General features: G+C 39.8%; 1 long non-coding RNA gene across 1 annotated transcript; it reads left to right on the forward strand.

Annotated features, from left to right (window-relative positions):
• The first annotated feature begins 37,522 nt into the window (after positions 1 to 37,522).
• LOC111521946 lies at positions 37,523 to 39,237 on the forward strand. The gene is made up of 2 exons (XR_002725122.1): positions 37,523 to 37,795; positions 38,924 to 39,237. It is a non-coding gene; the product is annotated as an uncharacterized LOC111521946 (long non-coding RNA).
• Positions 39,238 to 72,089: the final 32,852 nt, after the last annotated feature.

Consider the following 72,089-nt stretch of genomic DNA (forward strand, 5'->3'; position numbering starts at 1 on the left):
CTGCCCTCATAGAGTTTACATTTCAAAGAATATTCTTACATTTTTGCTAATATAATTTTTCAAGTTGTTCAAAAGACCAAGCCTTCATCTCTTGCTTCTATAGGATTTTGTTTTCTACTTTTTAAAATGCAGATTGCTTGATATTCTTCTTAATCGAGTTGGTTGCTTGTTATTATAGATCTGTCTTTCTGTTTTTCTGTCTCTCCTGGCTCCTAAATACTTATATATGGGTTCACTTTCACAGTTATGTTTTCTCTGTGTGATCAGCTGTATTTTGTGCACTGTGACAATGAGAAAAGAATTTTGAAACTTTGGGGCATGGAAAAAGTCATTTCCACCTCAGGGTGCAGCTGAAAATAATTTGTGTATTCTACAGCTCCATTATTTTCCTGTATAACACCATTAAAACCCTCCCAAAGGCAATCTTTTGGGCATTATTGTTTAATCAAATTATTCTGACAGTGTGTAAACTGTATGAGCACCTAGAACAATAGTAAGCATGTAGTCAAAGCGAAGACAATGTCCAGTGAATATCAACAAACTGTTGGGCTGATTTGACTGAATCAACCAATGATAACTGTGGCTTGCTGTTTTCTTATAATGTAGGACTTCTATTTTATGTTGAAGGTAAAAATCCTATGCAGCTCTGTGGGTATTGAAGACTTCATTCCCATAGAGAAACTACTAATTATAAGCAACAAAGACTAACAATTCCTCTTTTGTTCTCTTGAAGGATTTCGAAACAAGACCTTCTGCCACCTCTCTTCTATACCAATGGTTCCTAATTGAGGGCAATTTTGTCCCCAGAGGACAGGTGGCAATGCCTGGAGATATTTTCAACAGCATGACTGGAAGGGGCACTATTGGCATCTGCTGAGTAGAGGCCAGGGATGCTACTAAACACATAAAATGCACAGAACAGCCCCCACAACCAAGAATTATGAGGCCCAAAGTGTTAACAGTGCAGAGGCTGAGTAATTCTGTTCTGTATGCATAGTCTAAGTCAATATATAATATGTCAAAGTGCTAATACCCAGAGTGCCATTGGGGGTGCTGTTCCGAGGTATCAGAACACAGCCTTTGGGTAGTATAAGCAACCATGTCACTGTAACTATAGCAAAATCGAACTTCAAGAGCAAATTGACAATATCTGAGTTACTGGGAGAACTGAATTTCACCAAGAATGACCTAGAAATGGTTTGATTTTCTGCTGCTTTCTGTAGGCCTTTTAAGGTTATTCTACCTGCAACCTGTGTTCTTATTTCACTACCTCCCTCTTCCATGCAGATTGGAGAAATGGCCCAGAGATTCCAGGAAAGAAAAATACTTTTATCCTCTCCTTGCCTTTCAAAGTCTTTGCTTCCTTTACATGGCTTGGCGTCACATAGTCCTTACCTGGTGGGTAATAGAGTACAGACTGTATTCCTGAAGAGCTGCCACCCTTGCTCTGTTTAGGGACCCTGCCTCAGCAGACTGGGCCATCAGCTGCCCCCACAGCCAGCGAGCAAGTGAGGTCACACAAGCTGTGGTGGCAGAGATTACACCAGCCTTTTGCATTTGGCCTGAAATCCCATGGGGCATTCAATCCCCTCTCCTGTGGTGCCTTTGTGGGCCTTCCCCTAACAAATGCCTACTTGTTCTTCCTCAAAGCTCACAGGGTGTCAGAAGCCAAGACCGAGCCCTCGTTTGCATTCCTGGGGCCCACTGGCATGGCCTCAGGAATCCTGCAGCTGCAGCATGAATGGGGCCATTTGATGGCTTAGCTGAGGGCTTAAGTGGAGTTGGATGGCACAGAATCCTCCCTTTAAATGGCACTGTCAAATTTTCAACCAGACTCAAACCAATGCTCTTTAGAAAAATGACTTGTTGTCTGAGTTTCCCCAACTTTCAACTCTTTGCTAAGGGAGGGCATCAGGGATCTGGATTCGGCTTCCACAGCAGTGGGCTTGGTACGTAATGCTCGGTAAATATTGGTTAAACCAAACAACGAAAGCCAAAGTGCCAAAATGAAGCCTCATAGATTGGTTGGTAGCATAGGGGAGGAAACAACATCTTCCTCTACCACCTGGTTCTCCTTCTGTGGGCCTGTCAATTAGACTGACAGAAGTCGGATTAACTAGAAAAACAAAACAAAACAAAACAGAAGTTTGTTAGTATATTCAATACCCATGGCCATGGGGGTACTCAGCAGTGAGTAACTTAAAGGGGTAGTTAGAATTGGGCTTCTATAGCATCTTGAGAACAATGAATTTGGAGAGGAGGGACAAGACAAGGGAAAAGGACTTAGAGCTTCTAGCCACTGGTAAATTGTGGAAAGGTAAATATATTGGGGGAACTAATGGAAAATAAGGATTGTTTTTAGCAAGGTCTGCCTCTGGACTGATAAAGGTCTAGAGTTGTCTTCAGTGATTAATTTCCGTCATTTCAGGTACAGAGGGGAAGGGGAACATCTTTACAAATTTATGTCCTGCTTTTAGGCAGAGAGCTTTACTTGTATCTGCTTCTTCTCAATGAAGCTTCAGCTCAAAATAATCCTTATGTTAAAGTGGCATATTTTGGGGTGGCATACTCTGCTACCCTTCAGCACTGCTTTTCTTTGCCTCCACCCCATTCTTTAGCTCTTATCTTTAGTTTAAAGAGCACTGTTCCCAGAAATGGACAATTCTCAGTAACAGCAACAATACATGTTTCTTTACAGTCAAAATTTCAACCTTAACACCAGGCACACTGTTTCCACACCCCCAAGCTGATTTCCACATGACCAACAAACTGTTCATTTTTAAAATGCAAATCTGAGTGCGTTTGATCATCTGGGAAAAACCTCTAGCCTCAAAACCCATCACTTTCCCTCTCTCGAACTGTACACTCTGAGCTCACTGCACCCCTCTCCTTTCACTAAACCACTTTGTTCTCTCTTGCCACTGAGCCTTTGCATGTTCTGTTGCCTGTAACACTCTTCCTGCCTTTCTTTGTGGCGCTCTTACTCAGGATGCATTTAGCTCAGGTCAGTGGTTCTTAAAGTATACCACACATTAGAAACGTCTCAGAGAGCTTTTCATCCCCTGTACCAATTAAATCAGAATCTCTGGGAATGGAATCCAGGGATGGGGATTTGATTAAACTCCCCAAGTGATTTCAATGTGCAAGCCAGTTTGAGAACCAGCATTTTACTGTGTATAAGTATTACCTGGTTATCTTGATGCAGATTCTAACTCAGTACATCTAGGATAAGACTTGAAATTCTGCATTTCTAATAAGCTCCGAGGTGAGGCTTATGCTGTGATATTGCTCATCTGCAAACCATACTTTGAGTAGCAAATGCTGAGACTTCAGTAGCTCTAAGACGTTGGTTCTCAAAGCGTGGTCTCCAGACCTGCAGCATTAGTATGGCCTGGGAACTTGCTAGAAATGCAAACTCTCAGGTCTCAAACCATACCTATTGAATCAGAAACTCTAGGGTGAGGGCCAGCAGGATGTGTTTTAACAAGTCTTCCAGGTGATCCTCAGCACACTCACGTTTGAGAACTGCCCCTAGAGGAAGTGTTTCTGAGACCCCAAAACTAACTTTATTTTCCTCTCTCTAGTCTCTTCTGCTTTTCCAGAGTATCTTGTGTTTCCCTCTGCTGCAGCACGTTTTCTATATATTGTTTCTCTGTCTGCGTACTAGCCTATATCCCAAACTGGAGGGCAAAGTCTGTGATCGTTGGGTCCACGGGATCCCAATGACCTAGGACAGTGGCTAGCATCTACTAAGCACTCAGTAAATATTTGTTGAATGCATTAAAGAAGGACAGGGAGTTAAGCTACACCTTATTATGTGATTCTTTCCAGGTAATTTCCTCTGTGGCTAGCATAAAGACAAAAGAAGAAAAAAGAAGGATGCAAAATATCATCAAGCCACCTGGTGCCTGAACTCTGTCCCTCACAGTGAGAGGGTCCAGGTTTTCATGATTCTTCTCTCTAGCAAAGCTAAAAATAGGAGTTTGATAAATGTCTTTCTGTGGAGAGGCTAAGCCTAGCACAAAAAATATGAGGGAGAGGGAAGGAGGAACGCAGAAATAGTTTTCTGCAGAATTACCTGGCAGTAGTTTCTTCTCATGCTGCAACACAATGAAAAAAGAGTAATTCAGATTCCCTTCACATTCTACTCTCCCAGGTTTTCTTTCTTACCTGATAGTCTCCCTGATAGTCTCATCAATAGGAACATCTCCATTTCTTCCAGGGAACAGAGGTAAAGGTATGCCACTTACTAGGGCCCAGAAGCACCTTTTGTTTAGCAGTAAGATAAAGGGAGAGAGAATTTTGTCACCCCTCGGACACAGCTATCAGCAGATTTCACGGAGTATCCCTAACAAATTCATATTGGTTGATGTAAATCTGTTGGAAGATGTAAAACTGCTTGTACCCAGGAGAGGCATAATGGGTATTGGCAATTCTCCTTCCAGGAATCACAGAATCCGTAGGGGGTAGGGTTCTCAATCCTAGTTGCATATTAAGACCACCTAAGAAGATTTCTAACAAAAGCAATGCCCAGCCCAACTCTACACCAGTGCCATCAGCATCTCTGAGCACAGAGCCTGGGCGCCTGCATTTTTAACACCACCTGGGTTCCCCTGGTAATTCTAATATGCAGCTTAAGGACCACTGGCATAGTATTAAGGCCAGGTGGGGACTTAGAAATCATGGGACCCAATGTCATATAATAGTTAAAATGAGTGAACTAGATCTCTATAGATAGAATAACATGGAATCAGCAAAGCATCACAATATGGAATGGAAAAAAACAAGTCTGCAGAAAAGAAGCTCAGAATGATACAAATTATTAAATACATGCCCCCAAATTACATATTCTCTATATTGCTATATTGATTATTTGGGTAGAGTCTAAAAGTGGATTAGAAGGAAGTGAGTTCAGGTCTCACAAGTGGTGTCTTCTGGACCAGGGGGAAGGGACTAGGGAGGGAGGATAAAGGGAGCAAAGTGGGGCCCACCTTCTTGTGTTGTGCTTTCCTTCATTTATGGCTTCAAAACAAGACTTGAAACAAACATTGCACAATGTTAGTAGTGTCTTCTGACTGGAGGGTATGCACAGATGTATATTCTTTTGTGCTTTCTATTTTTTAAAAAAAACAAATTCTCGGGCGCGGTGGCTCAAGCCTGTAATCCCAGCACTTTGGGAGGCCGAGACGGGCGGATCACGAGGTCAGGAGATCGAGACCATCCTGGCCAACACGGTGAAACTCCTTCTTTACTAAAAAAACACAAAAAACTAGCCGGGCGAGGTGGCGGGCGCCTGTAGTCCCAGCTACTCGGGAGGCTGAGGCAGGAGAATGGCCCAAACTCGGGAGGTGGAGTTTGCAGTGAGCTGATATCCGGCCACTGCACTCCAGCCTGGGCGAGAGAGCCAGACTCCATCTCAAAAAAAAAAGAAAAAGAAAAAAAAAAAAAAGAAAAGAAAAAATTCTCAAAACAAAAATAATTTAAAAAACAAAGATCTAGCACCTCGGGTTTTCTAATGATAAAGCCCAAATGCATAAATGCCATAATAATTCTGTCAAAGGCGCTGGACTCACACACCTCAGGGAACTGCTATTAAACTCTGCTGAGTCACAGATGCCCTGCCTGGAGAGTTGTGTGCCTTCTCAGCATCCCTGTAACCTCCTCTGTCCCCAGGTTCACAGCTCCCCTACTCAGGGGCTCTCCACTCCTCCCTCCGCGGTTGCAGGCTGCTCTCTCTGTCCCTGCCCGCTGGCCTAGTGGGTAGTGACACAGCGCGGTGTGTTCCTGCAGGCAGGCTCAGGCCCCTGTGTACTCGGCTTGACCCAGGCAAGATCCTGCACTTGCGGCTGAAGAGCAAGGGCTCAGGTGGGCGTTCCGGTGCGGGAACCTTGCAGGAAGGCAATCAGTCGGTTTGTATTCAAGCTGAAAAGCCCCCTCTGAAGCCTGCGATCCAGACACAAAGCGGGATGAATGTGCTTCGCTGCAGAGCTTACAGCTGGGTTATTGACTGGGACTGAGAGAGGCGTTGAAATGAAATAGGGAGACAGAAGAGATCTGCTCTTTTGATTCGGTCTCTTCCAGGATTTTGCAAGCTCCAGATGGCTTTGGTCCAAAGTGAAAAATCTCCCTGAGATCCTATCTAAAATTTGGGGGACTCAGCTGCGTAAATCATTTTTCTTTTAATAAAAAGCGAGCGCGTGCTTGTTTCTCCCCCTCCCATGTTCTGATGTGGCTAGCTCACCTGTGGCTGAGCTGTTTGAACGAGCTGGGTTTTCTTCCTCCCTCGCAAGCTTAGGTGTAAAGCAAGCCACAGTGCCTGAGAGCAGTGGAGGAGCCATGTTTATGGAGTCGGAGTACAGTCCGGAATTACGCCAGGCGATCAGAGGCTTTAATGGATGAATAACTGTCAAAGCACAGTGGGGTGTTTGATAACCTCTAAGGCTGCTTATTGTGAGTGGAAATCACAAGGTGAAAAAAAGAGACAGGGATGGATGAGCTTGTGTTTCTTATTCCTCCTTGCCTTTGAAGAATTTGACAATACTGTCATCAAGTGCTCCCTGGGGAGGGTGCTCTTGGGGACCTAGGAGGATTCTGGTTTGAGGAAAGCAGAGGAGAGCTACATAATTAAGGAAGAAAGAGCAGAAATTGGGGGGTAGGGCTGCACATTTAATGCAAGAATTCAAAGCGTAGGAGTCCTGTTGAAGAAAAAGGGGGAGAAGCCCCCACTATCTAGTACCTCCAGAGGAGGAGCTGGAGGCACAGACCAGATAGGATCCCCACACAAGGTCTTCAGATAGAAAACAGGAAAACTGAGGAATCTGCTTCACTGTTGAATCAGTCTCTCCAAGGGTTTTGCCAGCTCCAGAAATTGAGCTTAAGTGGTGTTCTAGACATTAGATCATTTTTATTGCTAGGTTGCAGTAGGAGGAATTTTCCTTAATGTCTGGAAACAGGAGGGCATTGACTCTGTTTCTAATGCAGGGACACCTAATAGAGCTCAATTTGCTTGCCAACTCTGCTTGAGTGGTAGTGGCTACCTGGAGCACTCAGGAAGGGCTTTAAGGCCAGAACCAGGCTCTGGTGGAACAATACTTGATTGATTAGTGATGTCTGTCTTGGGTGTATAATGGTAAAGGCAGCATGTGTCCCTCCTATTTGGAATTTCTGCTTTGAGATGCTTTTCCTTTTGTAGGTGTATCACCACCACTGACATCCATTTAACAATCTATGCATTATACTCCAAGTCTTTTAGGCTCTTCTGCTAAGGAGCTTTCACCTTAAAAGGGATGGCAAAATACTTCATCAATCATATTTTTTGTAGGTCCTTTGGAATTGGCTAAGTTTACAATTCAAGGGGCATTGGAATACTTTCCACTGGCTTGCCTCACTTACCAAAATGCCTACAGAAGTTATGCCAGAGAGAACAGACCTTAATTTTTAGGTTTATCCTCTCCAAATTTACAATCAGAAATTTGCAATTGTATGGTGAAAATAAATGTTCAGTGACTAAGTCTCCTTTCAAGGCGCTGATATAAGTAGCTTTGAGTCTAAATCCAATTTCCAAATAGATGTTTGGGCATCTCAAGTGGTGATAATAGTTACGGTGCAATAAAACTGGAAGTGTATCTGGGAACAGAACTCTGACGCTAATGTCTTGTTGCCTATGGGAGGAAGGATAAGCCCAGAAAGGATGACTCAGGCCTTGAATCCTGATAAATTGCTGAGAGGAGGGGCAGGAGAGGAATTGTGGAGAGGGGAGGGAATGTTGGAAGGATTCAGGCCCCTGTTGCAGACAGCCCCAGCTCACCAAAAATGTGAAATATTCATTAGCCTTTATAGAGTGTGGTAGGCTGAATCATGTCCCCAATCAAAGGTGTTCAAGTCCTAATCTCTGGTCCTTGTACACCATAAAAGGGACTTTTTGGATGTGATTAAGACATTCAAGATAGTTAAAATATCCTGGATTATCTAAGTGGGCCTAATGCAATCACAGTGGTTCTCGTAAGAAGGAAACTGGAAGGTCACAGCCAGCAAAGGAGATGTGATAATAAAAGCAGAGGTCAGTAACATGGGGCCATGAGACAAGGAATGCAGGCAGCCTCTAGAACTGCAGTCCCCAATGTTTTTGGCACCAGGGACCAGTTTTGTGGAAGACAATTTTTTCATGGACTTGGCAGGGAGACAGTGGTTTGGGATGAAACTGTTTCACCTCAGATCATCAGGCATTAGACTGTCATAAGGACCACACAACCTAGATCTCTTGCATGTGCAGTTCACAATAGAGCTCACACTCATGTAAGAATCTAATGCTGCTGCTGATCTGACAGGAGGCGGAGTTTAGGTGGTAATGCTCACTTGCCTGGTGCTCACTTACTGCTGCACAGCCCAGTTCCTAACAGGCCATGGACTGGTACTGGTCCATGGCCCAGGGGCTGGGGACTCCTGCTGTAGAAACTGGTAAAGACAAGGTCAGATCCTCCCCTAGAGCCTCCAGAAGGTACACAGTCCTACAGACCCATTTTAGACTTCTGATCTCTAGAACCGTAAGAAAATAAATTTGTGTTGCTTTAAGCTACTAAGTTTGTGGCAATTATAGAAGCCATAGAAAATGAAGACATTCATTTCTGACTTATAAAGCCTCTTCTCCATCCCCACAGCCTTTAGGCTCCTGGTAACCATACCCCGATAAACACCTGTTCATAGGAAAGGAGGCCCTGTCATGTGTGGTTTAGAATGAGTTTTAGTCACACATTTCAATCACCTCAGCAGCTTGACTAATGGCAAATTTTGTCCATGCTACAGGACTTCCAAACACAAAGACCCCTTCCTAATCCCTCGACACATAAGGCTGCCAATTTAGCATCAAGAGAAGGTTTAATGTCCTAGACAGGAAGAACTTTTAAGGTAGGAAATTCCTAAAATCTCAGCCTTACTTTTTTCTCCCTTGATTAGAAATCATAAGACCTGCAATTTTAAGTTCTTTTTTTCTTTCTTCATTTTCTTTTGTATTTATTTTTTCTTTCATCCCCCTCTAGCACTTAGGCTGGAGTACAGTGTTGTGATGAGAGTTCGCTGCAACCTCCAACTCCTAAACTCAAGCGATCCTTTCACTGCAGCCTCTTCAGTAGCTGGGGCTACAGATGTGTGCCATCAGGCCTGGCTGGTTTTTAATTTTTTTGTGGAGACAGGGTCTCACTATGTTGCTCAGGCTGGTTTCAAACTCTTGCCTCAAGCAAGTCTCCCACTTTGGCCTCCCAAAGCACTGAGATTACAGGCATGAGTCACTGTACCCAGCCCAATTTAAAATAATTTCTAATTGCTCTGTGTCAGTTAAGATACCATAAGACTTGTCTTCATATCAGCCTTCATCTATCACATTGAGGGAAAAAATTACTTCAGCTGGGCATATGGACTAAAAGCATCTGTATCTTTTGAGGCTAATTAAGGTGAAATTCACTGAAAATTTATTTCAGAGAAGTAGTCTGTAGGTTCCATGAGGCCAGGACCAGGGTGTATCTGTCACCATCAATGAGTTCTAGTAACTAGCAGTGTGCCTGGCACAGAGTAGACATTCAAGCAACTGATCTTCATTGAATAAATGAATGAACTAAAGTAAATAATGCTTGATAATGGTGGTTCACTAAATGAATATCCCCGAGCAAAGTAACCCATGTAGAAAATACTAAAGTCTATTGCTAAATTTTGCAAGGAATATAGTGGTCTTTGAGAGAGAAGTATGAAATACAGATTTTCTTGCATATGATTCTTGGTGTAATTACAGGAAATTTTAATTTTCTTCTTTCTGCTTGTCTGTGTTTTAAAATTTTGTGGACTGAATACGATTTACATTTGTAATCAGAAAAAAGTAATTTCTAAAACGTTCTCAGGGAGTGTGATGAGATGGCTAGAGTTACACGACTTTCCTTGGATGTGCCTTTAGCTGTCAGAGGGAGATATTAAACTCATGAATGCAGTTAATTATTGATTCCTGGTTCTCTTACAGGAAAGAGATACATGGAAATAGCCAACAAACAAGTAGGGTTTAGAGTTATGGTAAGAAGCAATAACTGAGTCAAATCCTCAGTCTGTCCTTAGTATGTGTTTGACTATAAACAAGTTACTTAGTTTCTCTCAGCTCTGATGCTTTATCTGTAAAATGGGGTAAACAACCATATAGGACTATTTGGGAGTTAAGTGAGACACAAGTTGTAAAGCATTTAGCCCCATGCCTGGCACATGGTAAGTGTTCAATACATGTCAGCTCTTATTATTTTTATTATTAACAAATTGAACATTCTTGGCCTTGATGCTGACATTTCCTGCTGATAGGCAAACTGATTTTTTTTTCAGTGCACACAAATGGAGGGCACTGGGAATCTCTGGATTTTTTCCTAGCAATAATTAGAAATGACAGAGTGATTAGGTCGCTAGAGGACATAATTAACCTCTCTGGCTCTCAGTCCTCTTTTCTGTAAAAGGAGGGGATAGAATTAGAAGACCTTTAAGGTTCCTCCCTGCTCTATGACGTTAAGTGTATAAGATTTATTTTTGCTTTGGAAACCTTCATTTGAAAGATAATGACTTTCTTAAAATTTCATGTATTTATTTATTTAGAACCACAATCTATTTATTCCCTCCTACAATCTGTTGTGCTAGATGAGTATCTGGGAACATGATAAGAAAGATGCTGGTATCTGGTCAATTGTCTTTGTATTCCATATACAAGGCTGGAGGCTGATTCCAATTTTTTTGTTGTTGCTCAGGAAACTTAAATTACATTTGTCTTGGAGATGGACTAGAGGATGAAGAACCTGAGATTTTTTAAAAACCCATGCATTGTTAAAGAGAACAACAGCCAGCCATTTCAAGGTTGCAATGCCTAACTTGGTGATGAGAAATTTAAGATTGTACCTGACTAAAATGAAAAGAACCTTTTTGTTTTTTAGATGCCTGTCCAGTGGCTGCCCTGGGCTACCAATTATGGTGCCACCTTGTCTAACTTCTCACTCTGTCCATTTTCCTCCTCACGAAAATTTACCTGCACAATGTTTCATCCCCCCAGGGCCTTGCTTCTAGTTTCTATGGCAACAGTGAGCTAATCCACACTTTATGTGCCCTTCCTTCCTACTGTCTTAAGCAAGGGAGACTTTAGGTGATGACAATATCTTCCTGGAAGTGAAATGACATTAATGGGGAAATCTCAAACTAAGATTTAAGACTGATTGTTTGAAATCAGCAATCTGTAGTACCTCTCAAATTAAAACATGGAAGTCATCTTCCTTCCTACTTACATATAGAGCCAACCTGGTGCCTTGTTATTCTTATGCTTTTCTTTGCTAAACATCATGTCCTATTCGCTGTGATCATAGTGACATGCTGGCTGTGGTCTGTCCTGCTGAGTGCTGTGACTGCAGTGGTGATATCCAAATTCAATCACCTAACACTTTTCCTCGACTTTCACTAATGCAGGAAGAAATAACACTGGAGTCAACAACAACAACAACAACAACAAAACAACCACATCTGGCAATTTCTTATCCTGTGTCTGACTGACCTCTTTTACATCCAAGGAAAGTATTATCAAACCACCAATCCCCTAGAGCTACACTGTCTTGGAGATGCTAAATTGCAAAGAGAAAGCATCTCAGCATTAAGGAGGAAGAGAGCTCTGGCTGTGGAATGATTAGAGGGTGGAGCATCCTTTGGCAAAATGCTGCAGTATCTCCTTAGGCTTATATGCTATTGTCCTGATTCTAAGATTTTCCATCTCAGGTATTCAGACCTCTAAACTCTGTCTCCTTCTCCCCAACCCTATTTACAGGTTGACATGTACCAAAAAGAGTAAATGAATGACAACAGTCTACATTGCTACTCATTCTCAAAGACATTTTCATTTTGACATGAAATAGAGATGTAATTTAAACTACAGTAGAATTTAAGTGTAGAATCAGGAAGGGGTGGGGGGAAATTAGAGTTGCAGATGATTATATAGTCCAGTAACCTAGGATTAATTGCCTCTGCCCTTCTGTCTTTGGGAGAGACTTAATCTCTCTAAACCTTAGTTTTCTCACTTGTATTACGGGATCATAATTGTTCCTATCTCATAAAGAACTGCCAAAGAAAAACTAGAGCTGCATAGTAATTAAAGTGGTAAAAGCAGATTTTAATTAAGAACTATTACAGTAGGGGAAAATGTGTCTAGTCTAGTATAGCACTAGGTTCAATTCTGAATATAGCAAGCACAGGTGAAGATTTATAGCCAAAGAGCAGGGTGGGAGTCAATGAATAAAAAATTACTAAGAGGAAACATCGGGGGTAAGCCAAAAATAAAATTCTAAGCCCCTCAACCAATTGAATGGAACCCCCTCTTTACCAAAGGCATCCCAAAGTAAACCTGAGAAATGAGTTCAGGCCATGATAGGAAGGGAGGATCAGACATATCTCATTTTTACACCCTCCTCCCTTTGTAATTCAGACACAACTTACCAGCATTAACATTAAAACAGAGCTCTGCCTAGCAATAAGATACCAAATTCTAATCTGAATCTAGTATAGCATCACATGACAGGTAGCAAGCCCCGAAAGAAAGAGAAACATTTTACCCCAAAATGTACTTCTTTTTTTTTTTTGAGATGGAGTCTTGCTCTGTCACCCAGGCTGGAGTGCAGTGCTGTGACCTCAGCTCACTGCAACCTCCACCTCCTGGGTTCAAGTAGTTCTCCCTGCCTCAGCCTCCCAAGTAGCTGGGATTACAGGCACCTGCCACTATGCCCGGCTAATTTTTGTATTTTTAGTAGAGACAGGGTTTCACCATGTTAACCAGGCTGGTCTCAAGCTTCTGACTTTAGGTGATCCACCCACATTGGCCTCCCAAAGTGCTGGGGTTACAGGCACGAGTCACTGTGCCCAGACCCCACATATATTTATTTGACATATTTTGAAATGGCCCTGCAAAGCTCTCTCTTGTGCGGAAAACCTACATTCTGTAGAGAATTCCCTTCTCTTTCCATGTCTTTTCCTGATCCAGGAGAGAGTTAACTGAGTGTAGCACCTTTAAGGGTCTAGCAAGAGATATGTACCATCTATTCCCTGAAGCCTGCTAATCTAGAGGCTACATCTACATGACAAGAACCTTGGCTTCCACAATCCCCCTGTATCAGCCACAAACTTTTCTTTCTGCTGGCCTCAATTCTTCAGGCAGAACTTTTTAAACCAATTGCCACCAGAGAAACCTTTAAATCCACCTATGATGTGGAAGCCCCTGCTTTGAGATGTCTCACCTTTCCAGGCTGGCTCAATGTGTACCTTACATTATTGGTTTACAACTCTGCTTGTAGTTTCTGTCCCCCTGAAGTGTATAAAATCAAGCTGTAACCCAACCACCATGGGCACATGTTCTTGGGACCTGTTGAGACTATGCCTTGAGCCTTGGTCACTTGTATTTGGCGCAGAATAAATCCCTTAAAATATTTCACAGAGTTTGACTCTTTTTTTATTGCCAGGAGTAAGGGAGGATTCTGGCTAAATGACCTAAGAGCATTCTTACCGAATGCAGATCAAGGTGATCAAATATCACTTGGGGATAGTGGGAGATAAGGAATTTGATCAGATATCAAGGATGATCAGATATTAAGGGTGGAAGCTTCTCACTAAATTGACCTAGAATTTTTAAAATTGGGCAATGCCAAGATGAATACTGAAGGTTGAGGCCTACAGGGCTTAGAAGAGCCTAGAGTCAAAAAGAGACTCTTTGTCAAGGTGTCCAGAAGATTAAATTAATTATCCACATAAAGTGGTAAGAGATCAAGTAAGTGCTGGATATATTACTGTTCCTTTTAAAAATAAAGCATTAAGAGAAGGAAATTATGGCTGGTTATAGAATTTGAAACATCACTTGTTTGGAAAAATGTTTATTCAAGTCATTTGCCTATTTTTTAAATCAGGTTATTTATTTTTTGCTGTTGAGTTAACTGAGTTCCTTATATATTTTGGATCTTAACCCCTTATCAGATAAATAGTTTACAAATATTTTATCCCATTCCATAGGTTGCATTCTCTCACAGGATTGTTTCCTTTGCTGTGCAGAGCTTTTTAGTTTGATACAATCTCACTTGTTTATTTTTGCTGTTGTTGCTTGTACTTTTGGTGTCACATCCAAAAAACGCATTGCCAAGACCAATGTCAAGGAGCTTGTTCTTGGCTGGGCATGGTAACTCATGCTTGTAATCTCAGTACTTTGGGAAGCTGAGGTGGAAGATCACTTGAGCCCAGGAGTTCAAGACCAGTCTGGGAAACATGGCGAGGCCCCATTTCTACAAAAACAGCAAAAAATTAGCTGGGTGTGGTGGCACCCACCATAGTCCCAGCTACACAGAGGCAGAGGTGGGAGATGGCTTGAGCCTAGGAGGTCAAGGCTTCAGCAAGTTGCATGAACTCCAGCCAGGGAAGTTGGGGCTTCAGCAAGCCATGATTGCAACACTGCACTCCAGCCTTGGTGATAGAAGGAGACTCTGCCTCAAGAGAAAAAAAAAAAGAGAGAGAGAAAACTTTTTCCTTTTGTTTCTTTTAGGAGTTTTATGGTTCCAGGTCTTGGCCAAATAGATATATGAGAAGGTGCTTAACCTCATTAATTATCAAATGCAAATCAAAACCACAATGAGATATCACCTCACACTTGTTAGGATGGCTGTTATCAAAAAGTCGTAAGATAACACGTATATAGTCATTATGGAAAACAGTATAGCTGTTCCTCAAAAAATTAAAAATAAAACTATTTTCATCATATGATCCAGTAATCTCACTTCTGGATATATACCCAAAGGAAATGAAATCAGTAATGTCAAAGAGATATTAATGTCTGCATTCCCATGTTTGTTGTAGCACTATTCATAATAACCAAGATATGAAAACAACAAAGCGTCTGCTGATAGATGAGTGGATAAAGAAATTGATATATGAGCTTGTACGCGCACGTGCGCGCGCACACACACACATGCACACACACACACAGGGATATTATTTAGTCTTAAAAAAAAAAAAAAGGAAATCCTGCCTCTTGCAACAACATGAATCAAGCTGGGGGACATGATGTTAAGTGAAATAAGCCCTAGCCAGAAAGAAAAATAGTGCATGCTTTCACTTATAGGTGAAATCTAAAAAATTCAATTTCATAGAAGCAAAGAGTAGAATGGTGCTTACCAGAGGTGAAAGATGAGGGGAAATATTAGTCAAAAAGTACAAAGTTAGTATGTAGGATGCGTAAGTTCTAGAGAGCTAATGTATTGCACAGGGAGTATAGTTAGTATTGTATTTCAGAAATTTGCAAAGAAAGTAGATTTAAGTGTTCTTACTATACACATAAAATGTTAATTAGCTTGACCACAGTAATTTCCTATGTATGTGTATTAATATATCAAAACATCACAATTTACATCTTAAAATACAATTTGAATAAATTTTTAAAAAACTTGTTTATTCAACAAATACTTATTAAGCACCTATAAATGTGTTCAGGCACTGCTTCATTTTATTATTTATTTATTTTTTTGAGGCAGGGTCTCACTCTGTTGCCAAGGATAGAGTGCAGTAGTGCATTCACCGCTCACTGCAGCCTTGACTTCCTGGGCTCAAGCAATCCTCTTGCCTCAGCTTCCTGAGTAGCTGGGACTAAAGGCATGTATCATGTGCTTTGCTTTTTTTTTTTTTTTTTTTGGTAGAGATACCTGTCGTCATTTGCCGGTGCTGGTCTCAATCTCCTGGGCTCAAGCGATCCTCCCCCCTTGGCCTCCCAAAGGGTTAGGATTACAGGTGTAAGCCACCACGTCCGGCCTCTAGACTGTTTTGAATATTGTGCTAGGAGAACAGTCATGAACAAGATGGACAAAATTTTTGCCATTGCTGAGCCTACATATTGGTGGCGGAAGGTAGGAAATAAACAAATACATGTATGTTAATTTCAGGTAGAGATAAATGCTGTGAACAAAATAAGCAAGATAAGGAGATAAAGAGTGATATGGAGTGGAATTATCTTAGACAGGGTGGGCAGGGAAGATGTCTCTGAGGAGGAGGCCATAATCATAGAATCTTAAACGAAGTAAAGGAGTGAGTCAGGTTGGTGACTCTGATGGAAAGAATTAGCAAATCAGCCATGATTTGGTAGACTGTTTTGTTTTTCTGGGAATTTTCTATTACCTATAAAATTATATCAGTGGATGCAAATTATTTGGCTAGAAGTGAAATGGATCTTGAATGTGAGATTAGGGCTAGATGAAAAAAGGAAACCAGGGTTTGCTGAGCAGTTGTTATGTGCCAGGGGCTATACTCCCTGCTTTAAACAGGTTTGTTATGTCCTCTAATGTAGCAGTCCCCAACCTTTCTGGCACCAGAGACCGGTTTTGTGGAAGACAATTTTTCCACAGACTGGGAGGTGGGGATGGTTTCGGGATGAAACTGTTTCATCTCAGACGATCAGGCATTAGAGTCTCATAAGGAGCGGGCAACCTCGATCCCTCGCACGTGCAGTTCACAAAAGAGGGGACGCACTCCTGTGAGAATCCAGTGCTGCCACTGATCTGACGGGAGGTGCAGCTCAGGTGGTAATTCCGCAGGCCTGACGCTCACTTCCTGCTGTGCCACCTGGATCCTAATGGGCCACGCGGACAGGTACCAGTTCCTGGCCTGGGAGTTGGGGACCCCAGCTTTAATGAACCAACCAATCACGCTGTCATTTCTCATAACAGTCTTATGAAGTTATTACTCTCCCAATGTGAAAGCTGAGCTTTGAGAATTTTCAGCAACTTACCCCAAGATAGTTAGAGGCTGAAATGGAATTTTCCACTTATCACTGGTAAGCTCTCCAGATAGTACCAAAATACAACAGAACTATGCCCTGAAAAAGCAGTTCCCTTGCCCTTCATTAAATCTTTAAAAGGTATTAACCCTCATGTGGTCACTAAGGATGTATCTAAAAGCTCTAAACCTAAATTCTTCACCTACAACAAGCGTGGATTTCACCAACCTGACCTTGACCTTAACTTATAAGCAGAGAACTGCCCGCACCTAGATTCACCCAGGGGAGACCTGGGATGCAGGCTTGATATTTTACTCCTACCTTTCGGTGCCAATATTCAGGGGCTCAAAGAATTTCAGCCGTTCTGCTTTGTGGGGAGCTTTCAGATCAGTTAGTGATTTTTTGAATGTGTAGTTTAATGATAGATTGACAACATATGGGTTTTTGGCCACTTGTAGGAGGCATAACTACAAAGAAATATCGCCTTTTAAAAGCTGTTCTGTAAGCCAGATGCAGTGGTATGTGCTTGTAGTCCCGGCTACTCAGGAGGCCAAGGTTGGGGAGATTCCTTGATTCCAAGAGTTTGAGCTCAGCCTGGGCAACGTAGAAAAATTATTGTTTAAACAAAGTTACAAGGATATAGTTATAAAAAAGAAGGTCAACTCGGGAAACTATACTTATTTAAGATGCTGTCTTGCTTGAACTATTTTGTTAAGAAGAAAGACCATTAATTGAGACACTTCTATCTGCTGTTAAACCTTTTATAGTTAATCTACGAGGTAGGTAATTTTATTCCCTGTATGCAGATGAAAAATCCGAGACTTAGAAATATTTTGAGTCACTTAATATTAGCCATCTAGCAAACTTAGATTTCAACCTGTCTGTCCAGATGTGACAAAGCCTGTGTTATTTCAACTCAAGTGATTATCTCTTTTAGAATTTCCTTTCAGGATTGGCAGCATGTTCTTTCAAGTAACTCCACTGGTAGCAGCTGATCATCCAAGGTAGATGTAATTTTGGAGAGTCAAGTTCATTTGAAGTCAAGACCTAGTGGATGATCACATTGCATGATGTCATTTTGTTACTTTGACTAGAAAAAATAAATGAGAGAGAAAGTCAAAATGACCTCTCATTCATCTTGCTTTCCTATAGCCACAAATATTTTGTTTTACATAGTCAATCAGTAGGGTTGTTTTAATGTAAAATTATTTGTTGAGGCCTGGAGGGGTGACTCACACCTGTAATCCCAGCACTTTAGGAGGAGGCCGAGGCGGGCAAATCACAAGGTCAGGAGATCGAGACCATTCTGGCTAACATGGTGAAACCCCGTCTCTACTAAAAATACAAAAAATTAGGTGGTGGACGCCTGTAGTCCCAGCTACTCAGGAGGCTGAGGCAGGAGAATGACGTGAACCTGGGAGGCGGAGCTTGCAGTGAGCCAAGATTGTGCCACTGCACTCCAGCCTGGCTGACAAAGCGAGACTCCGTCTCAAAAAAAAAAAAAAAAATTATTTGTTGAAATGTAACACATTGATCGATCACCAATGACCTACACTAGCATTAACTTGTTGGTCAGATTTTTCTGTTAGCTAGGATAATCTGGAAAGAATAGGATACAGACAGATGAGTTTTGATGGTGGGGTTAGGATGCAGGAAGGTCAAGCCTCAAGGGACTACTTGTGGGAGGGTCCAGGGGTTTGGGGTGTGAGGGTGAAGAATAGAGAGGCTGGGGGTGGGGCAGAGGGTGAGAGGATTGGGGAGTGGAAGTGGCCAGTGTGGGAGCAATAAAAACCGAGATATAGGATTAGACTCTGAAAAGGTGCAAAATAGGCATAGGAAGCCTGCCTAACAGTCTTAGGAAAGACAAGCACTCTGGGAGTAAAATATAATAAAATGTTACATAAAATTATACTTCCACGAACCACTTAGTGACTTGGAAGAGGTCATAGTAACCTCGTTTGCCTCAGGGAGAGATGAGTATTTTTCTCACTTGATTCACCATGGAATTAACTCCAGCTAAAATATAAACCCCTTTGGGGTTTTTTGAAAACTTTAATTACCTCCCTTACTCAAATGTAGTTATGGCTATTGTGAAATGATGACCTACCTTTAACCTTATCCATCACCAATAACCAGCAAATGGAAAGTAATTAATGAATGTATGAATATGCTTTAATTTATTCAGGCTCCTCAGCTTCATGAGGTAGAGACATGAGGGCTTATCTGTCCAGTTAAATGTTTACTGAGAGCAAGTAAGTAAGTGTTAAATCATGGCATTTTAAAAACATACATGTGGAAACATGCGTATCTTACCTTCAGTAGGGGATGTTTCTCAGGATTGGAACTTGAATACCACAGTCATACTCATTTATGTATCTATTAAAAGCAGTGCCAATTTTAGTGAAGCACCTAGAATATGTTATAAAATGTCTGCATATAATTAATTCAAAATGTTCTGTGATTAAATCACATAATGATGCTTTGAGAGCATACATCAGTTTAATTGGGAGTAACGTAACAAAGAGATTGAGATCCAGAGTGCTGTAAATAAAAAGCTGCTTGGGGCTCCTGCAGTATAAATTCAGATCATCAGGAAATCTTGCAAAGGCCCCAAGGCTTGTTGTGGGTTAGCCTCTCTCTGCTATGAGAAGACAACAGAAAGATTACTGAGTCTCCTAACAGGAAGGCCTGGTGCAGGCTTTGAGATTACTCCAGTACTTGCAGGGAGAGGACTTGTACGTCAGCTGACTCATTACTCAATAAGCTCCTCTAGGTTTTTCTGTGGAGGAATGTGTATAGCACAGTCAGATGCCCCTTGAGGATGAGACAAATTTCACTTTTCACTGTAGTGAAAAGAGTTCTGCATTTGAAGGTTAACATATTTAATCTCAATAATTTTAGTTTCCTTATTTGTAAAATGGCCAAAATAAGATGTGCTTTGTAGAAGTTTTTGAGGATGAGAGGGAAAAAAAAAAAACAACCCAAAAACTCATGGAGCACCAGATACAGTGCCTGGCATGTAGGAGATATCAATAAATGCCATTGGTTTTCCCATGCCCCCCAGCACAGAGTGTCCTGAACATTGTAAGAACAATAGATCATTGCTGATGTGACTGAAATGTGCCCATTGAGATGAATTCCCCACAGGGGTGGCCTATATTTCTAGTCAAAGACTGAAGGAACAAATGAAACTGAAATCTGTATTAAGACACACTCAGGCTATGGCAATGGAGAAAACTAGAAAAATGTCACAAGATCAATAACTACTGCTTTCCCATGATGGGAACACAAAACTGAGGACAGAAAAGCAGACAGGTGGCATTAGTTCTGCCATCTCTCCTTGTCGTTCTCATGCAGCATTACTAACTGATCGCAGCCGTCTGCCCTCTCTACTCAGATGGGTCTTCAGACCCCTAACATAGGGTTCAAGTAGGCATTCATAATCTAATTAGCATTGGCACTCATGATAATGCCTATTTACTATTCTTGGCAGAAGAATGCCGCCCACGGCCTGCCTGACCCTATCAGTTGAGTAACAAAAGAACAATTACTCTTCTCCTCTGTCACCTTTCTGAATCCATCCCAGAGTGAGAGGGAAAAGAGCTCTGTTCCTTTCTCTTTGTAGAGTGATTTTTAGTCTGTGGGTTATTCCTGACACTTGATATTTGGATACCACTTTATAGTTTAGATATATTTTAAGGAATACTTAATCCTGACAATGACCTTGGGTGAGAGGTAGGCCACATATTACCCTCACTCTACATAGGAGAAAACCAAAGCTCTGAGGAGCTAAAGAACTTATCTAAGCTGAACTTATCCAGTAATTTGTATAGATGGAACTTGAAGATGGGAATGTTCCACTCCAAAATCTGGTAATTATTGAGACACCAATGCTACAATTACTGAGTAGTCTCAGGGAGAAGACTATGAATAGTAAGGGTACACAAATGCATCATTGAGGAGACTTAGCAGGACCCTGTCCTAGGCGAGATACTACCAGCAATTGTACACAACTGCAGCTTTGAGGACACACCAAACAGTGGTAGCAGGGATCAGGCACAAGAAGGAGACCACCATGACTGGCATGGGAGGTGATGCAGGGAAGCCGGAGCATATTAGGAAATGTTCCAAGAGAACACTTCAAGTGCCAGACAAAACACATTACATCACTTTTTTCTTTATTGAGCTATAATCTGTGATTCTGTCTAAACCCTTTGGAATCAATTTATATTTTTAGTTTGTCAAATAAGGTTACTGTCTAAATTTTTTTTTTTTGTCTTAGTCCTAAAAAAAATACGTTTTAAGATTCAGGGTCTGAAGGAGAAACCTGATATTCTTAAATTGGCAAAAGTGTCTGTATCCTTTCCTCCTACTCCCCTTGTGACTTTCTATACTGCTTTATCTTGGGGTTACCCATTGGTCTTTCCTGGGAAAGATAATACTGAATACAGATATAACACATGCAAATCAATAAGGCTCATACATATGAATCTCAACAAACTAAATTTTATAATGGAAGAAAAGATCTTTCTGCAACCATCAAAGAGAAAACATGAAATAACTAAAAACTAGGCTTAAACAACAAATGTGCAAGATTTGTGTAAAGAACGTTTTTAAATGTTAATGAGAGATTCAAAATACGAATTGACCAAGTGAAAACATACTTTATTTTTAGAAAGACTCATAAATATGTCAGTTTTTCTTAATTTAATGTAGACAGTTAATATAATTGTAATTAAAAGAGTACCAGGATTTATTTTTTTATTTTTTTGAGGCAGAGTCTTACTATGTGGCTCAGGCTGGAGTGCGGTGGCACTCTCTTGGCTCACTGCAACCTCTCCCTTTTAAGTTCAAGTGATTCTCCGGCCTCAGCCTCCTGAGTGGCTGAGACTACAGACATGCACCACTATGCCCAGCTAATATTTGTATTTGTTAGTAGAGATGGAGTTTCACCATGTTGGTCAGGCTGGTCTTGAACTTCTGACCTCAGGTGATCCATCCACCTCAGCCTCCCAAAGTGCTGGGATTACAGGCATGAGCCATCATGCTGGGCCTCAGGATTTTTTTTTAATGGAGCTAGATAAACTGATAGAAAGTTCATATGTAAAAACTAAGAAGAAATAATGGCCATGGAAAACTGTGAAATAGAAAAGTATTGAATGAGATATAGTCATATTGGATAATAATAAATTATGAAAAGGTAGACATTAAAATAGTGTGGTACTGGCATATTGATATACAGATAAATTAATGGACTACAATTCAGTCCAGAAATACATCCAGATATACACATATTTAGTCTACTATAAAAGTGGCATTGCTGATCAGTGGCATAAAATGGATTGTTCAGTAAATATTTTTTAAAAAGTAGAGAAAGAAAAGGAAAGAAATCAGAAAAGTGCAAGGAGAAAACGTGTGTGTGTGTGTTTATGGAGAGAGAGAGAGACAGAGAGAGAGACAGAGGTTTCCTATAATGCCCAGGCTGGTCTCAAACTCTTGGGTCCAAGTCATCCTCCCGCCTTAGCCTTCTGAGTATCTGGAACTGCAGGTACCATACCACCATGCCTGGTTAATTTTTGTTAATTTTTTTTTTTTTTTTCACAGATTGGATCTTGCTATGTTTCCCAGGCTGGTTTTGAACTGCTGGCTTCAAGCAGTCCTCCCATGTAGCTGGGACTACAGGCACAAGCCACTGTACCCAGCTTATATACACTGTAGAGAGTGGAAGGCCTTGCTAAGTATGATGTAAAATCCAGTGATTATAAAAGCTATCAATACATTTATTTAAATAATGTTTTAATCTTCAGGAAAAAAATAACAAATACTGTTAAAATGGGCATCTAAGAAAAAGTATTCACATTATATACAATAGAGAACAGACTCATTTTCCTAATTTATTAGATATAAGAAAATATAAGGAGTTCAATAGAAAAATTGGAAAATAATGAAGAAATAATTCATAAGAAGATATAGAATTTTTAAACATATGAAAAAATCCAGTCTCATTACAATAGAAATGCAAATTAAAACTCTAGTGATAGTTCATATCCACATATCAGAATGACAAGATAAAATAGTTTCATATTGCATTGTATTAGTGAGGATATGAGGAGTAGTCTATTTTAGACATCAGGGATGAAATTGTGAACAATAAAATTCTTTGGAAGATAATTTGCAATATTTCTCAAAATTATAAATGCATATTCCCTTTATCTCAAAGAATCCACTTCTAAGAATTTCTCCTACACATATACTAGTGCATATGGATACAAAATATGTAGAAACATTCATTTCATGATTGTTTTTAGTGGTAAAAGATTGAAGCAATCAAAATATTCATCAGTAGAGTACTGGCTAATTAAACTTGGTATGTACATGTAATAAAATACTGTGCAGCTGTTAAAATTTAAAAGTAACGAGTTTTAAACATTAGCTTTGTTTTGGCCATAGCATAGCTGCAAGGTCTCCTTTCTTTTAGGCAAAATCTCAAAAAGTTGTCAGGAGGATGGAAAGTACTATGAGTGGTGACTTCTCTCTCCAGTTAAATTCATCATAATAAAGAATAAGTCAATAGAAGGATAATTCACTAAATTTTAGACAGGCAGAGTGAATAGATTGTGGCTGCCCTTTAATGTACATCACTGAAAGTGAAAAAGAGAGGACATAAAAGATAGTTATTCAGAAAAGTATGTTATGGATAGGCATGTTTCTGGAAAATCTCTAAGGGGACATAAGTGGAAAGTCCCTAGATTCAATTTGTGCAAGAGGCTGCATGACTGTGACCCAGATGTAGAATGAGAGAGACTGCCTTGGTATGCTGTAGCAAAACATCAGATCCAGGACCCCAGGAAATAGGTCTAGGGGCCATGGCTTACTGAGTAACACTGTGCTTGCCTCACCTGTTGGCCTAAGATACTTCTGGGTGCTGATATGAGTGGGATGAGGGGCAGAACTAAAAGTCTGGGAGCTCCTTTTAGGAGCTTCTTAGCTTTGGCAGATTCCTCACCCCTCACTACTGTCACCCCGCTGGAGGCATCCTTGTGAGGAACAGAGAGGGAACACTGTGGATCCATATTTGTGCAGCTATATCTGTTGACTACACTAAGGATTCTCAACGCTGTCTGCCCACGGGAAATCACTCGGGTTAGTGGTAAGATTTGCCAGTGTTTAGCCTCCTCCACTAGGTGGTTCTAATCTAAATGGCCTAGGGTGGGACCAGGCATTGGTGTTTGTTAAATGTTTCCCCAAGTGATTTTACTGTGCAGCCAGGTCTGAGAAGCATGGGACTGTGCTCTTCTGATAACTTTATATTTACTTGTTTTTAATACTCAATAATGTTGGTGAGTAGAAATGTTTGGTGTTAGTGAGTTTTAGTCCTGCTATTCCTAAAATTCATTTGGGTCTCTCACTAGGCTTAAGATGGAGAAAGAGGCAAAGGGAGAGAGAGAGAATCATTGGAGGAAAAGTCTGAAACAGAATGAAAAATAAATGGGGAGATAAATTAAAAGGGAAATGCTGAATTCTTCGCTTCAAACTCACTCCAGAATCTTTGAGCATAGGACTAAAAGTTTGCAGTTTACACACTTCTGAGCTGAGTTGTATGCACACTTGAAGTTGGAAAGTTCTGATCTATTAGGAGATACATTAACAATACAATTAATGACAGAAAAGAGAGGGATTGGTGCCAACTGGCGAAGGGTGATGGGACAGAGAGATCATTGTCAAGGAGACTCAGACTATGCAGAAGAATAGGCTGCTTGGATTTTGCATAAACAACCTATGAAACTGGGGACTTTATGTGAAAATCAAAACCTAACTGCATTCACTTTTCAATGCAAATGTACCTGAGTTAGTCATTTAGAATGAAACTCATCTGTGACACTAATCATTGGATTTAGAGTCCACTATAATCTGGTATGATTTCATCCTAATTTCATGACATCTTCAAAGATCCTATTTCCAAAGGTTGAATTCACAGGTACCAAACATAGGATTTTGTAGGGGCAGGAAGGGGTGGTAACTTTCCTCACCCATTGTAAGGGTCATAGTTGACATTCCTTTAACAAAAGGCAGATTAACAACAACAACAAAATACATAACAAATGCATTTCATTAAAGTTTTATACAACAAAAGAGACTGCTGAAATTATGACCAAAAGACCCAGGGAAACCTGTTTTTATGCTTAGTTTTGATGAAGAATGGACAGCCATGCAGAAATGTGATTGGGCAAAAGGGTATGATCTAATGGTAATAAACTCAGGTGGAGAACCTAGCAAGGCCTTTCCAGATTCTTCTCAGCCTCCCTGCATAGCATTCTCTTTGTACCCAGGTATGGGGCAGAACCCCTCTAAAATGAAAGTCTTCAAGCAAGAAAAGAGAAGAGAGAGACCTTTCTAGGTTTTATGGTTTGCTTTAGGATAAAAGGATTCTAGTTTTTATGAACCACCTTGGAGAAGAGAAATTCTAGTTTCTATGACTTGCTTCAGAAGTGAAAGAGGGGCTGTAAACAGAAGGGCAAGAGAAGGTCAGAGAGACCTTGCTTCTGAGGCCCTTCTAGTGTCCTAAAGTTTAAAGTACTCAGCATGCCAAAGTGGCATACTTCGGGTCTTCTTGTTCTGAGCTCCAACAACTTCAACATATCTGTGTGGGGGACACAAGTCAACCTTTACCGATACTTTGTTCAAAGCTACCTTCATTTTGCTTAAAGTTGTTTTTGCCCAGAAGACCAGCAGCAGCCACACCTTAAAGACCCATTTTTTCCTACCTCTTCATTTACAGACCTATAAATGATTCTAGAGCGGTACTTCCACTATGGCAAAAGTATGGCTAAGACAAGGGATGGTGACACAACATCACTTTCTCCATCACTAGACTGATATGCATTAAATTATACTGACAAGACAGATGCCCTGGGAGCAAAGAGCCAGCGTGTAAAGAGAGAGAAGAACAAAAGTAGCAATCAAAGTAAGTGTGAAGACAGTTTCTCATTTTATAGCTCTTTTTCCTGCCCATATATTAGAATACTTATTTGACCATAAGAAGTTATTTGTCTTTACATCAGTTTGTTTCGTCCACAGGACCTGAACATTAATGTGTGAAAGCACAGAATTCCAGAAAGACAGACAAAGTGGCCTCTCATGAACATTTTGATCTTTTTTTTTTTTTTTTTTTTGGCCTGTTAAAACAAATTGTTGTAAAAGAACTCCCCAAATCAAGTTTCAAGCCAATTGCTTTTAAGTCCTTGTAAATGCTCAAAAGAAATAAACATCTTTGCCATTTGGTCAGTGACTAGGAATAGACTGAGTTCTTACTCAATGAGTTTTGATTTTCATTGGAAATTGCAGGCATAATGCATTTTAAGTAGACAGCTCTAATTCCTAGTTGTTAAGGAAGAAAATCTTTAGAATCAGGTTGGCAGAGTCCAGGATCAGGATCACAAGTATAAGGATATAGAGAGGAAAGAAGAAGGAGAGGTAATAAGCGGGTAATAAGGAGGAATGATGTCAGGAACAACAGATATCAAAATCAGAAGGGTTGGGGATGCTGAAGGCTCTAAATTGGATCAAGGCAGATAATCGTCCATGAGAATTCCTAGCATCTCCCAGACCTGCTTGGTCCTGGCGATATCTACTCAAAGGTGGTTCCCACAGCAGCAAAGTTTTACTCAAGCAGTTCATTTAAGGGAACTCTCACGTGGACACTGTGGATATTGTTTCCATATTTAAGGGAAGGGGCAAGGAGAGGGGAAAAAGGCTTCAGGACTTTAGTTTCTTTGCTTTTTGCATTAACATTAACATTTAACATTTAACATTAACTCCATACAATGTGTAAAATTCTTCTGTTTCAGAATGAATGAATGCTATTTTATCACCTTCCAGCTCCATCCTACAGGTGTGAGTCCAGAGTTATTTTGTTTTCTCATTGATAAATGTTGTAACGGAAGTTCCCTGGAGATGGGAGAAAATGAAAAGCATTTCACTGACTTGCTGAAGAGTGAAGGAAATCCAAACAGATTCTGATTCTGGCTGTGGAGTTAATGTTATAAATGAAAGGAGCCATTTTACAAGGCAACTTTTTCCCTCCCAGTGACAGGGCATATCAACTGCTAAGAAGTCCTCAGGGCCATTGCCTGGATCAGGGACTCTGTGCTGATGGTAGTAATGGGGCCCTCCGATATCAGCTTGGGAGCCGTAGCAGCTGCCTGAGAAGAAGCTGCAACTTGGAATAGACTTGGAAGCTCCCAACACACTTGGTTCTGCAATTTATCCTGAGCCTATGTCAGGTGATTCTGCAGTCCTCAGTTATGGCTTTGAGAGGCTAGAAGGTAGTTTGTGCAATGGATATACAGAGATGTGTGTGTGTGTGGGTGTGTGTGTGTGTATGCACATGTGATCATACACATACACACAGAAGCCTTCAGGTAAGCTGGTTTCTGAGGCCGACTCATGCTCCTAAACAGAATTGCTTGACTCATATTCATCTATGATATGGTTTGGATTTGTGTCCTGTGTTCCTGCCCAAATCTCATGTCAAATTGGAGGAGGTGCCCAGTGGGAGATGATTGGATCATGAGGGTGGATTTCCCCCTTGCTGTTCTTGTGATACTGAATGAGTTTTCATGAGATCTGATGATTTAAAAGTGTGGCACTTCTCCCTTTGCTGTCTCTCTCTCCTGCTACTATGTGAAGAAGGTCCTTGCTTCTCCTTCACCTTCCACCATGATTGTAAGTTTCCTGAGGCCTCCCAGTCATGCTTCTTTTAAGCCTATGGAACTGTGAGTCAATTAAACCTATTTTCTTCATAAATTACCTAGTCTCAGGTAGTTCTGTATAGCAGGATAAAAGCAGATTAGAAACAGAAGAGAAAGCAGAAAACATACCAGAAGAGTGAAGCACTGCTATAAAAATACCTAAAATTGTGGAATCAACTTTGGAACTGGGTAACAAGCAGAGTTTGGAAAAGTTTGGAGGGTTCAGAAGAAGACAGGAAGATGTGGGAAAGTCTGGAACTTCCTAGCGACTTGTTGAATGGTTTTGACCAAAATGCTGATAGTGATATAGACAATGAAATCTAGGCTGAGGTGGAGATGAGGAACTTATTGGGAACTGGAGCAAAGGTCACGGTTGCTGTGCTTTAGCAAGCAGACTGGAAGCATTGTGCCCCTGCTCCTGAGATCTGTGGAACATGGAACTTGAGAGAGATGATTTATGGCATCTGACAGAAGAAATTTCTAATGCATTGAAGTGTTCAAGATACGACCTGACTGCTCCTAACAGCATAGAGTCATATGCATTCACTAAGAGATGATCTGAAATTGGAACTTATATTCAGAAGGGAAACAGAGTGTAAAAGTTTGGAAAATGTGCAGCTCAACCATGTGGTAGAAAAGAAATTCAAGCCTGCTATAGAAATTTGCATAAGTAAGGAGGACCTGAATGTTAATAACCAAGGCAATGGGAAAAATGTCTCCGGGGCATTTCAGAGACCTTTGCAGCAGCCCCTCCCATTAGAGGCCTAGAGGCCCAGCAGGGAAAAATGGTTTAGTAGGTGAGGCCCAGGACCCAGCTGCTTTGTGCAGCCTTGGGACATTGTGCCCTGTGTCCCAGCTACTCCAGCTCCAGCCATGGCTAAAATGGGCCAAGGTACAGCTTGGCCATGGCTTCAGAGGATGCAAGCCCCAAGCATTGTCAGTTTACACATGATGTTGGGTCTGTGAATATGCAGAAGGCAAGAATCGAGATTTTGGGAACCTCTACCTACATTTCAGAGGATGTATGCTAATACCTGGATGTTCAGGCAGAAATCTACAGCAGGGGCAGAGCCCTCATGGAGAACATCTACTAGGGCAGTGTGGAGGGGAAATGTGGGGTTGGAGCCCCCACTGAGGCACTGCCTAGTGGAGCTGTGAGTAGAGGGCCGCTGTCCTCCAGACCCCAGAATGGTAGATCCACCAACAACTTGCACTATGCACCTGGAAAAGCCACAAGTACTCATCTCTAGCCCATGAAAGCAGCTGCAGGGGTTGTACCCTGCAGAGCCACAGAGGCAGAGCTGCCAAAGGCCTTGGGAGCCCACCTCTTGGATCAGCATGCTCTAGATGTAAGACATGGAATCAAAGAAGATTATTTGGGAGCTTTAAAATTTGATGACTGCCCTCTTGGTTTTTTTTTTTTTTTTTTTTTTTTTTTTTTTTTTTTTTGCATGGGGCCTGTAGCCCCTTTGTTTTAGCCAATTTCTCCTATTTGGAATGATAGCATTTACCCAATGCCTGTATCCCCACTGTATTTTGGAAGTAACTAATTTGTTTTTGATTTTACAGGCTCACAGGCCAAAGGAATTTACTTATCTCAGATGATACTTTGCACTGTGGAGTTTTGAGTTAAGGCTGAAATGAGTTAAGACTGGGGAATTGTTGAGAAGGGTTAATTGTATTTTGCAGTATGAGAATGATATGAGATTTGAGAGGAGCTGGGGTCTAATGATATGGTTTGGATTTGTGTTCCTGCCCAAATCTCAAATTGGAGGAGTGGCCTGGTGGGAGGTGATTGGATTATAGGGGAGGATTTTGCCTTGCTGTTTTCTTGATAGTGAGTAAGTTCTCATGATATCTGATGGTTTAAAAGTGTGTGACAGTTCCCCCTTTACTCTCTTTCTCTTGCTACCATGTGAAGAAGTTCTCTGCTTTCCTTTCACCATCTGCCATGATTCTAAGTTTACTGAGGCCTCCCTGTCATGCCTCCTGTTAAGCCTACAGAACTGTGGGTCAATTAAACCTCTTTTCTTCATAGATTACCCAGTCTCAGGTAGTCCTTTATAGCAACGTGAGAACAAACTAATACATTCTATGGCCTTAGGGTTGTGCATATGAGTCTAAAATGTCATTGTCTGCTCAAAATAAGAAGGAGAGTTGTTAAGCTATGTGGGAACTGGGGAAAATATAAAACTAAGTACCCTGTACTTAAGTCATGCCTGTATAGCTTATGGGATGAATATACTCAAAAGTTTTAGGTTGCAACCATGTTGGCATTACTGGGCATTTTGTATATCTTGACATTTAAGGGGTCCCAAGAAAAGCTCCTTCCCCAAACTTCTCCATCAGGACTCCATAAAATTCTTACATCCTGCACTTCCTTGCAAAAGGGCAGAGATCCTTGATTAAGAGATGCAAGGTTACCAGTGTACTTTGTAGCTTACATGGCAGCTCTCCAAGCTGATTACCAGCAATATCTTCATTGCTGCACCATATTTCCTGGTTGAAAGTGCCAGGGGCAGGTCATGCAGGAACAGCACTACCCTCTCTCTCACTTGTACTGACCAGCTCCCTGTGAGCACCATTCTTTCAGGTTTCAAGGAAAGGAAAAGAAGCTTCTCCCACACTAGAAGGTTAGGGTACCCCGAGTTCAAGTATGTAGGTCACCTGCTAACTTGGAGTTTTATATAAGACAGTTAAATGTTAGCATTCTTTCACATATTAGTGTAAATTTAGAAGAGACTTGACATAGGAGTAAGTAGACCTACATTTGGACTGAAAAGCCCTGAATTTGAATCTTAGCTTTTCGTGTCACTGCTGTATGATATGGGGTAAGTTACATAGCTTCTTTGAGGCTCATTTTCTTCATCTGTAAAAGTGGAGTCATAATATTTATCTGGCAGCATTGTTCTAAGGATGGAATGACATCTGCAGTTATGCTTGGTACTTAGTAGGGAGTTAATCTATGTTTATCTAATAAATAGATCATTACTTTATACTTTTCAAAATGCTTTTATATATAGTATCCATTTGTTCTTCTAATACCCGTAAGGTAGACAAAGGTAAGGGCAAAACCAGTAGAACCAGGGATTTCTGACTCCCAAGTAGTAGCTCTGGTGCTTCACAATAGTGTAAATTTAAAGGGAACAATGGAATAGCACATTCATCTACTTAGTTTGGACTTCAACGAGTTAGATTGAAACTGTCAGAGGGTGGTGAATAGACTTGTCATTCGAATAAAACACTTAGCTGTCTCTCCATGTTTGGGAAATCAGTTTATTTGCTCCCAGGTATTGGGCTGTGTCTTGTCACTGTGCATTTCAAAAAGTTTATTTCAGAACTTTAACACAGAACGTTTTCCCCTTATAAGTCCCTAGAGGCCATCTGAATAACCTAAGCAGTATGATTTGAAGTTCATGCTGTCCCTCTGAAGCAGCTGACAGAGTGAGTGACTTACACATTGCCAGCTCATCTGCATTAGGTCACAGGTTTTCTTCAATCCCAAGATGGATGCATTTTTTTGTAGTTGATGTGCATTTGGAACAGTTCCTTTGAAAGGATGCTGGTCCTCTTCCTCAATCCAGGAGGTTCAGAGATACACAGTCACCTGGCTCCAACATCTGTCTTTGCTAAAAATGGTTGTTCTCTTCCAATGCCAGAATAAGTAGCTGGGAATAACACTACTCTGTTTGGGATGTTTTATATGGGAGAAGCATACCAGTCCCAGGGAAAGTGCTTTTCTATTTTTAGATTCTAAGAATTTACGTGAGTTCATGTGAGCACATGTGCATAATAAATTAATATGCTTTTGAATCCAGCTTTTGGAATATTTAGTTAATAGGAAATGAGGATTTCTCAGATAATGGCATCTCAAAAAGTTTAGTTTTGGTTTTTAAAGAGATTTTTATTTTAAAGGCCACCTAGTAAAATATCTCAACATAAAATTTTGTTGTTCTCTTTAAAATGGCTCTAAATAGTGCTGGAAGTGTTTAACTTGTTTCAAAGATTCTAATTTGAGCCTCAGACAGCTGCAGTGGTTATTAATATGAGCACAATGGCTGACACTTTGACAACAGCCCCTAGTTTTCGTTTACTGCTTTCATACTAAATGTCCCTTTTGTGCACAGGGCGTAAAAATCATGGTCAGATGACTGACTTGGGAGACTCGCCTGTAGACTGATCAGCATCTGAGAGCCTTTTTTTTTTTTTTTCTTTTAAGAGAGTGTTACTCTTTTAATAGAAAAATTGGTAGATCTCTTATTAGATTATAAATCTTTAACACACTATTAGTCTTTCTCCAGTGTAGTGAAAATTCAAGGAGAAGAAACTTATTAATAAAATTAGTGAGGAGTGATGTGTTCTTAATGCATATTTATACTAGGTAAATTGACATATAAAAGTGTCATGGGACATTGGCCTAGAATTAGAACAAATAAGCAGTTCTTTGTCATTCAACTGAAACATTATTTAGAGGTGAACATTTTCAATCAAAGTTATTTTTGCCTGCTTATTCTTTGTAATTTTCCAGAAACTAATGTTCTCTAAATGAAAAAACGACAGAAAAAAAAAATTCGATGGCATATTCTTTTCTCAGCTGTTTTTTTGGAGTCTGTGCTGGATTCATGTGTATTTATATTTGGTCTGTGCATTTTTCTTGCAGAGCACCATTTTGCTTGGTTGAACTTTGTTTTATAAGTGTACAAAGGCTTAAATCATCCTGTGGGCATTTCTGCATGTGTCACATTCACCAGGCAACTTGTCTAACTCTGTGAATATGTTTCTTTTGAAGGACTTGGCTGATTCATTGTTTGAAGAAAAGCAAATAAACAACTTAAATACTGAAAAATGTACAAGTTAATATCTCTGACCCAGGCTGAGCCAAAGGCAGAATTATAAAGTATAAGCATGTGTGCTTTCACAATTCAAACTGACCATCTTACAAATTAATGATAATGAGATTGATGAATAAGGAAACATACCTTGCATCAAGCAGCCTATTTTCCCTCCCAGCAGATAAACTCCTGATGGTCACAGACTATCTCTGATTTTTTTCATTTTGAATTTTCTGTGTCTGGTCCAGTGTCTGTCACATGAATGAATGAATGAATTCTTATAGGACTTAAGTACTTACATACAGCTTAAATATGAGTTGTTTAATTTAATCCTCACTACTAATACGTAATGTGGATATTCTTATTAACGACATTTTACAAATAAAGAAATTTAAGTTCAGGTTGCAATGATTTACGCAGCGTTATCCAGCTAGGGAAGAGCAAGGTGAATCTTTAACCTTTATCTCTTTACTCCAAAGTCCAGACTTCTAAATCTGATTTGTGTCACACAGCTCCTCAATTCTGCCATTGTAGCTTGAAAATAGCCACAGAGTACATACAGACAAATGGGTATGTATGTATTCCAATGAAACTTGATTTATACAATAGGTAGGCCTGATTTGGTACACTGGCTATAGTTTTCAGTCCTTAGTATAAGTTCTAGTCCAGGCTTTCTTATTAAAAATCGCAATAATAAGATAATAAAAATACCAATAGCTAACACTTATTAAGCGATTCAGGAAATATATTTGCTTCCTTCAACTTATCTCATTTAATAAACCGAATCACAGAATAGTTATGTCACTCAGGGTCATTGAGCTATTGCTTCTAAAGTTAGGTTTAAACCCAGGTCTGCTGACTTAGGCATTCCCTTGAGGCTTTGGAATTCAGACAGGAAATTCCTGCTCTCACTAAAATCAGACAACAGAGCTCAGGATCTACAATAAGTGACTTAGGGTTGGTGGACCCTTGCTGCAGTTAGTTAGTCTGTCATCTTTGGTGACATGAAATCCAAAAAAATGGGGAAACATGACCTTTGTGTTCCTACAGGTTGGAGCATGGGGATGCCAGCTGCCTAGTACAAGCCCATCACTGCATGATGTGCTCTCAATGACGCAGGACTCTGGAGACAGCTGGCTCTGGGGGAAGTCTGTTTCCTCTCTTGACATTTATACCTACTCTCTCTAGGACATTATTGCTTTCTAATATGCAACATAAATATTTTCCTGCTTTTGAATCTCTAATAAAAAAATGTATTTAAATTGAATTATGCAAAAATCATACAAGCCAAAGTTACAAACATTATATCAGACAGAATAAGATAACAACAGTGCAATTCAAAGATGTGCAAACCTGCACCCTGGGCCACAGTTCTATCTCATTCTACCTCACCTTCAGGGAGTGTTTGCCTGGTGTCGGCAGCAATCCCATACAGCAGGCAAGGCAACGAGACAGAGTTTTTCTGGACTGGGCATGTGTGTTACGAGACAGAGTTTTTCTGGACTGGGCATGTGTGTTACCCTCATGGTGCTTCAGAAGGATGCTGTCACTAAGGCTACAATACTAGAATCCTGGCCTCAGGAATGTGGCTTGATGGCAAAGTGATCATTTTAGACAGGCATGACTGATTTTTTTCAATGAAATAATGGTCGGTATTCAAAGCTTCCCTTAACATAGAGAAAGTATACAGATTAATTTCCAACATTACAAGAATCAAATCACTTTCCTCTGATTTTCTTCCATTGGCAAACCCTGTTGCTTACTCCACAGACTCCATAGGGAAGGTAACATCCCGAGACCTTAGGATCTTCAGGTTGCTTTCATTGCTATTTGGATAAGCCAGAGCTGTGTAAAATACAGTACCATGAGAATGGGGAGAAGGTGGAAGAAAGATAAGGAAGAATGAGCAAAATAACACCTTTCACTAGGTTATAAAAATAAGTGGTAGGGATAGGGGAAAATGGGAGCTGGTATTCGAAAGTATAGAGTTTCAGTTTTGCAAGGTGAAAATGTTCTCGAGATCTGTTGCACAACAATGCAAATATATAGCTATTTACCAATACTGAACTCTACCCTTAAAAATGGTTAAGATGGTAAATGTTATGTTGTGCATTCTTTACAAGAATTTCAAAGAAGAAGAATAAGAAGTGTTCAAATGCCAGTTCCATGACTATCTGTGTGAGACTGAGGATACTTAGGAGCCTAGTTTTCCTCATTGGTAAAATCGGGGTTATGATTCCTAACTCATTACATAAGGTTAAATGAGATATAGTACATACAGTGTCAACAGTACTTCCTACTAGTAGAATCTCAATAAAAGCTAGTGCTCTTTTCCATGTCTATCACTCATCCCCAACACTTTGCCCATTGCTTGGGTAGCAGATTTTATCTTTTTATGGGATATTTCTCCAGGAAGATTAAAAATACTCTGGGTAGTACCTAGTTCTGGGTGCTGACAGGAGTAGTGACGGAATGTCAAGAGTGCCCCCCATGTAGCCTTCTGGGTGAGGAGACAAGCAAGGAAGTGTGTGAGCGTACAGTAACATACACAATCACACACTCACACAAATCAGTTAAACAGAGTGCAACACAGGTACATTAACAATTACCAAACCCAGAACCTTAGACAATCAGTACTCCAGATGTTTACAGAACTGAGAGAGCAGAGTAAGCTGGATCAGTGCTTTTCAAACTTGAATGTGCAATCAAATTCCCTGGGGAGCTTGTTAGAATGCAGATTCTGATTTCGTAGATCTGGGGGTGGGGCCTGAGATTCTGTATTTCTAATAGGTTTCTGGTCTACTTTGTTTATTCATGCATTTATGCATTTGTTCACTATTGACTCTGTCATGTACCATGCATTTTACTATAAAAGAGGAATAAAACAATTATGAAAATATAGCCTTTCTTTCAAAAAATATAACAGACAGGTAAAGTAAAGATTAAAATACAGAATTGTAAGTGGTGGAAATATTCCCAGGGTTCTACTGGGGCCCAGAGGCATAAGATACAGATTGCTTGCTTTATGATGAATGGATAAGAGTTTAAGGGCAGTTCGGGCAGGAGGAAGGGCATGTATGAAGACCAGGGAGTGTTCAATAGCATTTTTAAGATTGTCGTGATAGGACCAAAGCAAAGGGTCGGAGAAGAAGAGTGGAGAGAGAGAAAGAGCTGGACAGTGGTCAGTGGCCAAGTAGTGAAGATTCTTATGTGCCAAGCCAAGGTGTTGACACAACATTCTGAAAGCTAAAGTGACCTGTGGAAGGAAATCCAGAGGGAGCTCAGAGGGTTCCATCTCAAGATGGTGTGTTCTCAGCCTTGATCTTTCTATAAGTGATATACCAGCCCTTGTCAGGACCTAAGCTCTTGACTATATTTTACCTGATTTAGTGCCTACCTCTTTCTTCTACCCCAAACATGTGAGCCACATTTCTTCTACTCTATGGTTTTCTTTAGAAGAGGTTAGTAATGCACAGTGAAACAAAACTAATTTGTCCAAAGCAGGGCCCTTCAGAAGTTAAGAGAAGTTCCAACAACCTTGAGTATTTGAGTCTCATGGTTTATTTAAAAGACAAAATAGGCCAGAATAAAGTGATGATATTTACAGAATATTTTAAATATTTTCATTAAATAAATGAAAACTTTTGTCACAGTAGGTATGTTGCAAGAGAGTATTATTTTAAAGATAATTATCATTTTATAAATATTAAAGTACATTGGAACCAGAATAGGGCATAAGATTAATGCCTGCTTTTAATTCTGTATCTTTGTGGTTTCATATATATAAACTAATTTATAAGCAAGAAAAGTGAAAATGTGAAGACTTTTATAAATGTGAGGCTGGCTGTGACCGTCCTTGCCCCTTTTCTCCCTCCCTACCCACCTAACAGGCCCTGATCTAAGAACTTGGAGATTCTGTTTTTCTTTTCTAATTATTGGAGAAAGCACTACAACGCACAGAGCACTAGATTTCATAGAGAAAAGCAACTGAAGGGTAGGCAAGGTGACCAAGGACAAAATATTAGTGACTTTTAAAGACCACGTTGAGAGCCAAAGAACCTGCTGTGTTGCTCCGACCTGATGCCAACATGGACACATGCAGCAAAATGACAAAAACCACTGCAGAGGAAACAGGAGACAGACTGGCGGGTCCTCTATTATCACCTCTCTTTTTTTTTTGTTGGCTTAGTTGAAGATTTCCTAATTTGAAAAGACAAGTTAATTTTTGAGACAATGAAACACAAATGAATGTGCAAAGAAAAAGCATATCTGGCTAGGCATGGTGGCTCACGCCTATAATCCCAGCACTTTGGGAGGCCGAGGTGGGCGGATTATGAGCTCAAGAGATCAAGACCATCCTGGCCAACATGGTGAAATCCTGTCTCTATTAAAAATACAAAAATTAGCTGGGCATGGTGGCACACGCCTGTAGTCCCAGCTACTCATGAGGCTGAGGCAGGAGAATCACTTGAACCCGGGAGGCGGAGGTTGCAGTGAGCCGAGATTGCACCACTGCACTCCAGCCTGGTGACAGAGCAAGACTCCATCTCAAAAAAAAAAAAAAAAAGAAAAAAGAAAAGAAAGAAAAGGAAAGGCGTATCTGCCAGCCAAGAATCAGTTTTCAGCTTAAAACACAATAATACAGACCAAATTTAGCTCCTGTTCCCTGAACCAGTGGCAAAAGCAGCTAGTGTATGTGCCCGGAAAGCCACATGGAGCATGTTTACCTCACTATCCCGCTCTGTGCTGCTTTACTGGTTCTACACGTTAGGATTACAGATCCTTATAGGAATAGCTTCTTCACTTTAATGATTTCTTAAGAAAAAAATAAAACAAGATATAGATCATAGACACCCATCAAAGAGCTTACTGGGAGAAACAGCTGTATTATGAATTATGAAGATTATAGGGGCATACAACAAGGGGAAAAATTAAACTATTATCTCATTACTTTGATAAATTAAAATTGCCAGGCCTAGGCAAAGATCTGACTGGACAGAGTGAATTTTGGAGTGAAATTTTATGGTTATGTCTTTCAAAAGCCATGTAAATCAGCAAGCGTAAAGCTGACAGGACCTTGCAGGCTTCAGCAAGAACACACTGTCCCTCTCATTTATTTAAAAGAATGCTGCCCTGCTCAAAGGCCTGCAGTGAGCCATGCCAATGTGGTTTGGCTGGACTGTGAGTGTTTGATGCAGTCTGATGTGAGGGTGGGGGTGGCGCAGAGAACGTTGAAATCAAAAAGGATTCTGCTCTGTGGAGATAAAGGAGCCACAGAGACATACACGTGGATCTGGGAAATAAACCTTTTGCTACTCGTTCAATTTTAGAAAGGGGGTTTCTGGCATGGCTGAGCGAAACTTAAACTTCTTCCCCTGAGAATTACAGGAATTACAGGACCTGACAAAGCTATAAAGATTGAAGTAAGTTAAATTGACTACTTTCACCAGTCTACGATTAAATGCCCTATATAGGATGTAGAGACAGGTGTCTGGTTCAGAAGAGGAAGGGGAAGTTGGAAACTGGTTGGAGTGAGAACTGAGCCTGTGGACTATGAAAATGTCAGAGCGGAAGGGGCTTTAGAGTGAATCTGGTTACCCTCATTTTATAGATGCCTTGAAAGCCGTGCTTGCTTCTGCTCCGTCTCTTAACCTTTGCTTCTATTAGCCCTGACCAGCCTGCCGAAGGGACAGAGACCACAGGCACAGAGCTGAGGTGTGCCAGCTGAGGCCATCTGAAACATGGGAGAGAGAGATGGCTATGGTCAAAGAAATGATCAGCCAGGCCTGACCCAGATCAATAGAACCCACTAGCTAACTGTGAACTTGAGAACAGCAAGAATGGCTGCTGTTTTAAGCCTCTAAGTTTTGAGGGTGGTTGTTTGCAGCATTCTTGTGGCAACACTCGGCTAGTCAGTGGTGCTATAATGAGAGGTTGGTCACTGAGAGGAGAAAGAGGGAGCAGGATAATCCCTGGCATGGTAGGTCTTGCAGTTTCCATCATGGGGTACGGTGGCCAATTTAAGAATGAGACTATGTCCTGGAAACAGATCCCGGAAAAGTCTCCTCACCGTGATTGTGGCATTGTGCTGTCTAAATGCCAGACAACCCTGAAGGGTTTGTATCATCACTTCCTAAAGTAGAAATGATCCTGGGGCTCTTCCAATTCTGATTTTAAAGAAAAGGAAGCAAAGGCTGCGCAGTGTTAAGGCAGGACCAGCTGCATAAGTTAATGGGCCAGACACAAAACAAAACTGTGGAGTCCCTTGTTAAAAAATTACTAAGATGGTGACAGCAGGGCATTAAACTAAGCACAAATCCCTTTTAAGTATGGGACTCTGTGAGACCGCACAGATTTTATGCCCATGAAGCTGGCCCAGATTTAGGTAATTTGTCCAAGGATATCACTTCAGAAGATTCATCTGTCAGACTAACCTTTACCCAGAAATGTAACCTGGTATATTTGTTAACTGCTAGTTCAAGAAGCAGAGCAAGAACCGAAGGCCTCTAGTTCCCACTCCAGTGATTCTTCTTTATTTTTGCTTTTGACAGACCTATAGGAAGAAAATCTGAACCAGAAACAATATGGCAGACTTGGGATCTGACTCACAGAGGGAAGAACTTATCATTCTTCACGGGCACATAGAAGCATGAGAATTTGGGTTCAAGCAAGTAAATTCTAAATTAGAACCCATACATAAAGTGTTTGCAATGTCCAGTTATAGCTCTAGGATTTTTTTTTTTGTGAAAGTTGATTGTTCTTCCTTACAGTAAATTACTTGAATTGTCTGTCTCTTCACTTAACTATTTCTTTTTGTCTTTGCTATCTTTTTTTTTTTTTTTTTTGGTAAGTAAAAAATTTTCAGGGACTAAATAACAGGGTGTTTTTATTTTGCTTTGTTTCTCCTAAGTTTTGTCTGACTTATAACGTTAATAATTATCCAAAATCTCTGATTTCTTATCTTTTCTATAGAATGCTAGAAAAATGACAGCTCAATATTACCCCACCCCTAACCACCTTCGTCACTACTTTGAACACTCTTCTCTCACCCGACACTGCAGTTAAATATGACTGGAATCCTTGTTTCTATAGTAAACCAATCTACTTTATTTTATGGATGATTAATTTAAAAAATTAAACTCTGGACTTCCTTCGGTTTTTCTTAGGTTTTTCCCACTGGCGTATAATGGAAAATTCAAAAAGGGCCTCTTAGGTAACAGAGACAAGTTTGCAGATTTTTTTATTAAATTTCCTTAGAAAAGACAAGGTTTCTGTGACCTCCTTTTTTTTGAGACAATGAAAGTGACAAGACAAGATCTTAAATAATAAAGTTAAAGCCATCGGTAAAGGCAAAAGTCAAAGACGTGAAACATCTGTAAGAACACACGTAAAAGCTAGTGGGGATATCTTGAGGAACAGAGCTCAGTTTTGCATCAAAGGTCAGACCAACTGAACACCAAGGCTTGATGCCAGCCAGAGTCTTGCTGTTTAGAGGCTAGTTGTTTTCTGCACGGACACTGATTCTTGCTTTAAAGATTACTTGTTAACTCACTAAACACACCCAGCCCAAGTACCTGCATCATTCCTTTGTCAAGGTTCCCATCTACCTGGCCCAGCTGCAGATGAAGGTCAGATTCTCAGGGTATTTTACCCCTCCCCACTTCTTCTCTTTTCCAAATCACTATTCTGAATTTACAGTTGGCCAATGACCTCTAACTGGATTAATAAAATGTCTAATTTAGTTTGGAATATTGAGCTTCTGTTTCACTTTGGCTTGTTCAGGTTTTTATTAAATCAGAATAAATTTTCATAGTCCCTATGGAAATGCCAGCCTTCTCCACTAAGTTGGCAAAACATTTCCATTTCCAAAGAAGTATGAAAACCTGTTTCCAGCCAGGCATGGTGGCTCACACCTGTAATCCCAGCACCTTGGAAGGCTGAGGCTGGCAGATCACGAGGTCAGGAGATCGAGACCATCCTGGCCAACACGGTGAAACCCTGTCTCTACTAAAAATACAAAAAATTAGCTGGTCGTGGTGGCATGTGCCTGTAATCCCAGCTACTAGGGAGGCTGAGGCAGGAGACTCACTTGAACCAGGAAGGTAGAGGTTGCAGTTAGCCAAGATTGCGCCACTGCACTCCAGCCTGTCGACAGAATGAGACTCCATCTCAAACACCCCCCTCAAGCCCCACCCCTCAACAAAAAAAAAAAACACCCTTTTTCCAGAGAAGGTCCTGTAGTGGTGAGGACTGGCGAAAGAAACATGGGTCTTAATAATCATGACAACCTGCCCTAGTTTGTATCTTTTAGGTATGGTTTGTCTTCTGCTACTTGGTGTTTCTACCCAATCTATTTCTTATCTGTTTCCCACTTTTCTCTTGTGTATTTCAGCCCAAACACCAAAGCTGTGATCCATTTTTAGTTTCCAAGGTCACATTGGCAGAGAAATCTTTCTGCAGGCATCCCTTGAGGAAAACACCAAACTACAACTTTCTGCCCTTAAGCTAAAGGCTGTATAAGCCTCTAGCTTCTTGCCTTCTGCTCAGTTGGGGATTTTTCTCTTCCTTTTTTACTCACTCTTTTCCCATTTCCTTCTCTTAGCACCAGGTACCCTAGATTCCTTTCTCTTGCTCTCTCCTGCTTTCTTTCATTTGACCCTGAAAACCAAAATGCTGATAAGCTCCCTTCCTTTGCCTCATTAAAAAATTGCCATAAAATTTATAGCTGGCTTAGTCCAGCCGTCACTGATCTTCTTGATTTAGTTACTGCCAAGAAGTGTTTTATGATTATCCACTGACTTATTTACAACAAACCTAATGAAGTCCTTGGTGTTTAGGAGCCTGTATAGATATTATTTGTTTGGAAAATAGGGTGGGTACTTAGATACTTGAAGTTCTCTGTGTAGGCTGGGGTGGTTTGGGTTGTTTTGCTTATGCATTTCAAATGGAAAGGCATAACCCCAAGCCTTCATATGTAATAACATAGAATCATTTTGCTGCTGTGTGGCAAATGTATACAGCCCTGAGACAGCACAGGAAATTTTCCAATACTTCCCTAAGCATTAGTTTCAGGAGGCCATTTGTGAGGCCAGTAAGAGAAAACAAATTGTGTTGCTCATGATAAAATTGTCCTTTGGTGGAAACTGTTTGAATATCTCAATGTGGTGAGGTTAATTGGTTATACAAAAGTGATTTAGAGGCTGATGTAATAACCACCTGTTTTGAGTCTGCTATTTGAAAGATGGGTCAGGGCAGGAATAAATTAAATGTTTGCAACATTGGAATTGTGTTGATTGTTCAGTTGTGTATTTAGAATATGTGAAAGGGATCTGTTCCCCCTGTAATCTCTGATACTGTTGTTGGTCACAACATAAATGTAAGGTGTTCAGTAGTACCAAAGTTCTTTAACGGGTGATGCTGTGTCCTGAGTAAAATAGTGTTATTACTTGGAACAGATCCATAAAGAAGAGTTGTAATGCTTGTTTCCAAAGAGAAAGCCTGACTGTATTTTTTGGGAAGTGAACCCTAAAACAATGGTGCCAGGAATTACTCGAACACTTCATTGTTGTAGAAGAAATCTGATGTCTGAGGAACAGTTGTAATAATCTGCCTTCTCTGCTTGCTTCCCCCAACCTGGCTAAGGATTGATTTAGGGTCTGGGGTGGTGGCAATAAAGATTAAGCGTCTGCAACTGCACTACTGATTACTATGTGTTCCTTTGCTGAGGCCACTGCTATTTTCTAAAGAGTTGCTAGTGGAGAAGAGCCTGGTGGTGAAGGAAGAAAAATAAAGACTCACTTGTTTAAGTTTAAAGTGTACTTCACCCAATAGTACAGAAGCCAGAAAAAGGAGTGATCATAGCAGGCAAATCTGACACAGCACTGTTAGAGAAGTGCCACTTGATAAGTCAGGAACTGTTGTTGCATAAACCATGTATAAACCGAGGCCCCACATGACCCAACCTCTACATAATGCTCCATGAAAAAGCACAGTCCAGAAACCAAAGTCATTACAACTGAAACCTGCTCTTTACTTTGATCTCTTAAAAATTATGATAGTAGATGCATTTACAATCCATGGCAAAACACCTTTCAACACCTTTTTTTAGAGACAGGGTCTCACTCTGTTGCCCAGGCTGGAATGCAGTGGCATGATTGTAACTCACTGCAACTGCAAACTCTTGGTTTCAAGCAATCCTCCCACCTCAGCCTCGGAAAGTGCTGAGATTACAGGCATGTGCCACCATGCCCTGGTTCCCAAACTGCCTTTGCTTCCTTTCTTGTTTCTCAGACTCCAAAGCTGCTCCAGAGACTCTCACATGCCAAATCCTACAACAGTTTCTCACTGAACTTGTGGCCCATGTGGGCTTTTGTTCTTTACCCAACTTCTTCAGCTTGCAGGTCTACACTGCCTTACTGTTTTTGTTTGCTTTTGCCTTGTTTTTTTCTGTCCTTTTGTTTTGTTTTCTTTAACATGGTCTGCCTATTCTTACAAAAAGCTTAGGAATTAGTTTGGCAAAATTCTCTTAGAGGGCAAGGCAAGGGCAAATGAAGAATCTGAGTAGACAAAGACAAAGTCCTCTTATTAGGCGGAGTTTGGGCAGGAGTCTCAAATTACTGCCATGTTAAGAGATTTTGTCCCTTAATACTGTCACAATTAACAGTAAAAGCTAACATTTATTAGTAGTTAACACGTTGCATTCATTTTGCCAAGTGTTTTTACATAAGTTATGTCATAATAACTAATTTTAGCTCACAAATTTGTAATATCACCGTATGAATAAGGAAGGTGTAGTTTAGAGAAGTTGAGTGATTTGCCCAAGGTTACATGGCTGGTTAACGGCAGAACTAGGACTTCTCAGCCTCAGACTCTTTCCGAAGCCCACTTTTTTTTTTTTTTCTTTTCTTTTCTTTTTTTTTTTTTTTTTTGAGATAGGGTCTTCCTCTGTCACCCAGGCTGGAGGACAGTGGCATGATCTTGGCTTACTGCAACCTCTGACCCCCGGGGTCAAGCAATTCTCCTGCCTCAGACACCCAAGTAGCTGGGATTACAGGTTCGCACCACCACACCTGGTTCATTTTTGTATTTTTAGTAAAGATGGGGCTTCACCATATTGGCCAGGCTGGTCTTGAACTCTCGGTCTCAAGTGATCTTCCCGCCTCCACCTCCCAAAGTACTAGGATTACAGGCATGAGCCACTGTGCCCGACCTCAAAGCCCACATTCTTAATCATCAGAACTTTTAGGTATCAGCATTCTCCAGAGGCTGAGGTTACACTGAGAATAAAGTGATCATTGAAACACACTAATACTGTTCAGATATAAGAAATATAATCATCCCTATCCTTTCACAACACTTTCTTTTTACATAGCTTTTCAGCTAAATGTACCATTTTTGACCCATATCTGTATTAACATACTGATTACCAAATGTTGGACACTTGTCTACAAATTAGTACTAAAATTTTCTAACTAGAAATGCTTGCGATTTGGAGGGGAAATTCAATTTTTAAATTTCTCTCTCTTATTTTTTATTATTTTATTTTTATTACCTTTTGCACCCAAAAGATCAGAGGAAATTCTGTGGTTCACAGTTATAATTTTGAGACTGTTTCTTCATCTCCACTTTATCTCATCTGTGAAGCTGGAGGGAGGAAGGATTTAGGAGAGAGATTAGGAGCTCATCAGAGCATGACAGTCATGAGTGGTACCCAGAGTGTGAGAATGACCTCTAAACACAGTTGCCAGCTCCACTGTCAAAAATGCCACCCCAAAAAATTTTCTTTGCATAAATTTCTACTTTTTGAACAAATTTCCCTTTTGGTATAAATGTTTCCTGCTATCTTTGTATCCTGATTGAAAGTGAAATGCTATGCCTCTGATGAGATTCATCACTACCCTTTGGAAGATAGGCCCCAAATCACACTTCCCACTTTTCTCTTTTTGGCATATGCCTTCAACCTGGCGTATACGCCTTGAGTCACTTTCGCTTTCAGCATCTGGAAGCTGTGTTAAGTCACCATCTTCAAGTCTCCTGACTCATGAATCACGTGTCAACTCCCTTGGCTGCTGGTCAGTTCACTTTCTGTTAAAATCTGAGCTTGAGTTAGTTATTTGAAGGACATGGAAACACAGAGCAAAAAATGAGGCAGAATGAAGGGCTCTGACCTAACATCTGGAGGCCTTGACCTTCTGGGTTAAAACAAACACTGGAGCTACAAAAGAATCATTCTCTCACCTGACCCCAATTCCTTGACCCTGTTACAGAAAAGGTTTATGTAATTATTGCAACACATCTACATATCCCTATGTTGATAGAAAACAATAATACATCTTATACATACATATACTACTCATTTTTCACATGTAAGTAGGTGTTATAATCAATATGATACAAATGGTTTTAATAACATTAACCAAATTTATTTGACAGTATGTATTTTCTTATTCAATATGTAAATATAGGCAAAAGATTTTACTATCATGAGACATTTATGAATTCTTATGTTAGAAAGGAATTCTCACTTTTTAAAAACAACTAGGAATTGCTGATGTAAATAACGGTGGTTCCCTGTGGTCAGCAAAATGGAAAGAAACGTGAAAGGGGTCCGAAATATGAAGGCACTTACACACACACACACACACACACACACAAGCTGGAAGTCTCTACCCAAAGTTATCAATTTATTTCAGGAAATTGGCTGACACATCCTTGCTTTACCTTGGAGCTATGGGAGGTAGCTCTTGATTTAGTTGCTTGATTTGGCATGGGTGTTAAAGAACTCCGTGTCAGCAAACTCACAGGAAGAACTTGTCATTTCTACTGGTACTCTGTCTAAGCTTCAAAATGGCACAACACTCAGCTCTCCTGGTGTACTATGGTCTTTGATAGTTTCCTGAGGAGAAATCGTAGAAGATTATGAGTCAATGTGTAAAGAGATAAATAAAGGGCTATCTTCAACTGTAAAACTTCTGCTTCTGGCCGATAATTAAAATGGAGTATCTGAAGAGCCCACTGGGTAAGTTGTTTAGTTGGTTTTAACAGTCCCAAGTCCACCTCTCCTTCTTCTGCTAACAAGACCTCAATTTTCCTTTAGAGAATCGTCCATACCCATTGCTAGGCATGTGGCCCAGACCTAGTCCCCAAACTGCTGCTGGAATTACTGGGAAGGAAGTGAACTCCTCCAGATGAGGTTTTGAAACTGGTTAGAAGTCGGTTTGGCTTGTGATCACTTTTGCCATTACTGGAGAGAGCCTGCCTAAGAATAAGTCAGCACAGGGGACCGCTGCCCAGCAAGTAGAGATAGAGTCCAAAGAAACCATTTGAACATCTGATCTAAATATTCCTGAGTCTAACTTTTGAGTTATGTGAGTCAATCAAGTTTCCTTTGTTGCTTACAGGCTTGAATTATGGTGTTGTTACTGGCACCATTAGAAAAGCCTAACTGGCCCAGCACTTTGGGAGGCGGAGGCTAGTGGCTCATGTGGTCAGGAGTTCGAGACCAGCCTAGGCAACATGGTGAAAACTGTCTCTACTAAAAATACAAAAATTAGCCAGGTGCGGTGGCACGTGCCCATGGTTTCAGTTACTTGGGAGGCCGAGGCAAGAGAATTGCTTGAGCCTGAGAGGCAGAGGTCGCAGTGAGCAGAGATTGCGCCACTGCATTCCAGCCTGGGCAACAGAGTGAGACCGTGTCTCAAAAAACAAAAACAAACAAAACCTAATTAATACAGAGTTGTTCTTTTGTCCTTCAGCCTCCAGTGGAATTTACCAACATCTTTGCATTGTTTCTTTCCACATTCCACCCTCTCACAGCAAAACTGCCACAGCCTCATTTTCTTGTGGACCCTCACAGCGTGGAGCAGGACATTTTCTGGACGTTTTCTCTTGCAAACCAGCTGACTTTTAGGCACAAGGCAGTCTCTGCCGCTGAGCAGGTCTAAGAAAAGGTGGGGATAAGAAGAGACCCTGTGATTCTCCTAGGGATCTTGGTTCTCAGACAGTACTGAAAATTCATCTCAGACCACAGTGTTCTAAAACGCAAACTGAAGCTTTCTTTTCAACTGGCAATAAACAGTGCTTGATGCACTGCAGTATACAAGGGTTGCCAGTTTTTTGATAGAGCAGCCCAGTAGCCCAGCTGAGGATTTTGCAAAGACGGAGGATTGTAATAGTATTGTTTTATAGAGATGGGGTATTTTGATGATGACCCTGTGATTTTGCTTCAATTCCCTTTTTTCTGTGCTTTTTGTCGTTCTTGTTCTCCCGACTGTGTTCCTTTCCATTATCGCTCTTTTCTTTGTTGGAAATTGGACCCACAGAAATGAGCCTGTAATCAGGGGACATGAGAATCCCTAAATTGCTCTCATTTTGATTTTCTACTTTGTTAATATTTCAGTATATGAAACACCAATGAGACATTTTAGATCACTGGCCCTTCAACTTAGTCATGCTACTATCTAACCCACTGCATGGAAAATTTGGGTATGCATCATAGCATCTAAAATCGACATTTCTAAATCTGTTTGTGGTACATTATATAGAAAATTGCTTCAGTCTCACTAGTACTTGAGAAACCTTCATCATACATTATTCCAACATCCCAGAAAAAGCAGCAAGTGGGAAGATTTGTATGTAAGGGAAATAGGGAAACAGGAATACAGTATTGCAACCCATTGATAAAGATGAAACTGACTTCCTTAGCTTAATTGGACTTGACTCATCCTTGATTTTTGTGTCTCTTTGTGCTGCTTAATATATAACCAAATATATATAACTGAATGAGGTAGCTGTTCCTCAGTGAACTTTGCATTAGAGTAAAAAAAGCCTGAAATTAAAGTCTTTATAATAAAATGAAATCCCCCCCGAAGTATATGCAGAAACTTTCAGTAAGTTTTTAAAAATAACCCTTCAAGTATATTGAGCACATCCTATGTGCCAAGCATTTTATTATACATATGTTACCTCATTTGATCTTAGTACCTGAGACAGGAACAATTAGTCCCCTCAGTTTTCTTTTTTTTCCTTTCTTTCTTCTTCTTCTTCTTTTTTTATTTTGTTTTATTTATTTTTAGTGATGGGAGCTTGCTTTGTTGCCCAGGCTGGAGTGCAGTGGCTATTCACAGGCGTGATCACAGCATACTGCAGCCTTGAACTTCTGGCTTCAAGCTCCTCCCACTTCAGCCTCCTGAATAGTTGGGACGATAGTCACATGCCATCTCACCCAGCTTTACTCATTTTATAAGTGAAAAAATTGAGGGCCACAGAGACCAAACAACCTATTCAGAGCCAAGAGCAAGGTCTGTCTCAATCCCGAGACCAAGCTTCTAAAAGCTACAGAGACGTTGGAAAGAGGGAAGGAAAAAATTCCACATTCTATTATTTTACGGATTTTTTAAGAACCCCTAAAGTGAAGAGTTGGTGAGAGAGAGAACAAGGCAAGGTTGCTTCCTATTTGCTGGTTTCAGACCATTCAGGGGCAATGGGCCAGGAGAAAATAAATAAAAAAAGACTGGGTCTTGGACTTGGATGCCCTAAGGTGAGCATCTTTGCAGCAATTTGTGGTTAGCAGTGGCTTATTTCCTTACTGATGGCTTGACAATACCGGGAGCCAAAAGCATCCTGGACTCTCTCCAGCTCCCTCATACTGTATACTCCAACCAGGATGGATTTTCAGTACCTGGGACTTAGTCTTCTTTCTTTCACTTACAGGCCTTTAGATATTCTTTCCTTCTTTCCTTCTACCCAGCATATTTACTCATCTCCTTTTCCCTTTCTCCAGGATAAATCTTGCTCCGCCTTCAAATCCAAGTTTAAATGTTCTTTTCTCCTTGAAGTTTTTATGCTACCCCTGAACTAATTCAACTTTTTTTTTTGGTACATGCACCTATGGTATTGTTTTGCTTTTATGCTATGTACTAAGTTCTAAGATCCTACAGAACCCCTTGCAGACTCTGGTGGAGAACTTACAGCATTACCTGTATTGTATGTTTAATGCCTGGTTTCCTCCCTGGATTGGAAGCTCTTTTGAGGCAAGAACTGTGGTTTTGGTTTACCATTTAATTTCCTGGGCCTAATTTAATATCTGGGACATAGTATGCACTTAATAATTATTAAATAAACCAACAAATAAATGAAAGAAATAGCTCAAGTTAAAGTCACTGTCACTGAATATTAGAATGGAATAATAACCAGTTATCAAAGTAAATGTGACCTGGTGAAACTAAAAATGACCACAGTAACATTATGCTTGACTTTAAGGATGAAACAGTGTGACATAATGCTTGGAAAGGGAAGGTAACTATTTTGGATAACCTATAATTTAAAGAGAGTATAATGTAGGGTATATGAATTTTCATAAGTTAAAATAAGAAATACACTATATCATGACCCAGTACACATGTACACACATATCTAAAACATGTTTCTATATTACATGAAGTAAATTTTCATATTTATCTTTACTGTATGAAGCCTACTGATAATTTCTATTCTAATCTATTTTATACGTTTACTTCTATTTCATTAAATAATTCTGATAATGAACAACTAATTTGATCTTATGACTTTCTAATGGGCCTAAAGATCACCCTATCGTGAAGAGGAGAATGGGTTCTAGAGTCAGAACTGCTGGGCTGGCTCTGCCACTTGCTGGTGGTTGCATCCAACATTGTGAAGCTGCATTGCCCCATCTACAAAATAGAAATGGTGTTGGTAACTACATCATAGAGTTGTTGTGAGGATTAAATGAGATAAGGAGTGGGAAGCACTTACCACAATGTCTGGTACAAACTCCTCAACAAAAACTAGCTACTAGCAATTGCCAAACACTATATGAATGCTTCTTTGGCATCTGCCTGTATCCTCTGGAAAGTTCCATGATGTAGTATTATTATCCCCATTTTATAGTGAGGAAAGTGAGGTTCAGAGAGATTAAATGAATCTTCCAAGGTCAAATGGTAAATAAATAGCAGAGCTGGGGTCCTCAAACCAGGCCTGATAGACTCTGAAACCTCAAAAACCTTTGTTTTTTTGAGATGGAGTCTTGCTCTGTCACCCAGGCTGGAGTGCAGTGGTGCAATCTCTGCTCATTTCAACATCCACCTTCCGGGTTCAAGCGATTCTCCTGCCTCAGCCTTGTGAGTAGCTGACACTACAGGCACACACCACCATATCTGGCTAATTTTGTAATTTTAGTAGAGAAGGGGTTTTACCATATTGGTCAGGCTGGTCTCGAACTTCTGACCTCAGGTGATCCTTTTGCCTTGGCGTCCCAAAGAGCTCAGATTACAGGCATGAGACAACTTGCCCAGCCTGAAACCCATGATTTATATAGGAAATAGGGGGGAATATTCAAAGAAGCTTTCATAGAAATGGCTGGACTAGAGGTAGCCTTTGAAAGATAAATGACTGATATAGAAACATATACCCATGTAGCCAAATGCTATTACATATGGTTGAAAGAAGGCCGGGTTTAGGATCAGCTACACCCAGGTCCTATCCTTGGCTCCACCATTTACCAGCTTAGAAACTGTGTGCAATTTTATTTAGCCTTCTTGAGCTTCAGTTTGCTCAGCTTTATGCTGTTGATAATACCAACACTACAGAGTTCTGTAAAGAATAATAAGCTATACGGAATACATGTTTTCATTTTTTTGTTGTCTGACAAATAAGTGCTCAAAAAATAGAAGCTATTTTTATTAGATAGAATTTACTTATAGGAATGTGAGTCAGAACTTAATCTCTTACACAGGGCTTAATTAAATTTGTAATTTGTAGGTTTTAATTGATGCAATTTGCAGTCATATTGAGAGCATGGGTAAAAATATACTGTACAAATGGATCTGGTAAGTTTTATTGTTAATCATCTTGAGCAGCTCCAAATAGAATGATCATGAGTGGCATTGAGCTTGCAGCTATTGATTGCATTTCTAGTAGTCAAGTTTGTCTAACAGAATCTCTTCCGAGTTACTAGAATATTGCTGGCCTTCCTAGGTTAATGAAAAGTACATTTGCCTCACCTAGGAGCCATCAGATCTATCCATCTGCCCTTTGACAGGTATTATAGAATATCGAATGACACCGGGGCCAGCTTGGCAGCATTGTTCATTTCCATCTCAGCTTAATTACTAACCCTGCTGCCTTCACATCAAGCCTTAGGGCTAGAAATGAATTGAATGCTGGAAATATAAAATTGACTTCCATTTATGCTCCCTCTCATTTCTACCACTGTGGATTTGAAGACAGAGAAAGCCAAATGTCTTGTTCCTTGTGGTACCTCTGAAGGTGTGTTTTACGACTTAACTAGGCACATTGCTTCAACCGCAATTCAACTCTGGTTACAGTGAAATCATCCAGTTTAATATTTCCCCTGGGAACTCCACAGTGTGTTAGGTGGTTACTAAAACCCTGGACTTCAGAGGTGGAGCACAGCTGTGATTTTAACGGGTTCACTCACAGGTGGGGAGTGGCAATGGCAGAACTTGTGAAGTTGAGATGCCCTTTTGAGATTGTTAGCAGCCCAACTAACCCTGGGCAGACTCTGTCCTGCAAATGAATTACAGAGATGCAGAGAGAATAAATGTTTTAGTCTCTTGGGAAATTAAAATACTCCTCAGACAGAAATACCAGAAGAATGGAAACTGTCAGAGAGGCAATTTTACACAGATATATTTCCTTAAGTAGGGATATGCTTCTTATCAAAGAAGGATTTGAGAAGTTTTAGTTTCTGTTGTGTTCAGTGATCTAGTGAAAAATGTTTTAGTAAAACATTTCCTTTCAAATCGTTTATTCACTAATCAGTAGCAACAAAAAAGCATTAAAGTAAGAGTCAGGAGAACCGAATTTGGGTTCTCACTCTATTGTAATGGTTTACACTTACCGGTTTTGGTCTTTTCCCCTCACTGGAAAAATTCAGACTTATCTCCGTAGAATATATAGTCCAGTGCTAAGATTACAGTCCAGTGCTAAGATTATAGTCCAGTTCTAAGATTATCTAATTGAGATCCTGAAAGTCTAATGCGATTAAGTTGAGACTTTTGGACTGGAATTAAATTCCATTAACATTTCTTTCTAACAGGAGAAACATTTTGCACTGTGCTAGGGGATTTTACCCACATAAGTTAGCATGTTACTTGCCAGATGAAAGAGCAACGAATGGAATACTTCAGTAAGTATCCCTTCAAACAGTTTATCTGTTAATGAGTAGCAATAAGAATGAAAGTTAGAGTTCTCAAGATTCTCCCACATTATCTCACTTTATCCTCATAAAAACCTTAAAAGGTAAGTCATCATTCTAATTTAATAGAAGGAAAAAAACTAAGATTTAAAAAGAATTAGCTTTTTTCCCGTGTTTACCTAAGTCATAAATGACAGAGATGGATCATGCTTTTTTTTGGAAAAAAAATATATAAGTAGAGAATTAATTTGGGCCAAGATTGAGGACTTCAGCCTGGGAGACATAGATTCAGGTTGCCCTAAATACACAGCCCCCATGTTTTTACTTTTACCCATCTGTGAACTGTTTATGCCAACAGTCATGATGATATTAGAAAGTTTTTTGTACTTTGCTACATACCCAAATGTTCATGGCCATATACATTTTGGATTAGCCAAAGCAGACCCTATTAATCTGTGAGACACAGACCTCTATGGAGGTGGTTGAAAGGTTATTTCTAAAAGCATTTGAATCCTTATGGACACTAAGCATTATCTGTTCACAAATTAAGTAATATCTCAAACATTCTATTCTAAACAGTTCTATTTTTCAAATATTTCAATACAATTGTGGCTATTAAAACAAATAATTACATAACAACACTACTGAATTAGTATTATATTTCTGTCAATACTGTATATATTTTCTCAATCAATGGATACTGAAAGTACAACTAATATTGCTTGGTGTCTGTGAAACTTTGAGTATCAAGCTCATTCCTGTAATCCCAGCACTTTGGGAGGCTGAGGTGGGTGGATCACTTGAGTTCAGGAGTTTGAGACCAGCCTGGCCAACATGGTGAAACCCTGTCTCTACTAAAAATACAAAACTTAGGCAGGTGTGGTGGCATGCACCTGTAGTCCCAGCCACTCAGGAGGCTGAAGCAGGAGAATCGCTTCAATCTGGGAGGCAGAGGTTGCAGTGAGCCAACATCGTGCCACTACACTCCAGCCTGGGTGACAGAGCAAGACTCCATTTCAAAATAAATAAATAAATAAATAATCCTGTGAACTTCCTGCAGTTATGAATATCTTCATTTGGGTATTGGCTGCATAGCTATATACACTTGTTAAAATGCATTGAATTATGCACCTAAGACTTGATATGTTGCTATGCTGTTAGAAATTTTACCTCAGTTAGAAAAAAAAAGGGTCTCAGGTACTTGGAATGTTGGCAGTCCAAATATACAGCAACTTCTCTGGTCCCAGTTAGACTTTCCCTTCTAGACAGTATTTGGGACAATAATGAGGTGCTCTTCTCCCGTTGCCGTCTGTGAGTTAAACTATTGAAAATTACCAGTGGGTAAAATTGGCTACTTGTTAGTGCAGACCAAGAAATTTCCATGCATGTGAGTCTGGAAAGCATTAAAACAGCTATACTGTTCCCAAAGGTGGTCAGGACATAGATCATGAAAGCAGAAAGAGAATGTGATTGCAACTTGGGAAATGGAATTTAATTGAATATTTGGAGAAAGAAGAGAGTCAATATAATGGGTTAACTTCTGTGAGCAGAAGCGGGATAGCCAATTTGAAGCATAAAAAGACAGTCTGAGAATTATGTAATAGTGTCCAGAGAAAGAATGTGCCAAATCTAGTTGATTCTAATTCAGGTGTTCTTGTAGGCAGCATTGTGGATCATAAGTCTTCATCTTGGTCCAGATAAAATAGGTCCAATTTAGCCAGGCTTCTTTGATTCTGAATCTTGAGGCTATCTTTTGTTTGCCGATTTGGCTTCTCAAGTCAAATGCTTTTGGAAAGTAGGTGTCCTAGGTAGAAGATGTTAATACTGTAGATACCTGCAAACGTCTATTAAAGTAGTTATTCTGTATTACACCTCAGTCTCTTTTAAATTCAGTTACTGTAAGTCAGTTCCTCTGGGTCTGATCATTTCTAAAGACCTCTTTAGAAAAAGTTTTAAGTTTGTGTGTCTGCAAGACTGTGATGACTCCTTGTATTAGCCAAAAATATTGGTTTTCACAAGACAGAAATACAACTTAAACTTGCTTAAGCAGATGCAGAAACTGATGAGCTCACTTAAAAGTTCAAGGTGGTACTACGTTTAGGCAAGCAGGATCCAGGAGTTTGAATAATTCCATTGCAGATGCTGTATTCTCTATTGCTAGTCTCCGCTTTATCCTCCATTAGCCCTGTTTTTATTCAGGTTTTCCTTTGTCATGACAAAATTGTTGTCAGTAGATCTAAATCAGTCTTAAATTCTAAGACTTTCCAATGAGAAAAGAGAAAATCTCTATTTCCAACAGTTTCATCAAAATCCTGGACCAATATCTAATTGCCTTGACTTGGATCAAGTGGCTAAGCCCAAACTAATCACTGGGATCAGGAAAATAGAATGTGATGATTGGGCAGAGACTTGGATCATAGGACTACATTGCAGCTGGAGAGTGGGATGGCCCCTCCTAGCCCATAAGGATGAAGAATGGGGGAGGGGTACTTTCCAACTAGATAGCAGTAGTACTGATATCAGATCAAGGAACAATGGAGCCTAGGCAGAAAGCTGAAACAATAGCTATCCCTGACACCACCCAAAGTCACAGTGGTCCCTGAGACTTCCCTGGGCTGTCGGCCAATGATCCCTGACTTATTTTTACCTTTTCCCTTTATTCCTTCCTTTTCTGCCAACCAACACAGTGGACTAAGAAAGTATCAGTGATCAGGGATTATAAATATCTTTATAAAAACCAACTTATTCTAAATTTAATTTAGAGAAGTAAATCAGATATATAATGTAAAACTTGTACCATAAGAACACAACCCCAATAGTTATTTTAAAATAATTGTGGATCTGCTGATAACAGAAAGATATTCTGAAACTAAAATAATACTTTTGGAGACATAGTCTTCTATTTTGGATTTTCTAGCCCCCTCCTCTAGTTCACTGAAAGTTACTGTAGTTGGGTATTTGGTTGTTGGCAAGCAAACAAATAAATGAAGACTGCTTTGTGACAAAGAATCATTCATCCCATTCTTCCTTCTGCAACTACATACTAAGCAGCCACTGTGTTTCCAGAAGTGGTCCTAAAAAAGATGGTATTAAAAATCTATTTATGTGACTGTGAGCCAGAGATAACTAGAGATGGAACTGATTTTGGAGATCATTTTATCAATGTCCAACATGATATATTCATGGTTAGATAGAAATGAAGGAAGCTGGAATAACTCAACCCATATTTATTAAGCACATGCTATATAAGTTAGTAAGTAAGGTCACAGAGATATGCTATAATTGTGGAAATACAAGTTGTTTGACACGTAACGTGGGTACCTGTATTGATTTCCTATTGCTGTTGTAAGAAATTACCACAGACATAGTGGCTTAAAATACCACGAATTAATTTTCTTACAGTTCTGGAAGTCAGAAGACTAAAATGAGTCTCACTGGGCTAAAATCAAGGTGTCAGCAGGGATGTATTCTGGAGCCTCTGAGGAATAATCCATTTTCTTGCCTTTTCCAGCTTCTGGAGGCTACCCATATTCCTTGACTTTATTTTCTTTAATTGTTTTTAAATTAGTTTTGTGGGTACATAGTAGGTGTATATACTTATGGGGTATATGAAGTGTTTTGATACAGGCACATAATGTGAAATAAGCACATCATGGAGAATGGGGTATCCATCCCCTCAAGCATTTACCCTTTTAATTACAAACAATCCAATTATACTCTTTAAGTTATTTTAAAATATACAATTAAGTTATTATTGAATGTAGTCACTCTATTATGCTATCAAATAGTAGGTCTTATTCATTCCTTCTAAATTTTTTTGTACCCATTGAGCATCCCCAACTCCTCCACAATCCCCACTACCCTTCCCAGACTCTGGTAACCATCCTTCTATTCTCTATGTCCATGACTTCAATTGATTTGATTTTTAGGTACCACAAATAAGTAAGAACATGTGATGTTTGTCTTTCTGTGTCTGCCTTCTTTCACTTAACATAATGACCTTCCATTCCATCCATGTTGTTACAAGTGACAGGATCTTATTCTTTTTTATGACTGAATAGTACTCCATTGTGTATATGTGCCACATTTTCTGTATCCATTCATCTGTTGGTGGATGCTTAGCTTGCTTCCAAATCTTAGCAACTGTGAACACTGTTGTAACAAACATAGGAGTGTAGCTATCTCTTCCATGTACTGATTCTTTTTGGTATATACTTGGCAGTGGTATTGCTGGATCATTTGGTAGCTCAATTTTTAGTTTTTTTGATGAACCTCCAAACTGTTCTCCATAGTGGTTGTACTAATTTACATTCCTACCAAAGGTGTACAGGGTTCCCTTTTCTCCACATCCTCACCGACATTTGTTATTGCCTGTCTTTTGGATAAAAGCCATTTTAACTGGGATGAGATAATATCTCATTGTAGTTTTAATTTGCATTTCTCTGATGATCAATGATTCCTTGGCTTATTAAAGGCCATCTTTTGTCAAAGCCAGCAATGAATAGTCAACAAACATTTGTTGAATGAATGAATTTGGAGTCAGATAGATCTGGTTTCAAATCCTAGCTCTATTATCTGGCCTTGGGTAAGTTGCTTATCTCTAAGTAAAATTATACATGAAATGGGTATAACATGTCTATGGAATAAAGTTCTGAAATTTCTATGTACTTGAGTATATGATACTCATAACTAACATTCACTGAGTGCTCAGCATGTTGACATGATTTATATTTATTACTTCACTTGATTCTTACTGAACCCTAAAGGGTGGGTGATGTTTTTATGCTGTTTATAGATAAGGGACTGGGGCATAGAAACATTAAGCATCTTGCTCTAAATCATAGTAAATGGTGGAGCTAAAATTTACCTGGCATTCAGAGTAAGTATTCTTAACCACAATATTGCACATTATCCATAGTAAGGTAAATTCCAATTATGATGTCTAGTACGTAATCAATGCTTAGTACATTGCAGGGCAGGATTAACAGCAATAAGCCTAGGAGCAAGTAATGGGAGGTGATCCAGGCCAACAGTCTAGGAGCTGCTATTGGGAAGGTTTGAAACAAAATCCCAGATGTGGGGTAATACTCTAGTTCTTAGGTTAGTTTGACAGGAATAAAAATGAGCCTCTATTCTGGTAAACCTGCTGTGCAGTATAGATTATAAGCAAAAAGACTGTGGCACAGGGGACCAAAATAGGGTGCAGGTCCTGGAACTATGTCAGGAGTTAGAAATGAACTCAGAAACAAATGAACTCAGCAACTAAACTGTGGCTCATGGTTAGAAACACACTAGCAGGATACATGCCATGATTCTGTGTCACCTGGAGAGCTCTGGCTGCAGGGAGTCAGCCTGGGAGATAACTGGGCGGCAGATGGGTATCAGGAGCCCAGAGAAGGAGAGTGACAAAAGGAAGGTGGGGCTAGGCATCAGACAAATGGTCCTAGCCATGTTTATTGACAACAGTAACTTGCTGTCTTAGTAATCATGTGTGTGTGTGTGTGCATACATGTCTGTGGTGTCAATCTTCTAAAGTATAAGGAATTGTTTTTAGAAAGCATTCCTCATAGGTCTCCTCTAGATCCCTAAAATATTTCTACAGCTACATTATCAAGATGATTCTATGGAAAAATAAGCTTGTTTCTTGCAAGCAAGCACACAACTAACAACAATAAAAACAATACTAAAAGAATAAATTTTTAAAAACCCTCTCTCAAGTCCATCATTGCAATAAAAGTAAGCTCTTTTAAAAACAGAAATTAGGTTTTAACCAAGTAGTTATTGAGACATTATCTGTAAAATGTAAATGATCTTCCTAAAAATACAAAGATCTTTAAAATGTAAAAGATCTTCCTAACCTTTTGGTATATGAGAAAATAAATACAGCACCATACACAGTGACTAACCACGGGATATTCTTAGAAAAATACTGTGAGGAAATCAGATAACAAAAAGGGGATTTTTCCCTTCATTTTCCCTTTTTTCTTTCTATTTTAAAATTCACAGTTCAAAAAGAAAAACCTGGCCTGGAGTTTGGAAAGAAGTACTGGATTCTTGTTCAGCCTATTTCTTCTTCTGTTGTCCTTCAAAGGAGACTGTGGGACTGGGATGATACAGCCAACATGAACAGTTCCAATTCTTTTCAAGTTGTATCTGCTTCAAATTCACAGCACAATTAAATGCGCTTCTTGTGTATCTCACTAAAATTGAGGCTCTGTGGTTCTTGTGTCAGTTTCCCATGAACTAGTTGTTAAGAAATGAGAAAATCCAAACTCTGCTCTGTGATCCTTTTTGGCAAGTATGTTAAAATTTGTAGACCTGTTATTTCCTCTACAAACCAGACAGTTTGACTATATTCAAATTTTCAAAACTCCTGGCATTTCGGCAAGATGGTAAAGTTTTTATATTCAAAGGCTAAATATAGAGAACATGTCCACATATGGCAAATTATAATAAAGCAAGAATTATGCCAGCTTGAAACCTATGATCCATGAATTAAAAAAAAAAAAATCTGCAGAAATGATTGGGAGACTCCAAAAATAATAATAACAATGTTAATGAAGTACTAAAAATAAGATTATGGGTGGATATTTATAGTATCTTTCTCATTCCTTTTCATGTCACTCCTTTTTTGAGGCCTGTCAAATTAACTATTAATTTTCTACCTCCTGGTGACAATGTAAAGCAATCTTGCTCAGACACTTGGGTCAATAGTAATAGAAATAATAATAATAGCAGTAGTAGCAGACATTTTTTACCATATTGCAGGCACTATCCAATCTTGCTTAATCCTTACCTTACATCTCCCCCCGCCCCCCACCAAAACATACTTTTTTATAGATGAGGAAACTGATGCCCAGAGCTACTAGCAACAGGTTAATGAGTGGCAGTCCTAAGAATGGAGTCTAGCTTGTTTGGTTTCAAAGCCCATGCTCCTCCCATTATGCCATATGGCTCCAGCACCGGAAATGTGTACTGAACCAGAGGGAAGGCAAGAACATACATAATCTGGAAATTGTAAAGGAGCATTAGGCTGCACACAGAACTAAAGCCCTTTAGTATGTGAAAGATTTCTAATTGCGCAAAAGCACTGAGAGCCCAAGACTTTTCACAAAACAACTCACAAATCTGTAGCAAGTCCAAAGAGGCATGGAGCATCACAAAGCATTTTGAAATTCCTGTCTAGAGGATCTGTAATTAAGGACCATTCCAGTGTTAAACGTGCATCTGCCCTTTGCTGATCTTTACTTATTAATACAGGATAGTCACTATTTTTAGAAGGGCACATCTGTTACTCTTGTTAGTTTGGTTTCTAGGGCTCTACCCTTCTCTTGGAGGTGTGTCCAGTGATGATCACCATATAATCTAAGGTGAAATTTTAGGTGAGTGAAGCAAAAATAGGAGAAATGAGCACTGGATTTAGCTATTGGCCAAGGAGTGAAAGAGGGTTAGACTAAGAAATTGACCTTCCCCAACCCATTCAGTCACCCCCTGGACTGAATGGAAGGAACTAGCTTGTCATGTAAGGAACTAGCTTGGTCTACTCATAGAATGGGGCTAGATCCAAGGCTACAAATGAGAGAGAATACCTGCCTGAGACTACACTAGGAGCTGTGCCTGATGGAGTAACCAAACCAAGCAGAAGTCCTTTAGAGGAAATTTGCTCTTCTTGGGCCTGGGCCCTGAGGGTTTCACATGATAGTTAAGCCCTTTATTTGAAACATTAAGTCCTAAGAATTGCTTCTTGAGCCTGTCTTCCTGGTTGGCTTCCCAAGTCACAGCTCCACCATGCCATAACCCTGGCAGAGGTTCAGATGTTTTGAGATATTTCTGGCATTAAAGTACAACTTACACTTTAATGTAAAGTATAAATTAAGACTATTGCACCCTCAGGAAAAAAAATACAAACATATAGAAATATATATAATATATAGATACATGTATGTATCTATGCGTATATATGTAGTTTCTCTCACTTATTTTTCTCTTTATCTCTACACACACACACACACATACATGCACATATACTCACATATGCATTAACACACGTTGTTTTCTTTTAATGCTCATGCATATAAAAGCAATGAAGGAAGAGAGACCTAGAGGTAACATGGAGTCAAGGCTTCCAAGGTTGTTTTTTCACTAATTATGTGTGGCCTTTGGTAAGTCTCTCTGAAAAGTGACATCTTAGTGTAGTACATTGTTATATAATTTAAAAGACTGGGTGTTGACAAGTTAACTCAAGATCTGATAACCCTATTCTTCTATTGAGGATCCACTGTCAGTACCAAAGATCTGGGAAGTGGAGAGAAAAAAAACCCTAATCCAGGACAGCTTTAGTTTTTCTTGGGGCTCATGATCAGTTTATTATTTCAGCTTGTCAAATAAAGCCCAAGAGGCATTTTTAAGCTTGGAAAATGCAATTCAATAGGGAATATCATTACACAAAGTTGATAACTTTTTTGTCTTTTCCTTCTTTTTTTTTTTTTCAATGCACATGTGTGTGTGCATGCATGAGTATGTGATTATAATCCTCTTGATTTAGTTGGGGCCCATCAGCAGCCTGTGGCTTTCCCCTCCCTCATCTTATATCATTTGTAGCAGATGAGCAATTGCTACTTTACCGATAATTTCAAGCAGATGAGAGAAAAGGGTAGAAACAGCCTCAGAGAACACACAGCATTTTGCTTTAAAAATTCCTGCTCTCTATTTAGCTTTTAGCTAAATCCTCTCTCCCTCTGAATATTTCCCACATGTAGGCAATTTTGCTTTTCTTTTCAGTTTTAAATGCCGCAAGTCAGCAAGAAAAGAAAAGTGTCTGGTATCGTCCTGAACAACTACCTGATATTACACAGGTGAGATAAATTGTGATGCCACCAAATGTCCTATATATAAATGTATGGACATATATTATTTTCTAAAAACACTATTTATACTGCATAATTTCTATCTTACTTTTTCATGAATAGTGCCTGTTCATTTTCTTATATCATTATATACGCTTCAAGAAAACATCATTTCCAGTGGACTCCCAATAAGAGCATAAACTTTTGATGTCAGAAAAACAGGGCAGACATGACCTGGACTCTGGGATATGTAAGATGACCCTTGTCTTAGGAGAACACGTGGACTTTATCACGTATTCAGTATGTGAGGAAGCTGAGCTTTCCCTGGGGAAACAAGAAAAAGAGTGGAAACCTAATGTTGTCCTATTTTTGTGCTTTACATTTATTATCCCACATAGTGCTCCCCCAAAACTTGGAAACTATTATTATCTCATTTTACATAGGAGGAAACTAGACTTAGAGAGATGAAGATATCTTATACATAGATACTGGATTTGGGACCAGAATTGCTCTAGTCTAGACCTTAGTTCTTTCTATTTCACCATTCTGCTTCTCTGAGAGGTAAATGACATCTTAAAATCAAGTCAGGTAAAATGCTTTATATGACTACATGAAGAAAAAAATTTTAATGTTATGAGTGCAATAGGACATTTGGTTCCTCAGAATCAGGGAGATAAATGCAATGTCCTTATGCTTCATGTTTAATTCCCTGAAGCTTAAAAGGGGAATCTTGAGGCCAAGTAGGGCAGTCTCTCTTTCCTTAGGTTGGGAATTAGGGAAAAATGAAAAAGGGTAGAGTGGGTGTGGAGATAATGGCAGCTCAGTCTAGGAGAAATGGAGCCTGTTCATCTCTACATGAACTAAGTACTAGCAGGGATTGAGCATTTTTGTATATCCTGCATCACTTTAAAAAAGTAGATCACTTTTAACAATATAGGATTGAAGACAGTAACAGAGGCCTAAGGGTCTTTTAATGTATATCAGCTAAATGTCTTTGACAACATTTAATAAACTTGGCAATGAAGTTCTGGATGCTGTTAATATTAAATCATGATTTCTTAAAACGTTTTTAAACATTTTATTTGCTTGGTTTGTATTTTTCCCTTTTGTCTCTTGACCAACTCTTTCTAGCTGGGCTTGACTTTCTGCCACCACCAAAGAGCAGGGCAAGTACTCAAGTGAGTAAGCTACTAAGAAGGCCAGCGACCCAAGCTACCAGGAGAATCAGCTCCTATCTCCACTCCAGGGATTCTGCCATTCAATGACCATGTCAGGTAGGGCAGGCAATTACAGACATCACTATACTCATGCCTCTCCTTAAGCTAATGGAAAACAGGCAAGAATGATGCCCAAGAAGGTCTCAAATGTGTTACTCAGGCATCATCTTTTATTCACAGCGCAAATGTTTTTAGTAACAGGGACCAACTCCCCTGAAACCTACTACAGCCCTTCAAGACTTCTGTATAATTCCTTCTCCTTTATCAAGCCTGTGTACCCAGTATAGGGTAGTGGAGGCTTGTTGTTCTTACTCACTAGCTCATTTTTGCCTAATTCTACCATCTTAATATATTTAATCATGCCAAAAAAGTTATAAAGTATTCTAAGCATAGATAACCACATGAATTATGACTTTTATGTATAGAACCTAATATAAGATATATTTCTCATTCATATTGCCTAGAATAACCCTCTTTCTCTATAAGGATATGATCAATAACACCATTACCCTCTCCATTCACCCATCCCAAACTAAGGGGAAAGGTTACTATGAGCCAGGGAAATCAGAGAAACACCAGGGGGCACAGGGCAAGGTCTGGGGTCAAGATAAAACTAGTAGCATTGGGACAGTGTCTGAGGTGGGCTTTCTGTAATGCGAAAGGACAACTGTGACAGGGACTTCCTTTCTATTTGGGAATGTCCTTAGCAACCTATAGCTGCCTTCACCCACTGACCCCATCCCACCTACTCCTGTTCTTTTCCCTAAATGGCTCCTGCTGGCTGTAATGATAGCCTTGGCAGATGACAGGGTCAAGAGATGTGCACAATTATACAGCCCTTCTTCACCCTTTTCTGAGTTCTTACATAACCTCCTAGTCTCTCTGGATGAGCAGAAATATTCTGTCAAAACAAGAGGTGTCAGAGAAGGAGGCAAAGAAGGGTTACAGGTCAGACTCTCTGGTTCCCTTGAGCCTTATCACTAATTTCTGTTATCTGGGAATTGTCTTAACTTCCTTCCTACCTAGCCTGCCCTGGCTCCAGAGGTATTCATATCTCTGTGCCCCAGATAGCAATTATAACGAGCTGAAGGCATGCAGGTCAAGGAAGAAGTGACAAGAGTAGCCTCATATAAGGACAAGCTATGAGAGAGATAGCAAAGGGCTTTCTTTACTCCAAAGCACCCTTTTATTTCTAGTAAGAGGTCAGTTACTCAAATTCAAAACCTAGATGCATACCCCAAAGTATTGAAAACAGAGACTCACAAAAATATTGGTATATTAGTGTTCACTGCAGCTCTATTCACAATAGTTAAAAGGTAGAAGCAACCCAAGTGTCCATCAACAAATTCATGTATTAAAAATGTGATATATGCATATAATGAACATTATTCAACAATAAAAAGGAATGAAATTTTATGTACAATACAATATGGATGAGCTTTAAAAACATTATACTAAGTGAAACATTCCAGACACAAAAAAATTGCATGATTTCACTTATATGAAATATTGAGAATAGGCATATTCATATAGACAGAAAGTGGGTTAGAGGTTGCCAAGGCCTGGTAGGAGAGAAAAATGGCAAGTTATTGTGCAATTGTTAAAGTTTCCATATGGGATAATGAAAAGTTTTGGAAATAGATACAGGTGATAGTTGCAGGACATTATGAATGTAATTAATGCCACTGAATTATTAAAAATGGTTAAAATGGCGATTTTATGCTATATGTATTTTACCACAGTCTAAGAAAAGATCAGCTGCTCATCAGGGCATGTGTTTTTTTCCTGTTATTCAAAACTTTTTTTCCTAGATTTTGCAAAGTCTCTGAAAAATTCTTTGATCTCATTAGATTGACACACACTTTTTTCTCCCTTTCTGCATTTTCCCATTTTCTGCTCCTATGACCAACTGTTAGGAAGTCCAATTACTTAACATTGAGTTCCAGGTACTCTTCTATCCTACAAGAATTGATGAATTTAGTTCTCATAACCTCTATGTGAAAAGTATTACTGTTTTTGCTATGGAAGGGGAGCAGGGAAGTGCTGGATAGAGGAGGGTGTGATACCTGGGAAGGGCTCCACCCCCAGACCTGTGCCCACTGACCTAGGTAATGAGAGGCACTCCTGCCTTCCCGTCCAAATGTTGCATTTTCCAAGACCATCCCATCCCGCCACGACTCCGTCCTGTGCCTACAGAAACCCCAAGACCCTGGTAGGCAGAGACACAAGCAGCTGGATGTCGAAAGGAATACACAAGTGGTTGGACGTTGAGAGGACGTCTAGGGGAGCATGCCAGGGGAAGGACACAGGACAGACGCCGGCAGGCCATCAGCCAATGGCCAGCAGAAGGAGACAGAGTTTGGCTGCAGAGGTTGGAGGAGAGCCTGGGCCGCTGAGTGGCCAGACTCCATGGGAAAACCATCTACCTTCTGGCTCCCCCATCTGCTGAGAGCTACTTCAACTCAATAAAATCTTGCACTCATTCCCCAAGCCCACAAGTGATCCAATTCTTCCAGTACATCAAGGCAAGAAATCCCAGGATACAAAAAGCCTTCTGTCCTTGAGATAAGGAAGGGGGTCTATTTGAGTTGACTGACACAAGCCGAGCTAACACAAGCCGCCTACAGAAGGCTGAACTAAAAGAGCACCCTGTAACATACGCCCACTGAGGCTTCAGCTGTAAACATTCACCCCTAGACAGTGTCGTGGGGCCGGAGCCCCACAGCCTGCCCAGCTGTATGCTCCCCTAGAGGTCTGAGCAGCAGAGCAGGGAAGAAGCAAGCCACACCCCCATCGCATGCCCTGTGAGGGGGACAAGGGAACTTTTCCCGTTTCATTATTATTGTTATTTTACAGAAGGTAAATGTCATTCTCAAGTCATCCTGTAAGAAGGGCAGATTCCATCTTGGTAAGTCTGGTAAGTCAGGCTCACTTTCTTTTTTTTTTTTAATGGGGTCTAACTCTGTCACCTAGGCTTGAGTGCAGTGGAGTTATCCTGGCTGTCTGCAACTTCCACCTCCCAGGCTCAAGCAGTCCTCCTACCTCAGCCTCCTGAATAGCTGGGACCACAAGCATGCACCATCATGCCTGTTTGTTTGTTTATTTGTCTGTTTGTTTTTTCATAGAGACAGGGTTTCATCATGTTGCCCTGGCTGGTCTTGAACTTCTGGCCTCAAGCAATCCACCCAGCTCGGCCTCCCAAAGTGTTGGGATTACAGGCGTGAGCCACCATGCCTGGCCAAAACTTGCATTCTTCGCCATTACTCTATGGCATTCTTTAAATCCTGCAATACATGCTCCCACAGTCTGCCCCAGACTGATTAAATCAGAATTTCTAGAGAAGGGGTCTGGAAATCTACATTTTAAAGGAAATCCCCACAAATTCCAACCAATTTCAAAATGTACTACAAAGCTATAGCAATCAAGATAGCATGGTGTTATTGTAAGAACAAATATATAGATTACTGAAATGGAAGTTTAAGTATAGAAACAAACTCTCGTATTTAAGACCAATTGGTTTTTGGCAAGGATACCAAGATAACTCAATGGGGAAAGAATAATCTTCTCAACAAGTGGTGCTAGGACAACTGGATATCCACATGCAAAAGAGTGAAGTTGGACGTATATCACATACTCTGTACAAAAGTAACTGAAAAATTGATCAAAGACTTAATCTAAGAACTAAAACTACAAAACTCCTTAAAGAAAACATAGATGTAAATCTTCATGACCTTAAATTAGACAATAGTTCCTTAGATATCATGCCAAAAGCACAAGCAACAAAACAAAAAACAGATGAACTGGACCTCAACAAAAGTAAAAATGTGTTTTTTTCTAATGATATCATCAAGAAAGTAAAAAGACAACCCATAGAAGAGGAGAAAAAAATTGCAAATTATATATCTGACAAGGGACTTATATGTAGAATATATAAAGAACTGCTATACCTTAATAATAAAAAGACAAATAATCCAATTTTAAAATGAGCAAATAATCTGAAAAGATATTTCTCGGAAGAAGATATACAAATGGTCATAAGCACAGAAATCAAGCACAGTATTATGGTTGATCAATATAATCAGCCATCAAGATAATGCAAATCAAAACCATAATGAAATATGACTTCACACATACTAGGATGGCTATACTAAAAAAAGATAGATAATAAAAAGTGTTGATGAGAATGTGGAAATATTGGAACCCTTTTATACTGATTCTCACATGGTTTTCTATATTTTCATGTTTCAAAACCTAGGAAAGTGAAATGAGCAATTATCTAGTTATATTGACCACTGACATAACAATAGTAATTATGATAGCTAATTATTTTATGTATCTGCTATTTTTTCTAATAGCTTTATATTTGTTAACTCATTTGATCCTCACAGGAAAACTATGAGACAGGTCCTGCTCTTAAGATTTCCAATTTGACTATAGGTAAAGCGCAAATTATTGGCTTCAAAATGAAATTTTCGGCAAACATGATACATCCGAAAAGGAATTTTTGTCATAAATTAGTCCTAAATTTAACAAAAATTAATTCAACAAATATTTCTTCAACAAACTACTCTCAATGAACTCACAAGTAAAGACAGGAATAGATATAACACTAACCTAATTTTAATGCAGACCACACTACAACAAAGTGGCGTTGAGAAGAAGTGCTGAGGACATAGTGAATGAGTAATTCAGGCTCGAGGAGATTGAGGAGGTATTTGAGTTAGGGTTTTGAAGGATGGGTAGACTTTTCTTGGGTTTAGGAGTTAAGGAAGTATATCTAGACAAAGAGTATAATAGGATAATAGTATGGAGGCTCACTAAATTGAAATGACCTGTCTCTTCCTAGGCTGGCAGTTCCTTCAGAGCATATACTAGGCCTAAGTCGTGCCTATAATCCTGGTGCCTTGCAAAGTATTTATGGTGTGCTCAGTAAATTCTTACTGAATTAATGAACAGACGGATGGATTGATGAATGTTGGAAAAGTTAATGAATGTCATAAAGTGTTCGAGAAATAACAGTTAGAATAGTGTGATTGTTGCACAAAGTCAAGTAGGCAATGGAGTTAAAAAGAATTTGAAGCCAAGTTCAGAAAGGACCTATGTATCATAAAAAGTATCTTGGCCTTTATTTTATTAAAAATATAGATCTGTTGACTCTTTTTGAGCATATGAGTGGCATTGGCTGGTTTGTGTATTAGAATCATAATTCTGACAGTGTGGAGAATGGATTGGCAATGGTTGGAGTAGTTACATAACAGGAGGAAAATTCTTAGGAAACTACAGCAAATTGTCCAATTGAGAGATGATGAAGACAGAACTATGAAAAGGAATATAATAGAGACACTTGAAAATAACTCTGTGGCATCTAGCTTGAGTAACTGGTAAGAGTGCAATGCCATATTCTAATATAAATCAGGAGAGAAGGAGCAGATTTTTTCAAGGAAAAATGATTGAGTAATTTCACATTTTTTTTTTTTTAGTTTGGGGAGCCTGTAAGTCTATCCAGAGTGGCTTAGCAATATTAGCCAAGAGGTATGGGCTGAAGATATAGATTTGGGATTTAGTTGCTTATAGGTATTAACTGAAACCATGGAGGAGATGAGATTCTCCAGGAAGGCGAAGAAGAAATAGATTGAGCACAGAGCATTAGAGAATACCTATATTTAATGGGCAAGCAGAAACAAAAGGCGCAATGAATGGAAATTGATAGAGAGGAAGGAGAATAACTGAAAGAGATTGCAAAGCTGATATTTTGAGACAAAGGTGAACCTGGCAGACCCAGCAATGAAATACTTATGATGATACTTCTAGTTGCAAGTAGCAGAAACTCACTTGAATTAACTTAAGTAGATGAGAAGAATCTAATAACAGTGTTCAAGAATGTTTAACCCAACCTAAAGTCAGACCAAGTGACTGGACATCACAGGGGTCTGGAACCAGGAACTGGACAGCTATCAGGAACCAAGCGAGACACCTGCTCAGTTCTCTAAACTGCTTCGTTCTTCTCTTTGAAGACTGCCGCTGCTCTTGCCCAACTCACAGTGGCTGACTTCCATATTAAATGGTTCTCTGAATCCCAATTCCAGTTATTGTAGAAAAAATATGATTGGCCCCAGGTGGGTCAGGTGTCCACCCTTGACATAATCCACTATGGCCAGGATAGGGATAGAGAAGGTCTCAGAACAAATATGGCAGATAGGATTTGCTTCTATGAGTGAAGGGAATAGTTCTCAGAGAAGGACCACTCTGAATTGGGCAGATGCCCCCAAAGATATCTACTATAAGATTAATCAAAATGACTGCATAAAGGCCTGGTTGATCTTTCATGGAGACATCAATTACAAGGAAAGTTGTGAGTACAGTGACTCTTTTTCTATTCTCTCTGTTCCTGTTTCCTCTGTTAGCCCCTAGAGGAAAACTTGCATTAATGTCAGTGTTTATTTCTCCACATAACAGAAACTAGAATAAAATAAATTGCTTGTGAAATGCCTCGACATCCTCAGGTCAAAGGGTCTAAACAAATACAAAGCATTTTCTCCCCTAGGGAAAACTACAGCTTTCCAGTTGTTTTTGCTTTCACCTGGGTCTCATTGATTTCCCAAATTGTACTAGTTGCTTTCTGGCTTTCATTAATCAAACTGCCACTTGGGATAGACTGCTGGTCTTTCATCTTATTTTGATTAATTTCATTCTCACATTCATCTCTCTGGCAATTTGCAGTGGATGGATTTTTAGGGGCAGAGCAGGATGTGGGATGACTAGGGATTTGGGGGAGTAGAGTCAGTTTCTGAATCTGATTGAGTCTGTCTGTTAACAGAAATATTTTCCCCCTCATTCCTTCCAGCTCTAAGAATAGCAGTACCAGCTGTACTTGCCTGAGCCATATCTAAATTAATAAAATAAAGTGGGATTATTGACATTTTCTCGCTTCAACTACCAAATGTGCATCTTTGAATTTTTATCAACTGAGACGCTCTTATAATGGAACATTCGCAGAAATGGGCTTGACATAAAAATGATAATGTACACTTTATTCATGCTAATTATGCATTTGTATTCCTCTTACTTATGTTGTCCTTTTATCTATTTTGCATTTCAGCAGTAAGTATTAAACAGAAGCAGTTTAGGGAAGGCAAAGTAGCTTAGTTGTCAGGAAAGTGTCTTTGTGGTCAGACTTTCATCCTGCTCCCAGCTCTCTTACCTAAGACCTAGGTGACCTCAGGGAAACCATTTAACCTTTTGAAGCCTCGGTTTTCATACGTAAGCAATTATGCTCCTTTGAGGTTTAAATGATATATACAGCAGGTCTTCAAATAACATTGTTTTCATCAATTCCCACTGGGACCACCATCAGTGTGGAGTTCGCAGGATCTCCCCACGTCTGCCTGGGTTTTCTACAGGTACTCTGGTTTTCTCCCACATCCCAAAGATGTGACTCCTAGTATCATTGGCATGTCCAAATAGTCCCAATCTGAGTGTGTGTGTGTGTGTGGGGGGAGGGGGGTGTGTTTTGTGTGGGTGTGAAAGAACACACGCGTGCACACCCTGTAATGGGACAATGTGCTGGCAAGAGCTGGTTTCTGCCTTGAACCCTGAGCTGCAAGGATAGGGTCTGGCCACCAGTGACCTTGAACTAGAAAAAGCAGAATAGAAAATGAATGAATGAATAAATAAATAAATAAATAAATATTATTATAAAGTAAAAATTTGTAGATTCAATGATAATCATACAAGTGCATGACAATGTATATATAGCTCATATTTATTTCAGTGTTAGACTGGAAGTGTTTTGGTTCTTATTTAGAAGTTTGCTGATGTTTTTGTGACCAGAAATATGCTGTAGGAATTTAACTCTTGTTTATTTCAATTAGCCTGTGGTAAAATTGGTTTCATTATATGCTGTTTTGCTTTAAGTTGCAGTTCACCATAGGCTAATTAATGTTATTTCAAATGAAAGTTGTTTTGATAGGGAGAGGGTGATTCCTCAGCCATACCATATGCAGAATCACTGTTTCAGACGTGGAGATAGAGGAAGAATTTAATGTGTGGATAAAACCAAGGGAAATCTGGGAGCCTCAGTTAGCAGGTGAAAATAGTGGAAAACTTGTTGCAGGGAATGGGGTCCCACTCTCTTTTGCATACACAGGACTTCCACATTCCATAGGAGAGTGCAACAGGATTAATCTTTGAGAACCTAAACATTCTTCACTCTCAGGATTGGTCATACCCACAGGTCTCTGTAGCTGGGCCACCCCTAACTTATTAGAAGGCCTGAGGAATCTCCTAGGCAAGAACTCTTCCAGGTTCAAGCAACTACTGGCCACAGGCCAAGCTCAGGAAGGAGTTTGAATACCACACTTTATCTGCTACTCAACTTTTCCATGGTCTAGACTATGGGACTCATGCCTCAGGCTTAAAGGAAGGCCCAAAATGAGATTAAAAGAAGGAGAAATGCCCTTCACTCACACTTTGGTTGCACATTCAGAGCACATGTCCACATGGCTTTCTAAATGGCTTAAATTCTGGGTGAACTAAGCATTCCCCCTTGAGGTAACTTCTAGAGCCTAAAAAGGTAAAGGGCACAGTGGCCTGAGCAGCAAGCTTGATCACCCAGAAGATGAAACAGCAAAAGAAGCAACAGCTCTGAGCCCTTGGCAGCTGGAAGGACTAGCTCACAACCACAGCAAGACCCATGGGTGAGAGTTCCTGTGGCAAGGGTATGGGCAAAGTGCAAAAAGCACCATTTGTGGCTGTTTGCTGTGACACTGATTTTACCCTCTTGTGATGTAGTCTGGTAAATAATTGGCACATAACAAATATTTGAGGAATACATGTCTACTAATTAAGCAATTTATATGCATCCCACTTAGGTATTGCCCTTTTTTATTTATTTTGCTTCAAAGGATTAATATTGAAGTTAAAAAGTTCAAAGGAGTTTGTTTGGCAGGAACAGGGGCTTTGTTTGGCATCCGAGAGAGAGACTTGGGCAAGTAACTTCATGTCTCCATTCTTTTTTCATTTCATCTATAAAATAGGATTGTTGGGAAATTTAACTGGACAATGTATGTAAAGTAAATGGATGCATGCCTGACCCTAACCATGGAACTTCCACGCAGCAATAATCAGCCATAAACTGCTTAGCTAAGAATTCGTGTATACAATTGCATTCTCTTATTCTTATAGTTGAAGATACTAGCATTAAAAGGAGCATTCAAAATTAATATAAAATTAATGAGGAAAGAAGTCTGCAAGGAGAGGAGCAAGAATGTGTCTCATACTTCTTTTATATTGTCCAAAGTTTTCAGTGCAGCTCTACGTCTTTTAGGTAGGTGCTCAATAAGACTATATTAATGTATTGATTAGAGGTTCCCCTCATAACTTGGATAATAATAATGCAGCTGAAAAGCCACCGAACTAGGAAACGGAAGTCTTAGGTCAAGACATAGTTACGCCACGAATTAGCTGGGAGACCTTGAATAAGTCTTTGGCCTTGGCATACTATTTCTTGGAGTTTCCCCAAAATTCTTTCCAGCACTAATATTCTATATTTTTACAAAAGATCTGAGGATGTAGAATAATATTCTTCTTCATGAGGGAAAAGAGGTGCATAGAAATGGCATGTGGTAGCACCCCAGTGGGAAAATGTAAATAACAGCAGCAAGAACAGCATTTTGGGTGTCTACAGAGTTTCAAGCACTGTGCCAAGTGTTTTTCACACATTATTTTATTTAATCCTTACAATAACCTTGTGAAATAAGTATTTGTATTCTCAACTATAACTAAGGAAACCACGGTTTAGAGAAAGTTTTCCATTATTCAGTAAGCTAGCATTTCAGTAACCACTGGTCTTGTATACTCACCTGGGAATCTAGTTTGCCTTTCTTATCAAAGAAAACTGGAATTCAATAATGGAATTATGCCCACAGAGCTGGTTTGTCTATTGTGGTTCTTAATTTTTACTGAATTATAAGTTTTCTAAGGAATTTGATAAATATTGTCAGTCCCTTTAAAGTATATTTTTGGTTTAGCACATCTCTCCTGTAAAGGATCAAAATCTCTCCACAGTCTTCAATTGTGGCCTAAGAGGACCTGAGAACATCTCAAATAACTATCCAGAGAATGCTTCAAAGGTCTAGAAACATGATAAAAATCCTTGCCACAATGATCTTTTTAGGATATCATGTTTTCTCCTTTCGTAAGTCTGGATCTACCCACATATCCATTGGACTGAGGCTAGAGTGCTTGCCTTGGAGCAATAAAACATAAATCATTTGGTCTCAATTGCTGCCTGTGATCTATTTATTCACGGCCATCAATTCTGGATCTTCACTATATTCTGGCCAGATTTGGGGATTGTGTGGGTAGAGATGATGACTGAATACTCACAGGGTATTTGTGCTAAGCTTGGTGATAATACTTCATCCTGCTTATTACATCAACTGCAATCTGTCTAGGCTAGGCTGCATTAGATTATGAG

The sequence above is a fragment of the Piliocolobus tephrosceles genome, chromosome 9 (genome assembly GCF_002776525.5).
Source record: "Piliocolobus tephrosceles isolate RC106 chromosome 9, ASM277652v3, whole genome shotgun sequence".
NCBI lineage: Eukaryota > Metazoa > Chordata > Mammalia > Primates > Cercopithecidae > Piliocolobus > Piliocolobus tephrosceles.